Here is a 72,089-nt window from a genome sequence, read left to right on the forward strand (position 1 = left end):
CATGTTTGTGAAAAGCTTCTTCCTCTTTCCTTCTCATGATCATAACTAATTTTCTTCCAGGATCTTCTTTCTTTTTCTTTATATCTTAGGTTTTCTATCATGTGATGCTCAGATTCATGGGGGGCTTTGACAAAGTTGAGCATTTTTACCCAAATATGACTGAGTTTCAATAAATCATAAATGGAAAAAAAAATTGCATTTAAGCATCTCTGACTGAGCTGTTACTTTATTTTTCAATTGTGGTGGAAGGGCTTCAAAAGTCCCATTACATCAAGGAAGACAGATCTACTTAGAAATGATCTCATATCCAAAAAGAAAAGGTAGGTGTCCTGATGGTTTTCCTTTTATATATTCATTGTTTGCATGTGGGAGGATGTGGTTTATAATGCCCCGACTGTCGTATTTAAAATATCTTCAATCTAATGCTAAAAGACTGAAGTCATAGAGAGGAAGAAGAGGTACGTGAAAAAACAAGGAGTAGAAATGTGTTTTCCTGACTGAATCATTTGTTCATAGAGTGTGAGAACAAGTCAAAGACAGAGAAATAGATGGGTGAATTTATGTGGATTTTACTGTGTTTGAGTTTTCTCCAATTGACAGGTAAGGATGGAAATCAAACTAATCTTTTTATTTATCATTTGTATCATTACTCAACTCTTTATTGAGGTTAGTGGACAGAAAACAACATTAAAACTACACTTTCATTTTATTTTATGTTTCATTTCTCAACAGAAATTCATGGAGATAACATCAGTGTCTTTGTCCAGAATGAAAATGATGCCACTTTGCCTTGTATGAATGTGATCAGTGGTCAGCGTGGATGTGAGAAGACTACATGGACTTTCAAAGCTGCAAACAGACGATCAGCAGTGAAGCTAATTAAAGATGGAAAGGTTAAAGAATCTGTTAAAAATCAATCACAAAGACTGAAAATTACAGCAAACTGTTCTCTGCTTATAAACAAAGTCACAGTGTCGAAAGCAGGTCACTATTACTGTAAACAAAGTGATGAAACAAAAGAACACCATGATGATGATGATACTGAGCTTCATCTGTCTGTTGTGGCCAGTGAGTATTTTCAGCTCAGTCTGTCGATGTAAACAAAAATACTGACAAATCAAAACAATTAGTATTACAAGGATAAAATTACATTCTTTTCTTTTTGTGTTTCTCACAAAATATCTCTTTCTTCCACAGTGTCTGAAAAGAACGACAGGAAGGTGCAGTTCATCTGCTCTGTGTGGGTGCATGAAAAATGTGAACACACAGTGAAGTGGCTGTATGATGGTGAAGTAATGAACAGTGTGACTAAAGATTTAAAGATATCATACATCTGTTTGGCCTCTGTGACCTTGGATAATAAACCACTGAATTATGAGTTGCTGGAGTGTGAAGTGACAGATGCAGTCAGTAAAAAAGTGCATCGCTTTCCCTTTAAATCTGCTGTTCAGAAAACAGGTAAGAATACAGTCATCTGTTTAACATCACTTTAATTAAGCAATACTCAGATAAATATTGGTTTCTGTGACTATTGTTTAGTTTTATGTCATATCTATGTTTCAGTCTGTAAACATCAGACTGACAGTTTTTTTGCTATAACATGCACCACTGCTCAGAAATTCTAGAAACAGACAAAAAAAACACCTCCATATAATTAGAAAAATTTTTGTAAGTTCTGAATGTGTTAACCACGGTGTAATGATAATCTGTCTAACATCACTTTATGCAAGAAATACTCACACAAATACTGGTCTAAGTTATTGTCCATGGATTAGTTTTTCTTATATTTGTGCAGGTGAAGATGAAACTAAACCAACCACAACAGCATCTACAACAACACAAGGTAAAACAGACATAAACATCACTGTTTCTTCAACATTTCACTCTTTGAGACACCTATTCATCGTTAATCATCTCATTAATATAATACATTTCTATCCCACGTCTTGAGTTTAATGTCATATGTACATTTCAGTGTAAACATCAGACTGACATGTGGCTGTGAATCACAGTGATAATATCTTTTTCAGTCAGTTCATTCACATATAAAGCACGTCTTTCTAAGATTTTCTGCTGTAATGTGCACCACTGTTCAGAAAAGAGATAGTTCTCATTTGTCAGAGGCTCAAACCTCAGAGTTCAGCTGTAGTTTTTCTCACATTCTCACCTAAACACTTCCTCTAACAGTCTATGAGAAACACCAACACAGAAGTGCTTAAGAATATGAGCTCTGCTGCACAGGTGATGAAGGCTGTACACCAAAACATGGACATTGACAAAGTAGACCACCAGTTATTTGAGCTCATTTTTATCAGCTTGATAGTTTTGTTTCATCAGTGAAAAAAGACATCACAGACATTTTTCATGGAAATCAACAACATCTGTTTCATCTACTGTTTGCTAGTCATGTGTAACATAACCTACAGCGCCACCCTTTGGTGACAGAACACAACCCAGATTATTTGCCCCAGACAGTTCATGGAAATGCACAAAATTTACATTTTCATGTTTGTGAAAAGCTTCTTCCTCTTTCCTTCTCATGATCATAACTGATTCTCTTCTAGGATCTTCTTTCTTTTTCTTTATATCTTAGGTTTTCTATCATGTGATGTTCAGATTCATGGGGGGCTTTGTCAAAGCTGAGCCTTTTTAACTAAATGAGTGTGTTTCAATAAATCACAAATGAAAAATAATCTGCATTTAAGCATCTCTGACTGAGCTGTTGCTTTATTTTTGATTGTGGTGGAAGGGCTTCAAAAGTCCCATTGTGTCAAGGAAGACGTATCTATATATAAATCATCTAATATCTAAAAGAAAAGGTAAGTGTTCTGATGGTTTTTCTTTTATATATTCAGTGTTTGCGTGTCTAAGGATGTGGCTTATAATGACAGAGTTTGGTTCTTACAGTATCTTCTCTCTAAATTCTAAAAGACTGAAGTCACAGAGAGGAGGGGGAGGTACGTTGAAGAAAAAGGAAGTAGAAATGTCTTTTCCTGACTGAATCATTAGATCATAGAGTGTGAGAACAAGTCAAAGACGGAGACAAACGATGGGGGAATTTATGTGGATTTTACTTTGTATGATTTTTCTCCAATTTACAGGTAATAACAAAAATCAAACTAATCTTTTTATTTGTCGTTTGTATCATTGCTCAACATTTTATTGAGGTTAGTGGACAGAAAACAACATTAAATCTACACTTAAATTTGATTTTCTGTTTTATTTCTCAACAGTAATTCATGGAGATAACATCAGTGTCTTCATCCAGAATGAAAATGATGCCACTTTGCCTTGTATGAATGTGATCAGTGGTCAACATGAATGTGAGAAGACTACATGGACTTTCAAAGCTGCAGAAAGCAAATCAGCAGTGGAGCTAATTAAAGATGGAACAGTTCAAGAATCTGTTTTGAATCAATCACACAGACTGAGTATTACAGCAAACTGTTCCCTGCTTATAAACAAAGTCACAGTGTTGAATGCAGGTCACTATTACTGTAAACAGAGTGATGAATCAAAAAAACACGATGAGAATGATGATGATGATGAGGTTCATCTGTCTGTTGTGACCAGTGAGTATTTTCAGCTCAGTTTGTCGATGTAAACAAAAATACTAACACATCAAAACAGTTAGTATTACAAGGATAAAATTGCATTCTGTTCTTTTTGTGTTTCTTACAAAATATCTCCATCTTCCACAGTGACTGAAAGGAACGACAGTAATGTGCAGTTCATCTGCGCTGTGTGGGGGCGTAAAAAATGTGAACACACAGTGAAGTGGCTGTATGATGGTGAAGTAATGAACAGTGTGACTAAAGTTTCAGAGTTATCATACATCTGTTTGGCCTCTGTGGCCTTGGATAATAAACCAATGAATTATGAGTTGCTGGAGTGTGAAGTGACAGATGCAGACAGTAAAAAAGTGCATCGCTTTCCCTTTAAATCTGCAGTTCAGAAAACAGGTAAGAATACAGTCATCTGTTTAACATCATTTAAATCAAGAAATACACAAATATTGGTTTAAGTTATTGCACATGGATCCATTTTTATTGTATTTGTGCAGGTGAAGATGAAACTAAGCCAACTGCAGCAGCACCTACCACAACAGCAGGTAAAACAGACATAAAGATCACGGTTTCTTCAACATCTCACTCACCTGGTGCTGTTTTTGTGTCAGTTCCCAAATGATTTTTTTCTATATCTTTAACCTTTCTCAAGTGATTTATGTCCATTCATTATAATATTATTCTCTGTATTTTGCATTTTTTCAGTAAAAACCATGTATTTTCCTGTATTTCATTTACTGATCATGGATATGTTCATAAAAGTTCAAATTAAAAATGAGGGTTACTTTTATCAGAAACAAAGAAAACTGAAGAAAAACGGACTTTTACTTTGCTGTTTGTACTGGTGAATCAATGTTGTAGAAGATGACCATATTTCCACGTTCACTATGGAGCCTCTAAACATTCAAAAAAGACACATGTGATGCTGCTGAAAAGCTGAGAAACTGCATTTTAAACATTTTATTTACATGTATTGATAAGATTCATGGATCAGCAGGTATTAAACATTTTAGATCAATAGATGCTTTAGGTCGCCAGCGGCTGTTTGGGTCTTTATGGGTTAAGGTCATTCCTTCTCACCTCTTTAATCCAACTGATATAATCTGTTTCTATGACGATTGTTTAGTTTTCTGTCATATCTACGTTTCAGTCTGTAAACGTCAGACAGACAGTTTTTCTTCTGTAACATGCACCACTGCTCAGAAATTCTCCTCATATTTAGGGAACAAACAGACAAAAAAACAAACAAAAAAAAGACTCCATATGATTAGAATAGTTTTTGTGACTTCTGAAGTAGTTCACCACAGTAGTTTGTCATGTCTGTGCGGTTTCACAGTTGTGCTTCTGTTTTTACCCTCATTCTTTGTGAGTTCTGAATGTGTTAACTACGGTGTACTGATAATCTGTCTAACATCGCTTTATGCAACAAATACTCACACAAATATTGGTCTAAGTTATTGTCCATTGATTAGTTTTTCTTATATTTGTGCAGGTGAAGATGAAACTAAACCAACCACAACAGCATCTACAACAACATAAGCTAAAACAAACATAAACATCACTGTTTCTTTAACATCTCACTCTTTGAGACACCTATTCATCGTTAATCATCTCATTAATATAATACATTTCTATCCCACGTCTTGAGTTTAATGTCATATGTACGTTTCAGTGTAAACATCAGACTGACATGTGGCTGTGAATCACAGTGATAATAGCTTTTTCAGTCAGTTCATTCACATATAGAGCACGTCTTTCTAAGATTTTCTGCTGCAATGTGCACCACTGCTCAGAAAAGAGATGGTTCTCATTTGACAGAGGCTCAAACCTCAGAGTTCAGCTGTAGTTTTTCTCACATTCTCGCCTAAACACTTCCTCTAACAGTCTATGACAAACACCAACACAGAAGTGCTTAAGAATATGAGCTCTGCTGCACAGGTGATGAAGGCTGTACACCAAAACATGGACATTGACAAAGTAGACCACCAGTTATTTGAGCTCATTTTTAAAACCTTGATGGGTTTTTTATGTTCCTTTGTTGCAGATCCTGTTTTTTTTATCAGACTCATCATTGTGTGTGTGGGTTTAACAGGCCTTTCATTGACTGCTTGTGTTCTCACCCAGTGGATGAAAAGGAAACGTGAGGACACATGTATAACAAACTAGAACTAAAAAGATGATTATCGATAAAACCTCAGGTTGACTCTGTTTCTCCTTTTCATGTTTCCTCAGGGAATACGACACAGATCAGTCAAAATGAAGTGGTCATGTCTTACCGTGTTGTGGAGGCTTCTGCAGCCTCCGCCGACCCTGACGTCACTTATGAAAACCAGCAAAACACATAAGAGGACACAGAGTCGTCTGAAACATCTCACCCATCAGCGTTTAGTGGGTTTTCTACTGTACATTTAATCTGTATAGACATGATCTTTCTGAATCCTGAGTATGTAGTATTTTCTGAATCTGTAACAACTGTGCAGGTATATATTCAATTATTTCTGATTAATGTGTTTGTTTTTTTGTTTGTTTGTTTGTTTTAAAGGAAAATGTTGTATATCATTAAAATCAAATCCATTTTATTGTAATCCATGGACGAATGATATAGGTGGATGTAAAACCTTTATTTTAAATCTTATTGTACATTTTAAGACAGAAAAAATAAATAAACAAATCAAAAATGTACATCATCTTATAAACCTCCTTGACTCTAAAAATAGAATTATCATCTTCAGTTCTGCACAACATCCGCCCCAGCTGTGGACACATGATTTTTTTTTTTTTTTAATTATATATCATGGACAAAATTCATCGGGAAATATCAGTTTATAAAAATGCCTTATACTTTAGTGTAAATACAGACATACCATCAAACCTCAGCCACTGAACTAGAAAACAAAAGACCAAATAATGCGTCAAGTAACACTTATTGTTTAAAGACGCCAAAAACATGAGGCTGACACTGATAAACTGATTCAAATTCAGGGCTCTAATTGATCGCAGACTATACATGAAGATGGACGTGGTGAAAACATTTCAGCTTCGGACAAAACTAATCAGTCCAATGACGCATGTAAAAGTAAATAAACAGAAGTAGATACACATTCTGCAGTATTACCTATAGGACACATAACACAGTATGTGTTGCACTTCTTAACGTTGTAACTGTTACCAGAAGCTGCTCTCTATATGTATTCTTTTCATTATTTTACTGTTTTATTTATGCAACTTATGTTATATATATATATATATATATATATATATATATATATATATATATGTATATATGTATATATATATATATATATATATATATATATATATATATACATATATACATATATATATATATACACACACATATACATATACATACATACATACATACATACATACATATATATATATATATATATATATATATGTATATATATATGTGTGTGTGTGTGTATATATATATATATATATATATATTTATGGCATGCCGTTTAGGAAATTATTATATATATATTATGAAAGTCTGAATATATGGATTGAATGTCTGAAATTCATTCAATATATATACACTTTCAATCCATATATTCAAACTTCATTCAATATATATCAGCTTTCATTCAAAATATTCAAACTTCATTCAATATATATCAGCTTTCATTCAAAATATTCAAACTTCATTCCATATATATCAGCTTTCATTCAAAATATTCAAACTTCATTCCATATATATCAGCTTTCATTCAAAATATTCAAACTTCATTCAATATATATCAGCTTTCATTCAAAATATTCAAACTTCATTCAATATATATCAGCTTTCATTCCATATATATCAGCTTTCATTCAAAATATTCAAACTTCATTCAATATATATCAGCTTTCATTCAAAATATTCAAACTTTATTCAATATATATCAGCTTTCATTCCATATACATCAGCTTTCATTCAAAATATTCAAACTTCATTCAATATATATCAGCTTTCATTCCATATATATCAGCTTTCATTCAAAATATTCAAACTTCATTCAATATATATCAGCTTTCATTCAAAATATTCAAACTTCATTCAATATATATCAGCTTTCATTCAAAATATTCAAACTTCATTCAGTATATATCAGCTTTCATTCAATATATATCAGCTTTCATTCCATATATATCAGCTTTCATTCCATATATATCAGCTTTCATTCCATATATATCAGCTTTCATTCCATATATATCAGCTTTCGTTCCATATATATCAGCTTTCATTCAAAATATTCAAACTTCATTCAATATATATCAGCTTTCATTCAATATATATCAGCTTTCATTCCATATATATCAGCTTTCATTCCAAATATATCAGCTTTCATTCAATATATATCAGCTTTCATTCCATATATATCAGCTTTCATTCAATATATATCAGCTTTCATTCCATATATATCAGCTTTCATTCCAAATATATCAGCTTTCATTAAAAATATTCAAACTTCATTCAATATATATCAGCTTTCATTCCATATATATCAGCTTTCATTCAATATATATCAGCTTTCATTCCATATATATCAGCTTTCATTCAATATATATCAGCTTTCATTCCATATATATCAGCTTTCATTCCATATATATCAGCTTTCATTCAAAATATTCAAACGTCATTCAATATATATCAGCTTTCATTCAATATATATCAGCTTTCATTCCAAATATATCAGCTTTCATTCCAAATATATCAGCTTTCATTCAATATATATCAGCTTTCATTCAATATATATCAGCTTTCATTCAAAATATTCAAACTTCATTCAATATATATCAGGTGATTTTTACGTGTGTCCGGTAGCAGGGAACTTTGAGCGCACTCCGTGCGCACTTGGCACGCTATTAAGCCCGAACCAGATCAAACGCGCATCGGATTTTCCTCATGGTGCTGACTGCAGAGTGGCCATTACTCAACCTTTCCGTTCTGTTCTTCTTGAGTGTTGTAAAAGCTCTATTTCCTTTGACCAGCAGAGGGCGCCTTGTGCATCAGTAGGTGTCGGTCGTACACACACGGTCAGTTCGGCCAGTACGTGACAAAGCTGAGAACCTGTCAACAAGTCCGCACCGGTTAGTAACCACATCTTGTGTTTTGCAGGTAAGCTGTTCTAATTGAACACAGACATAGAACCGTAGTATTTCTTCTGAACTACCCTCTGAGGGGACTCGTTGTGAAGCTAAAGCCCAGTTGTGTTCGGCTATGAGCTAATGTGGTGGACGCTGCTCAGTGGAACTCAGGTCCAAAAGAACATGTTGTATGTGTGTGATAGAAACTACCATGAACTAAAGGAAGAGTCACACATGGACAAGAGGTACAGAAGACACACACTCTGACCAAGACATGTCAAACATATGAGTGTTTATGAGTCTGATTACATGTGTGGACCTCGACCCATGCTAATGCAGTTGCTAAGCTAATACCGTAGTTGATGACCTTTAACATGTGCGTATTGGTTCAAACTAGACCAAGGAACTGTGTTACTAAAGGATAGATATCAGATCACTGTTAAATGGTATGGTATCAATACATTCAAATACAATGCTTTAAACTCACTGTTCAAAGGGTGTTTTAGAGACTAAAAATGGTAATTAAAACAGGGAAAAGACAGGTTAACAGCAATAGTGAGTGGTTTATTAAGTTCATTAATCATTTGTGTCAGAGTAAAGTGCAGAAAGTGATATTTGTCTATTTATAAGCTTGAAGTCATGTGTAGAAACTGTACTTGACCCTGTGATAAGTGTCTGTAGTTCATCTATGGTCTATGTGTATTAGCCAGAACTAGTAGTGGATAGTAAAGGATGACAAACTGACACAACACCAGACACTCACTATGATGCCATCTCAATTAGAAGACTTTTGTGTTGGTATATCTGTGCCAAATTTACTATTTTAAAGTCATTATCACTCTGGGGATGAGTAAAGCATGTTGATTTTTTAACAGTATGGTTTGTCATTTAAATTCATTTTAAATTGACGCACTACTGCCCACTGACAATTGCAATGCTTTATTTGAACGCCGATGCTTTCCCCAAGGTAAACCAGCATATGAGATGGACCAGGCTCATCCAGACTTGGGCTCCAGCCTGTCTTTTGGGTAACTCTGAAGGGGCAGCCACATCGTCACACCAACATGTCCACAGACAACACAGATGTCATCTGACAGTGTCCAGGAGATGTGAAGATGAAGCCAGAGCTGCAGAGGAAGACCAGCGTGGGGGTTTTCACTAAAGGCAGATGACAACTTGATGCAAAAGACGTGGAAGAGACACATGTTATATCACACCTTACAATCCATGCAGAAAGGGTAATGTGCAAGTTGTGTAGCAAGTACTGTTGGAGGACACCAGTCAGTTTGTTGCTTCCATGTGAGGGTGAGGTTACCCTTCTAAAATAGTTGATGTTTGTTGTATATTACTGAACATGTGCCCAAGTGTTGTTGTAAGGCCAGAGGACACATGCACTTGTTGAGTGATTGAATAAAAAAAAAAATCTCCTGCAAACTGCAGTGTAAAGTTGCGTGTGCTTTTATCAAATTAGCAATTTTGAATCACTGAAATTCAAGCACCATATTTCAAGTACCAGGGTAATACACTGAGTCAAGTAAAATCTTAAAAATAAAGTATACACACAAAGCTCTGTGTATTTACCCATAAAGGCCCAGTACTACTTTGGTGGCAGTTCCTAAATTAATTTTTATTTAACCTTTCTAAAATGATTGCTCACCATTATAATATCATCCTCTGTATTTTGCTTTTTTTTTTTTTAATGTAAATCAGGTATTTTCCCATATTAAATTCACTGATCATGTAGGTGTTCATAAAATCTCAGATTAAAGTTGAGGATTATTATATCTCTGATATTTTATGCACCTTATATATCATGCTGATTATCATATATCATACTGTTTATCATAGAATCATATGTCATACTGCTATCTTGGACTGTTCAGACTGTATTTCTGATAATTCTGCACATTAACATCTGACTTTTCTCAGGCAGTTTTGCACATGCTCTGTGCCATGTGTCTGACAATTTACACAATTACCAGATGTTGCACATTTATTTAAATATAATTTTTTTTTCTCTTGGTAATACTAGTTTATATTTTTATGCCTTTTTCTATTGCATGTCATTTTTAATTAACGCTTTGTTTTGGTTTTGTAACATCCTAGTTTAATTATTCTCTTCAAATTTTTTATACTTAAACTCTTGTGGCGTTCAGTGTGAATGGCAAAATAAGATTTTCCTTGTACAGGGAAACCTGTTTACACATGGCAATAAACACTTTGAATCTAGAATCTTTAGTCAAAAACAGAGAAAACTAAAGAAAAAGTGACTGTCAGTGAAATCTTTCAACTGAAAATAAACCCAGTGTCTCCATCCACTGTCATTGATTCCAAGTGAAAGCAGCCTCAGCCCCACAATGTAATAAAATTGGTGAGATTTGCTACATTCATATGGTATAAAAATTCAAGAAAATGTGAAATTAATCCAAGTATTAGGATTACAATACTCAGATTGGTTAATGTAACGAATTATAGTACAGATTACTTTTTGGGAGTGTAATCTGTAAAGGAATACATTTCAAAAGTAACCCTAACCATATGGATTGTGCTTTCAGGAAGAGGAAAATAATGATCACTTTTTTTTTTACTCGTGTTCAATTACAAGCTATTTCTGGAATGACATAGACTGGCTGAAAATGGATAAAGTAACTAATGTAGAACAAGTAACATAATTTTCCAAAGGAACTCTTCACAAGTTGTTACATAATTATGGGTAAATACCACATTCATAAACGTAAATACAAAACAAAATTATTTCCTTTGTGTGTTGAACATTGAGCTAAGAGCCTAGTTTTTGTCTTTGTCACTCCTAAAGGACTCAAACGAAAATGGAAGCCTTTTATGTGCAGATGTTTCTAAATATCTATAACTTTGACAAAATGCGCTTTTGTGTATTGTCGTTTCTCTTTCAGTGACATACATATTTAATTTGTTAATAAGCAGCCTTGCTAGTCCCTTTTTGTCTTTGTGCTGCATCCCATCGAGAGTTTTGTACGTTTAAAGATGTAAATAAATAAAAGTGGCGTATTTCCGGGTTTGAGTGGAAGTCACATGGTCTGAACGGAAGTGGAGCTCCATTTTCTATGGACTTCCACAGCTAGACTCTCTTGTTCTGAAAATTAAAAAAAAAAAAAAGTTGTTAAGACCACTGATTTATTTACATTTTATAACTTTAAAGTAGAATTTTTTTCCATACATGTATTTGTCCCCTGGCAATATTCTGTAATTTTCTGTTCTGTTCAATCGTTGTTTACTTTGTTATATCTTCATTATTACCTCCGCCAAGGAGGTTATGTTTTTGCCAGGGTTTGTTTTTTTGTCTGTCTGTCTGTTTGTCCGTTAGTGTGCAACATAACTCAAAAAGTTATGGACAGATTTTGATGAAATTTTCAGGGTTTGTTGGAAATGGGATATGGAAGAAATGATTAAATTTTGGTGGTGATCGGGGGTGGGGGGGCCCACGGGGGGGCCCATTTCCAACAAACCCTGAAAATTTCATCAAAATCTGTCCATAACTTTTTGAGTTATGTTGCACACTAACGGACAGACAGACAGACAAACAAACAAACAAACCCTGGCAAAAACATAACCTCCTTGGCGGGGGGGGGGGGGGGGGCACTGATCAGCCTTGGCGGAGGTCTGCGCTCTCCGAGTGCTTCTGGTGTTGTATATGTCATAATTACTATGTATTTTTTACGAAAGCAAATAAATACGTTTAGTTTAAAAAAAAAAAAAAAAAAACCTAGACCCTCTTGCAAATCTTGAGTAATGGCCACTCTGCAATGCATGATTGGAGTTGGTACTTGCACCATGAGTAAAACTCGTGCGTTTGATCTGGTTCGGGCTCAATAGCGTACCAAGTGCGCACGGAGTGCGCACGGAATTAGGTTTGAATATACTGAATGAAAGCCGATATATATGGAATGAAGTTTGAATATTTTTAATGAAGTTTGAATATTTTGAATGACGTCTGAATATTTATAATTAATTCTGAATATTTTGAATCAACTGAATATTTTGGATGGAGTCTAGCGCCATTTTGTGTTTTGATGTGACCACAATAACCACACCCATGTGGATGTTGGTGCCCATGTGACACCATGGAGTCTGCTCGGAATCTTGTTTCAGCTATTTTAAGTAATGAAGAGATCATTAATACACTTGCGAATGCATGTACTACAAGTCCAAATAATGTTAACAATACTAATGCTAACCGTGGGCAGTATGCCAGTGTGGACGAAGAAGTGCACTCACTATTTAATCGTGGAAGACCGCCTGCAATGAGCCCTAGAGGCCTGGCCCTGCCAGTTCCAAATGCGCCCTTTACCTCCGCGGTGCCCTCCGCAACAAGCCGTGCCTACAATCTTCGACCGTTCAACCGGAGGGGCTCAAAATTCAAGAGGTAACAATCTAAATTGAATTGTTGTTAAGAGTCGAAGCTTTTGTTTAGCCAGAAATAACCAGTAAACTGATAAAAACAGTTATTTTTTTACCGCTACTAGGTTATCGTGTGGATTATGTTTAAAGTAGGTAACTTTAGTTAAGTGGTTGAAGAGGTTACCGGTACGCAGTACGAAATGTAGGCCTCCAGCGTTAGCAATTCTTAACGATTCTCTCATTTCCCAGCATGATGTCTGGTTTTCCACACGAACCAGACAACGGGACCTCCAGAGTAACTGGACCATAAACCACTGTTGGGATTTGTCTGTCACTCACCAGGAGTGGACAGAATGACCAGAGTGGATCATATCATCCTACATGTTTTAAAATTATCATGGTCTCAGAATATTTAGTTCTGGAAAATATAATTGTGCTTCACTCTCTGTGTGTTTACAACGTTGTATGTGTGACATTGTGAATGATCTAATATGGAAAATGGTCAAACAAGTCCTGTTATGACCTGCTGAACTACTTTTCCCCACTCAAAAAACCCCTCAGGAATCAATAGGAAAATTAATAAGGAATTGGAGTGGTATGCAGAAAGGACAGTGGTATTGATATTGAAAAAATCCTATCAATTCCCATCACTAGGACAGAATATTAACCTGGAATTGGACTTATTCTAGTGGATTAAAAATTAAATATCAGCACTTCCACCAATGGGTTCACTTTTCCACATTTTATCATGTTTATTCTGCAAAGACAGTTTCAAAGGAAGAATATTGTTGCAGATACATTATGATACGGGCAACAAGCTATTGCTGCCATCATAATAGAGAAATCTTTAAATTTGATTGTGAAAAACCCTTTTATTCAACATGAGGGGGATCAGTATTATTTTTCCTCTCGGAATCTGTGAAAATATTTTGATCAACTGTGGTGGAAAGAAGTTTTTGGACACCCTTTGCATTTGGGATACATATTGCATTAAGAATCACTCTTAAGTCACTGAAGACTGTCAAGTCCTGTTCAATTCTCTAAACCCACATTCTGCACATGCTCCACTCCATCAAGGTCTAAACTGAAGGTTTCAGTCAATTAATGAAACACATCAAGGACATGTTGAAATTAAAGAGTTTAGTTTTTCTTCCTGTTAACACTAAACAAAATTTAATCATTTGCAACTGTGTCTGTCTGATGCAGCCACATATGTTAAAACACAAAACATTTTTCTGCAAATATTACATGATGATAAAAAAGAAAATGTCACAGGGAGCTCCACTGGTATTCAACCTATTAAAGGTGTTCCTGGAGAGGGCATAAATCCAAGGGAAAGAGAAATCAGGGCACTTACTATGGTGGGAAAACTTGACAGGGCTGGAGTAAAATAACACCTATGCATATAGGCACGTGCCTTCTTCAGAGTGTTACAAAGACAGACATTTATTTATACTAATGACAAAGAAAGACACTCATTTATAGTAATGGACATCAGGTGGGACAGCCAGTGAGGCAACTGTGAAAAGTTTTTTTGGGCACTAGGTGGGAGTAATTTTCTTGTGTTTTGAAAAACAGGATATGTCGGGGGTGAAAAAAAATAAGTAAGAAAATATTAAAGCAAATTAAAAAATGTAATTAAAAAATAAATTAATTAAAAGAAGAAAATTTGTAAATAGAAATAAATAAAATAAATAGGTAGATAAATAAGTGCAGAATAATAATCATAATAATAATAATGATAATAATAATAACAACAAATAAATGAAGGAAGAAAAAATAATCCACTAGGCTTCTCTTTGTTTGAGGCGTTTGACTGTCCCCACCCCTGGCATACATTATGATGGCTTCAATGTCAGAAACCATCAGAATCGAGTCATTTGTATGATTAGCCTACTGGATCTTTGTCCTCAAAGCCATGTGGCACCCAGGTTTGAATGGAGACTTCGATTTGTCACGCTATTTATAAATTATTTCTCAAAATGTTGAATTTCAGATTTGTTATTTTATTTTTTAACTTTTTAAAAAATATATATTTTTATTATATATACTTTTGTATTAGTTTTTTTGTTTTTTGTGTGTTTTCGTATTTTTTTAAATTTATTTTTTCTTTCTTTCTTTATTATAATTTTTTTCACTTATTTATTAATCAATTTATTTTATTTATTTCTCTTTGTTTTTTTAGTCTTTTCTTTTTTGAATTTATATGTATTATATATTTTTAAATTTAATTTATTTTTTATTTTTAGTTTTTTTATTTTATTTAAATTTTTTTGTATTGTTTTTTGGGTGCTTCTTGTATTTTTTTCCTTTTTTTTCTTTATTTTTTTCCCCCTCCGACATATTCTGTTTTTCAAAACACAAGAAAATTACTCTCACCTAGTGCCCAAAACAACTTTTCACAGTTGTCTCACTGGCTGTCCCACATGAAGTCCATTACTATAAATGAGTGTCTTTCTTTGACATTAGCATAAATGAGTGTTTGTCTTTGTAATACCCTGAAGAAGGTGCATGCTGATACATGTAGATGTTATTTTACGTCAGCACCGTCAATTTTTCCAACCATAATGAGTGCCCTGATTTCTCTTTCACTTGGATTGCATGATGATATTTGAGATTGTGCAAAGTCTTAAAAGTGTGGGACAACTTTTTTCCACAACTGTATGTATGCTGTGATAAATAGCCTAATCGTAAAACATTAAGTACATCTTTAACACTGTTTAATGTCGTGGAATACATTATTGTTTTTTGGTTAATTTTTGTAAGGTTTCAGGAACAATTAAGCAGTGTGGCTCAGTCTTTCACCAAAGAGGTCATTCTCCTGCCAGACCATACATCTACACATGTGCCGAGGCGTGACAGTAAAGCTTGGCTTTTTGAAAATGGACATATAAAATCTGCCTTGGAATTTTCCTGTGACTGGGACGCTGACAAAGTAATGCAGACAATAATGATGGCTTTCCAGCCAAATGTGGAAGGGTGCAGGTAAGTTTTTGATCTGTCTTGTCACATTTGTTACCTGTTTGATAATGGTATTTTTGCAACAGTAACATGACATTCTGTAGTTGGAAAGGTTTTGAATTTATTGTTGTTTACATCCCTTGTGGCAGCTGCTCATTTCTGACAAGCTGGCAAGGATATGTAACTACACAATTTTGGTTTTGACAAACCATTTTTGGTTAAATTTCTTCTCACAACTAGCTTTAAAATTGCATTCAAATGAGTTGAACTGATTAACTGAAATTGACAATGTAGCCTCCATGTCTGTGTGCAAACAAATGTACTGAAACTAAAACCTTTCCATAGGTTTCTGTAGTGTACCTTAACAAGTTTCATATACAGCATGCTTTTCTTTCATTCCCTCAGGTTACAAATCTTGATGCCGTGCCACTACAAGTTAGTTCAACCATCCCTTAGCTCTAATCAGACTTTGAATGGACACCTTGTGAAAAAACTGTTTCATCAGAAGTCAATTTATGTCAGGCCTGACAAGGTCATTCTAAGTGAGGAAAAACAACCTGTGAGTAGTGCTAAAGATTTCAAGAAATGTGACAATGACAATTGCAATGTATTTTTTGCTGGCTATTTTGAAATACTGTTATGCTATGCTCTGACAAAGTTTGTTAGTATAATTTTATTGAATGGATCCATAAAGTTTGTTTTACTTCTCTGCTATAATTGACAGTTATGTTCTGAGGAAGACAACCGGACAAACAGCCATGATTTTACAGAAATATCAGAAACTGACAAACATGGTAAATATAATTTTTTTCTACATGCATCCACAAAAAAGCTGAGAATGATGTTGGTTCTTTCACAGCTGGCTGTGCAGGGTAATGTGCATATGACTTTAATGATGAAGGCTTAAAAGCAATTGCAGGCAAGTAGTTATAGGTCCCAGTTAGAGTTCAGGCACAGGTATATGTAGCAACTCCAAAGCAAAAATACAAGGTAAGAAACCAACATTAGGCTTGTTAAAGATGAACTGGACCTTGACTGTTAAAGTGGCCAAGACCATGGGGTGTGACAAATCTGCAGTGTTCTTGATTAGTTTTCAGCAGCCTTCAGTCATTGCAGGAAGTCACAGCAACCCTTACATCCTGTTAAATCAGATTCTGCTCCATTAAAATGTAATCGGACTTCTGTATCAGTTTGTCTGCAGTGTACAGCTGTTTCAATACTGACAGGGTAATCAATTGAAATGTGAAAAAGGAATGTATTAAATACATTAATACTCAGAGGACAATGGCTTTCACTATTAATCAGTCGGATGCAGTCAGGGCTTTACATCTGTACAAATGTGAGAATCGACTAAACGTCACAATCAATAACACAATATGTATACTAACAGCATAAACTTTTGAATCGGAAAAATCAAAATCTGTCCCTCAGAAATGACATGGTTATGTAAAGTGTCATAGTTCAGTCAACAACCAATCAGGTGAGGGCTAAGTGTTTCCCATGTTCTTGGTCTGCAATTGGTTCAGAGCAACTGCAGCACCTGGCTCTAAAAACTATGGTTTTGTGAGGCTGTCATTGCTCATGCGTGTAAGACATTGGAGCAAATTGGTGTAAAGTCAGACGCAAATCTAACAAGCCTATTGCAACTTTTAATCTATTGCTAAATTCATGCATTGTACAAGCTCAAGATGTGGTCTGATGCTGACGCTGTTACTCAAATGTTACTCAAAATCTAAATATTAATCTGTTTTACTATGTTCTTGCAGTCACTGAAAGCATGCCTGGCATTCCCAAACATGTTGTGTCGGCCAACTCCATTGTTGAGGCCCCATCCTGCTTTAGTGGTGATCAAGTTGTCTGGTGTGTTGATACCAAAGATATTTCCACCGATGCACCCTCCATCTCAGCTGACACCCTAACACTGTCCACTAGTGCTCCTGTCATTATTGATGAAGAGACTCTCACCCCCTCCAGTGGAACTTCTGCTGTCTCCAGCAGCAACACCCATCACTTGCTGATCTGTCCCACTGCCAGTGCTAGTGCTGACACTCATTTGTCCTCCACCAATATCTCCAGTGTGTCTCATGGTCTCAACCAGCCCAGTGCATCTGGCAGTAGTTTGTCCAGCACGTCCTACAGGTATATCTTTTTAAAAATGTTCTGGTCTCTTTTAATGGTCCGGAATTCATAACTATTGGCCATATTTACAGTCTAATTTTTGTATTACAATAGATGTTCTTTACTTGATACTGTGATTCTCTAGTAACGCACTGTCCGTTGGCGTTATTAGACCATCAACATCTTCGTCCTGTGAAACTGTCATATCATATTTGTAGCTCTATGTCATTATAAAATGATACTGTTTTATTTTGTAGTGCATACCTCGACCTATTTGAGGAAGAATACCACTCTGATGACCCTGATCTCCAGGAAGCCATTTCAAGGTCTTTGGATTGCAGAGTAAATGAGAGGTTAGTAGAAGATGGTATATAAAGTGTAATTTATTTAAATTGTATTGCAGTATAAAACTTTGTGTGGACTAGTACAAAGATTAACTAGACAGCTGCAAGGTAACTATGATTAGCAAGCAGAATTTTAAGCATATGAGTGTTAAATGACAAAAAAACAACTTTTTCATATATGAAAAAGACCATTGAAGCAAAGATGACGGTGAGTCATCACTTGGTCCCTTAAAAGCAGGCTGCAACCCAAGTTGGTCAGAAATATCTTTATGTATACCTTTTTTTTTCTTATGAGATATGCATTCATTTCTGAAGTCATATTATCAACATTTATTTTAAAGCCATGGTATAAAATTTCTCAGTGACAATTATCCATGCTAGGATAATTTTTATGATATGCACATGTGTGATTTGTAATCAGTGTTGTAAGTGATTGCATTGCTCTTCACACTTTTTGTGATAAATTACTAGATAAGGTAATTCAAGATAAACAAGAGAAAGTAAAACTCTGACCTTTTTCTATCACAAATGTTTTTGTAAAACTTTAGTAAACATTGCTTACAATCTTAGGAATATTATATTATAGCTCAGTGGGCGAGTTAATATCATTTGCACTAACTACATTGTGTTATGAAAATTTCAGTGATTCAAGGATGGCTTTAGAGACAATTGTGGAACAGATTTCTTCAAGGGTCATTGATGCCTGCACTGTACGCTTCAATATCATAAGAAGAAATGTGTGGGATGGTGCATCCAGAGCTATGGGCAGATCAAATTTTTCACCTGAGAAGAAGGTGGATGTGAAGTTTACAGATGACTATGGAACATCTGAGGGTGCTGTGGACAATGGAGGACCTACTCGGGAGTTTTTCCGACTTTGTCTTCATGAAATTAAGGACAAAATTGGCATATTTGAGGGTCCACCTAATGCAAAAGTCCTCACATGCAACGCTAAAGGTACTTCTGAATAAATTAGTTTATATTGCTGCAAGAGGACACTATTGCATTTCTTTTGGCTTAATGGATACATTGCATCTTAAGATTTGTGAGGAAATGTAAATACTTTGGAGTTTTCTATTATACTGACACTGGGAAAGGAGCTTTGGCATAAAAATTAACCAGCTTTTTGTACATGTGACTTTTTTTTTTTTTTTTTTGGATGTAACCACTTTTTGTGATGTTTACTTTCATTTGATAACAGTGATGAAAGACAATGGATACTTCTATGCTGGTCAGATCATGGCAATGTCAATTGCCCATGGGGGACAGAGTCCATGTTTCCTGTCTGAACTCTTGTACGAGTGTCTTCAAAAGGGTCCAGACAATGTAAAGGTCACAGCTGAACATATTACTGATGAAGAAACAAGGTCACAGGTGTTGTCGGTGAGCACATTTTTCTGATTCTATTGAATTTCTAATGCAGTTATTTTGCCTGTACACATTAACATGCAAGGTAAACGGTAAAGCTAATAGTCGTTGAAGCTTCTAAGTAATGGGGTCAACGAAAAATCACTACCTTCCTATCATTTTGTTTTTAGATCTTACAGGCTGAGACTGAAACGCAACTGCAAGATGCCGTTGCACAAGCAGCCAGCTTGATCAACCTTGCTGGTCACAACGTTCGCATAACACTTGCAAACAAACAAGAGACTGCTTTGGACTTGGCTCACTGGTATGTCCTTCAGCGGACCCGTGCACATTTTGAAAGGTATGTTCTTGTCTGAGCACATAATGGTACATTGGCAAAAAACAAACGATTGTTAGTTGTAGTAAAATGGTAGAAATGGAAAAGATGAGAGAAAATCAAATACAAGGAAAAAGCTTAAGTTTTGTACAAAGAATGCTACTGCAGGGTATATAAAAGATTCAAGATATATAATTTTCTATAACACCAGTCCAAGCAGACATATAATTTTCTGCAATTCATTGAAGGAACTTACTAAATTAAATATGGACAAAACTTGCATCACAGGTTTCTAGTCACAAACACATTAGGATTTATTTTCTTTTGACTAGGTTCAGAGATGGCCTAAAATCTCTAGGTGTCCAAGATGCTCTCCAGAGAAACCCTATACAGATGAAGTGTCTTTTTGTGAAGGCTGAAAAGGCTTTAACAGCGACAGATGTGGAGAATCTCTTCCAGATCATTCATTCTGAAAGGGGAAGTAATGCATTCCAACGAGAATGCCGGGCCCTGGCTTTCTGGCAAGACTACCTCCAGGATGCTGAATGTAAGTTTTCAATTTGCAGTGTTTCAATGTAAGACATTGTTTAGGCTGAAGCCCCAAAGGGGGCAGAGCCATGTTGATTTTGTGTTTACTGTTGTCTGCTGAGGCTATTATTTCCATGAGCTGGAATTAACTTCTGTCTTCCAAGTTCAGGTGTGGTGATGTCCGATTCTTTCTTCCCTGTCCTGTTCTACAAAAACACCCTAAAGATTTTTTTTTCTTAATAAGTGCACTTATTAATATTGTGCTGAAACCAGATGTGGTTTTTCATTTTGGATGTCATAATGTAAGTGTAGTTTCTTTTCTTTTTTTTTTTTAAAGCTTACATGAAAGCAAAATGTGCTTTACTTACAAGTCTGTTCTAGCTGTTCTCCAATTTATCTTTATCCACATAGTCTTTATTTACACATTACTTCTGATCATCAGTAATGTCATTGTGTAAATATTATGTGAAAGCACCAATGATAACCATATATTATTGCTGCAATATCAATATTGATGCATTTGGTCAGTAATATTGTGATTCTACTTTCTCCATATCACCCAACCCTAGGATACCATAGAGGGCCTCACCTGTGCAAAGGTTACAATATTGTGACCTTCATTATGGCTGTGTGTAAATAATAGGTTATTTATGTATCAGCAGACCATCCAGCACTTGGTGTTAATCAATGCTATCTTTCCCTGCAAATTAAACACTTTTTTTTTTTCTGGCATTATAGCAAACCCTTAGACATTACTGTCATGGCAATAAATAAAAAATCAAGTGGTGGTTAAAGGGAACTACTCGCCCCTCTTACCTGTCTTTAGTATCATTCCAGATCAGGGGTGCCCAATTTTGGTCGAGAGCTACTATCCTACTTGTTTTTAGATGTGTCCCTGTTCCAACATATTCGACGGTCGTTATCAGGCTTCTGCAGTGCTTAATGATAGGCTTATCAAGTGAATCGGGTGTTTTTAGAAGAGGGATAAATCTAAAACTAGGATAGGATAGTAGCACTCGAGGACCAGGATTGGGCACCTCTGCTCCAGATGTATAATTATGTACTCTATAAAAAGACAAGTAGACGTGGTTCTCATCTACTTTTGTTTTTTGTTTTTTTTTTTCACAGTTGAAAAAGATGTCCATCTGGAGGATATTCTTGTGTTCTTCACTGGATGTGACAGCATTCCAGCACTGGGTTTCTCCCCAAAGCCAAGCCTCGAGTTCATCACCTATTCCCGATTTCCAGTGGCCAATACTTGTGAAAACATTCTTCGCATACCAATTCATTTAGTCTACTCTGACTTCAAAGCTGATATGAATTTTGCCATACGGAATTCACCAGGATTTGGAAGAGCGTGAGGTATTATGGAGGGCTTGAAGAGGTTGAGCGCTTGAGTTATGAGGAAGATATGTAGTTCCTGTTTCGTTTAGTTTTTTTGATGCAAATTCAGCATTTACTATAATAAGAATAGGCACAAATAGTCAAACAATTTAAGTTAAATTTGATATATCTTAAGCCCTGGTTTTGTGTTTAAAATTTAATAATGTGCAGTTGAACTTTTTTTTTTTAAATGTGAGGCACTTTGTTGACCACTACTGAACAACTATGTTTGTCTCCACCCCTGGCAATGTTGGTTGATTAGTACCCCTACAGGGAACTGTAAACAAAATACACAAATTAAGCATTAAAATTTATAAAATCAGTTAGTTTAGGTTGTGACAATGCCATGTTTAAGGTTTGGATTGTAAAGGCATAATTTTCAATAATAAGGTTGGTTAGGAAAAGGTCAAAGGGTTAAATAAGAATATAAATGACAATGGTCATAGTTACTATCAAACACTGGGTTAGTTACAAATGGTGTTTACATTTTGTTTGAAATGGGAGACAAACAATGGCCTCCTGTAATGTAAAGCTCAACCCCCATTTCTATGGCAGACGGTTCCCCCTCATGCGTTGTGCATTGGATCTCTAACAAAGTGTTCTATATTCCTGGTTTGCATGTACTGACTTATTGTCCTTCAGTATCTGTTGTGAAATAAAGGCACACCAGACTTTAGATGTCATTTCTTTTTATTTCAAGTTAAGTATACACATTTTTAGATCTTAAAAAGCAGGCTTCATCTTCAATATGGTGCAATAACACATTATGCATGATACAAAATACACACTACATTCAGTATTTATATGGTCATAACAATTTGGTTTGTCATGAAACAAGTGTATTTTAAGCTGTAAGTGTATTAAGAATATACTACTTCTGTCCAAGGACCTGTAGACTCTTGTCCATCTTTGTCCTTTAAAAGGCACGAGTGAAGGTTAAAATAGTCTTTGCAAATCGAGTGTCTTACAAAATATCAGCATAGAACTTTGATTTTCTCACAATAACGTTGTATAATGCACTGGTCATCTGTCTGACATCACCGTAACTACTGTGAGATGAACAGCAACGTATTGGTAGATTAAACATTTATTTCAAGCAGGTTACATGCTGAGAGAAAAAGTTCTATCCCATGATTTCCATCATCCTCCAAGGGATTAATTGGCCCCAACTCAACATCCCACTGGTGATCATAAGGGTGTTGCCCATGCACCTGATATGCTGTTCTTTGATGTTGAGGAAGTTGAAGCATTCCAACCGTCCACAGTTGCAGTGGTGACCAGCTTTCCATTGTTCGTAAGCTGTGGTTGTTCCACTGTCTTACAAACTCATCCACAGATCTATTTATCCTTGGAAGGTAAACATGGTGAAGAGCCCTAATATGAAGTGGATCAGTGCCATCTAAAATTCCAAAATTTTCCATAAAGAGGAAAAGGTCTTTAAAGTATGCTGACACAACCCTGTTGAGTTCTCCCCATAATCTTTCAATTCTTTGATTATGAACACTACGTCCAACCATAAAACTCCCCCTATTTGCCCCTCGATTTTGTATCATAAACCTTGCAATATCAATATTCTCACTACCAGCATCACCCCTGACATGTTGTGGGAGCCCAAAAACATCAACAGCACGCTGGAAAAGTTGTAATGCAGTTGATGCTCTGTTGTCTGTGCAGCATCTCAGGTAGGTAATGCAGCGACTATATCCATCAACTCCTCCATGAAAGACAAATCCCCATGGATTTATCTTGTGGTTTGTGTCAATATGCCTAGAATAAGAGGAAATGCATCATTATTATTTTGATTATTATGAACCACATTGAATATACTGTATATCAAAATGTACCGTCTTTGACTCTTCTAGGCTATTGCTACTTGGTGATAAAAACTTCCCAACCCCAAAGATCATGCATGTGTACAAAGTAAAAAAATAATGTAGCACCTTACATTATAGCTCAGTAATAATGTAGCAATTTATGAAAATTTAGAATAAGTACTTGACATAATATTGCATAAATTATGTTTATTGTTGTAACTTGTTACCTGACAAGATTTATGGTTGTTTCTGTGTAACTGCCATAAATCTGCCTGCAAAATACTAAACTACCTTTTCAGCATTTTAGGGGCAGTAGTTCAATCACCACACATCAGCACTTGCCCCTTCCTAGTCGCTACTGAGGTGCCTTTGGCCTTTGAGCAAGGCTCTTAGCCTCAGCTGCTCCAGTGGTGCTGCCAATTGCCCATCTGATCAAACTCTTTATAAACTGGGCAGCTTGTGTAAACCCTCAGTCTCAAAGCTTCTTACGACTGTCATGTGTTGTTCTTTGGTTGCTCATAAGCCATTCTTAGTGTCGCATACTTGAAGATATTTTTATTTTAAACACGCAGAAGATATTTTTATTTCAAACACGCAGAGATTTTACAGCATAACATGAGTAACTCTACTGTTACTTCATTAGTGTAATACTACTACATATTTCTGGTTGGCAGAGTGCTCACAAACATCAAACTCCATCTGGTGGGGAAACTGGGTTACTACATTAGTACTGCACGCTTATATTCTACTGCAAAACCAGTAGCTTCCCCTCTCTTAAACCTTTTTGAATACTGTAAATAAAACTTTTTTAAAAAAAAAGTATAATCTTGTAAAAATATGTATATAGTGACTTATACCTTAATGAAATTTACAAATCAACACATACCACACTTGATTTGGGATAGAAACATTGTAGACCCTCCGCTGAATTGCCCTCCGTCCTCTTAACATTCTTCCTACTGGATCGACAATTCTTAATCGCTCTCGCACTCGCCATCGTTGAACTCGGATTCCTCTCCCTCTCAAACTACCAGTGATGTAAGTCTCTCCAGAGCCAGGGGTTTGTCTAAGAACCTCATTGATAAGATAATCAAGATCATCATTTGAAATGTTATTGAAATTCCCGTAGTCCAGTAAACCAAGCTGTGTCCTGTGGTTGTACAGTGTTCGAATGTTGACAGACAGTATTCGAGATATGGCCATCCAGCTAAATCCTAAGTCCCGCATGTTAGTCAGTTGAGCAGCTGTTATGTTGTACCTTAAAAGAGAAAAAAATAAATAAAATGCGTTAATGTGTGTGTAAATACTTGCTTACAAGTAACACTTCTGCATTAAAAGAGTTACACTCAGCAGCCAAAATTATTCAAATTCACTTACTTTGGTCTTCCTCTCTGAGATGCAGAATGCGTGTCCATACAATGCCTTTGTATATCAGCTTCTGCCTGAAGTGTTATTTCAGCCAACATCTCCTGAAGTAACTCGTAAATTCTTTCAAGATTCATGCATAATGTTCTTTCAACAAGGTTTTGTTGAGCATTATTACCCACAAGCAATAAGAACATCGCAATAGTGGTAATATGATCCTCAAGGTGACGCGATATAACCTCCAAACTGTTTGTGTCATTTGGAGTAGGGCCAGGTGATGCAAAAAAGTTGTCGAGTTCAGCAAAGTATTGGAATATTCCAACTGAAGCCATGTTGCAAAGCCAGGGAATTCAGAAGAGTATCACTTTGACGACAAGTAAATGACTTGAGTTCACTCAGTATTCTTAAATGTAAGTATACTTATTCAAACTTCGTTCTATATATATCAGCTTTCATTCAAAATATTCAAACTTCGTTCTATATATATCAGCTTTCATTCAAAATATTCAAACTTCGTTCTATATATATCAGCTTTCATTCAAAATATTCAAACTTCGTTCTATATATATCAGCTTTCATTCAAAATATTCAAACTTCGTTCTATATATATCAGCTTTCATTCAAAATATTCAAACTTCGTTCTATATATATCAGCTTTCATTCAAAATATTCAAACTTCGTTCTATATATATCAGCTTTCATTCAAAATATTCAAACTTCGTTCTATATATATCAAGTAATTTTTGCATGCGTCCGGTTGGGTGTGAAATCGAGCGCAATCCGTGCGCACTTGGTGAGCTATTGAGCCCGAACCAGATCAAACGCACAACGAGTTTTACTCATGGTGCAAGTACCAACTCCCATCATGCATTGCAGAGTGGCCATTACTCAAGACTTGCAAGAGGGTCTAGGTTTTTTTTTTATTTTTTAAACTAAACGTATTTATTTGCTTTCGTACAAACTACATAGTAATTATGACATATACAACATAATGAAGATATAACAAAGTAAACAACGATTGAACAGAACAGAAAATTACAGAATATTGCCAGGGGACAAATACATGTATGGAAAAAAATTCTACTTTAAAGTTATAAAATGTAAATAAATCAGTGGTCTTAACAACTTTTTTTTTTTTTTAATTTTCAGAACAAGAGAGTCTAGCTGTGGAAGTCCATAGAAAATGGAGCTCCACTTCCGTTCAGACCATGTGACTTCCACTCAAACCCGGAAATACGCCACTTTTATTTATTTACATCTTTAAACGTACAAAACTCTCGATGGGATGCAGCACAAAGACAAAAGGGACTAGCAAGGCTGCTTATTAACAAATTAAATATGTATGTCACTGAAAGAGAAACGACAATACACAAAAGCGCATTTTGTCAAAGTTATAGATATTTAGAAACATCTGCACATAAAAGGCTTCCATTTTCGTTTGAGTCCTTTAGGAGTGACAAAGACAAAAACTAGGCTCTTAGCTCAATGTTCAACACACAAAGGAAATAATTTTTGTTTTGTATTTACGTTTATGAATGTGGTATTTACCCATAATTATGTAACAACTTGTGAAGAGTTCCTTTGGAAAATTATGTTACTTGTTCTACATTAGTTACTTTATCCATTTTCAGCCAGTCTATGTCATTCCAGAAATAGCTTGTAATTGAACACGAGTAAAAAAAAAAAGTGATCATTATTTTCCTCTTCCTGAAAGCACAATCCATATGGTTAGGGTTACTTTTGAAATGTATTCCTTTACAGATTACACTCCCAAAAAGTAATCTGTACTATAATTCGTTACATTAACCAATCTGAGTATTGTAATCCTAATACTTGGATTAATTTCACATTTTCTTGAATTTTTATACCATATGAATGTAGCAAATCTCACCAATTTTATTACATTGTGGGGCTGAGGCTGCTTTCACTTGGAATCAATGACAGTGGATGGAGACACTGGGTTTATTTTCAGTTGAAAGATTTCACTGACAGTCACTTTTTCTTTAGTTTTCTCTGTTTTTGACTAAAGATTCTAGATTCAAAGTGTTTATTGCCATGTGTAAACAGGTTTCCCTGTACAAGGAAAATCTTATTTTGCCATTCACACTGAACGCCACAAGAGTTTAAGTATAAAAAATTTGAAGAGAATAATTAAACTAGGATGTTACAAAACCAAAACAAAGCGTTAATTAAAAATGACATGCAATAGAAAAAGGCATAAAAATATAAACTAGTATTACCAAGAGAAAAAAAAATTATATTTAAATAAATGTGCAACATCTGGTAATTGTGTAAATTGTCAGACACATGGCACAGAGCATGTGCAAAACTGCCTGAGAAAAGTCAGATGTTAATGTGCAGAATTATCAGAAATACAGTCTGAACAGTCCAAGATAGCAGTATGACATATGATTCTATGATAAACAGTATGATATATGATAATCAGCATGATATATAAGGTGCATAAAATATCAGAGATATAATAATCCTCAACTTTAATCTGAGATTTTATGAACACCTACATGATCAGTGAATTTAATATGGGAAAATACCTGATTTACATTAAAAAAAAAAAAAAAGCAAAATACAGAGGATAATATTATAATGGTGATCAATCATTTTAGAAAGGTTAAATAAAAATTAATTTAGGAACTGCCACCAAAGTAGTACTGGGCCTTTATGGGTAAATACACAGAGCTTTGTGTGTATACTTTATTTTTAAGATTTTACTTGACTCAGTGTATTACCCTGGTACTTGAAATATGGTGCTTGAATTTCAGTGATTCAAAATTGATAATTTGATAAAAGCACAAGCAACTTTACACTGCAGTTTGCAGGAGATTTTTTTTTTTTTTTTTATTCAATCACTCAACAAGTGCATGTGTCCTCTGGCCTTACAACAACACTTGGGCACATGTTCAGTAATATACAACAAACATCAACTATTTTAGAAAGGTAACCTCACCCTCACATGGAAGCAACAAACTGACTGGTGTCCTCCAACAGTACTTGCTACACAACTTGCACATTACCCTTTCTGCATGGATTCTAAGGTGTGATATAACATGTGTCTCTTCCACGTCTTTTGCATCAAGTTGTCATCTGCCTTTAGTGAAAACCCCCACGCTGGTCTTCCTCTGCAGCTCTGGCTTCATCTTCACATCTCCTGGACACTGTCAGATGACATCTGTGTTGTCTGTGGACATGTTGGTGTGACGATGTGGCTGCCCCTTCAGAGTTACCCAAAAGACAGGCTGGAGCCCAAGTCTGGATGAGCCTGGTCCATCTCATATGCTGGTTTACCTTGGGGAAAGCATCGGCGTTCAAATAAAGCATTGCAATTGTCAGTGGGCAGTAGTGCGTCAATTTAAAATGAATTTAAATGACAAACCATACTGTTAAAAAATCAACATGCTTTACTCATCCCCAGAGTGATAATTACTTTAAAATAGTGAATTTGGCACAGATATACCAACACAAAAGTCTTCTAATTGAGATGGCATCATAGTGAGTGTCTGGTGTTGTGTCAGTTTGTCATCCTTTACTATCCACTACTAGTTCTGGCTAATACACCTAGACCATAGATGAACTACAGACACTTATCACAGGGTCAAGTACAGTTTCTACACATGACTTCAAGCTTATAAATAGACAAATATCACTTTCTGCACTTTACTCTGACACAAATGATTAATGAACTTAATAAACCACTCACTATTGCTGTTAGCCTGTCTTTTCCCTGTTTTAATTACCATTTTTAGTCTCTAAAACACCCTTTGAACTGTGAGTTTAAAGCATTGTATTTGAATGTATTGATACCATACCATTTAACAGTGATCTGATATCTATCCTTTAGTAACACAGTTCCTTGGTCTAGTTTGAACCAATACGCACATGTTAAAGGTCATCAACTACGGTATTAGCTTAGCAACTGCATTAGCATGGGTCGAGGTCCACACATGTAATCAGACTCATAAACACTCATATGTTTGACATGTCTTGGTCAGAGTGTGTGTCTTCTGTAACTCTTGTCCATGTGTGACTCTTCCTTTAGTTCATGGTAGTTTCTATCACACACATACAACATGTTCTTTTGGACCTGAGTTCCACTGAGCAGCGTCCACCACATTAGCTCATAGCCGAACACAACTGGGCTTTAGCTTCACAACGAGTCCCCTCAGAGGGTAGTTCAGAAGAAATACTACGGTTCTATGTCTGTGTTCAATTAGAACAGCTTACCTGCAAAACACAAGATGTGGTTACTAACCGGTGCGGACTTGTTGACAGGTTCTCAGCTTTGTCACGTACTGGCCGAACTGACCGTGTGTGTACGACCGACACCTACTGATGCACAAGGCGCCCTCTGCTGGTCAAAGGAAATAGAGCTTTTACAACACTCAAGAAGAACAGAACGGAAAGGTTGAGTAATGGCCACTCTGCAGTCAGCACCATGAGGAAAATCCGATGCGCGTTTGATCTGGTTCGGGCTTAATAGCGTGCCAAGTGCGCACGGAGTGCGCTCAAAGTTCCCTGCTACCGGACACACGTAAAAATCACCTGATATATATTGAATGAAGTTTGAATATTTTGAATGAAAGCTGATATATATTGAATGAAAGCTGATATATATTGAATGAAAGCTGATATATTTGGAATGAAAGCTGATATATTTGGAATGAAAGCTGATATATATGGAATGAAAGCTGATATATTTGGAATGAAAGCTGATATATATGGAATGAAAGCTGATATATATTGAATGAAAGCTGATATATTTGGAATGAAAGCTGATATATATGGAATGAAAGCTGATATATATTGAATGAAAGCTGATATATATGGAATGAAAGCTGATATATATTGAATGATGTTTGAATATTTTGAATGAAAGCTGATATATATGGAATGAAAGCTGATATATATGGAATGAAAGCTGATATATATGGAATGAAAGCTGATATATATTGAATGAAGTTTGAATATTTTTAATGAAAGCTGATATATTTGGAATGAAAGCTGATATATATGGAATGAAAGCTGATATATATTGAATGAAAGCTGATATATATGGAATGAAAGCTGATATATATTGAATGAAAGCTGATATATATGGAATGAAAGCTGATATATATTGAATGAAAGCTGATATATTTGGAATGAAAGCTGATATATATGGAATGAAAGCTGATATATATGGAATGAAAGCTGATATATATTGAATGAAGTTTGAATATTTTTAATGAAAGCTGATATATATGGAATGAAAGCTGATATATATGGAATGAAAGCTGATATATATGGAATGAAAGCTGATATATATTGAATGAAGTTTGAATATTTTGAATGAAAGCTGATATATATGGAATGAAGTTTGAATATTTTGAATGAAAGCTGATATATATTGAATGAAGTTTGAATATATGGAATGAAAGCTGATATATATGGAATGAAAGCTGATATATATTGAATGAAGTTTGAATATTTTGAATGAAAGCTGATATATATTGAATGAAGTTTGAATATTTTGAATGAAAGCTGATATATATTGAATGAAGTTTGAATATATGGATTGAAAGTGTATATATATTGAATGAATTTCAGACTTTCAATCCATATATTCAGACTTTCATAATATATATATATTAATTTCCTAAACGGCATGCCATAATATATATATATATATATATATATATATATATGTATATATATGGCGATTTCTCATAGACTGCAAGGGAAGCCCGGCTTCCCCTACAATTACGAAACTTAAATGGTTAAATATGTACGGTTGTGTTGACATTTTATTGACTACAAATGTGTTAGAACACGTTCATCTCAAAGATGAGTTCGTTCAGAATCAGCTTTATCACAAATCAATGGACTCGATGTTGTTCACTTCTCATCAATTCCCGTTGCGCTGTTTTCTCATTCGATCTCTGCTCAGTGCATTTGTCCGTAGACGCCGGGCGTCTCTGGGCTTCAATGGGACTGAGTGGAACAGTTTTTTTCATTGCCTCAAAACTGGACAGTAATTGGATAAATGCCACGATGTTGTCCCGCCCCTGGATACCGGGCATCTCTGGGGGTGAATAGAGCTGTGGGCGGAGCTCGGCTGGGCTGGACGCCAGAATCCCACGTGCTGATTGGAGGATCAGTCGAAAGGCTGAATTCCGTTTGATTGACAGCTATTTTGAGATCTCCTCCTTCACTGACACAGTTCAGTTTAATACCATCACACATTCTGCTGTGAAAGAGAGAGAGAGACCACTGCGAAATTACTCGTTCATTTCTTGCACTGTAAATAAAACACACTCATTGTACTTCCTTGCTTCAATTTAACATAATTTCAGCGTTTTCTTGTTTCAGTTACATAATTTAATCATTTCTTGTTCGAGTTTAATATCATTTTGTAGATAGTTAAATCAGTCATACTGTCGGCTAGGTCGGAGTGAAAGAAGCATCTCTTGTTTAAAAAGGCTGAAGTCTTCCACCCACAACTCAATGGGCCAAGGCAATCTAAGCAGCCTAGCTCTGCTGGACATTCAGAGGACACTGGTCCAGTCCCTGGAAAAGACGCCTACTTAGTACGATAAGGTCACTGAGCATTTTCTTAAAAAGGAACGGAGGGTCAAATGTATGTTTAAATAACATGACTTTTTTTTTTTTTTTTTTTTTTTTTTTGTAAACCGGCAATGAGCTTCCCCTGTCTGAAAGACGAGCAGCCGCCACTGATATACACACACACACACACACACACACACACACACACACACACACACACACACACACACACACACATATATAGACAACATTTATCTGGTCTGAGGTCTACTGGTTCCTCTTTATCTCATTACAACACCGTCCTGAGAAGAAATGAAGAATTGTTTTCATGAGAACCAGTGATATCAGTAGTGGAAGCAGAGCTCTAATGTGTGAATGTCTGGTGATGAAGAGATGAATTTGACAAACATAAGTGATGCACAGTGGTGGGTGTTGGATTGTGTCTGACAACCTGTGATGGCCGTGCCCACAGCCACACAAAAGGTCGCAGCAGCCACACTCACAAACACCACCACCACATATCGAATTATGTTGAGCCGCAGTCACTTGGTACACATACAACACTCAGTGTAATTTTGTTTAAAATTGTTTTATTAGCACTTTGATAATACACTGTCACTAGATGGAACATGCACATTTAGTTTACATTGTTTGTCATTTTGCTATTAATTAATTTTTCTTTTCTTTGAGTCACATGTCTTTTGGGTGGCATTTCCTGCTGCAGACTACAGATGGGGCTGAGGATGAAGCAGGGTTTTTATGCTGAAGTCCCTCCCATGGACCAGACCAAGAGCTTGTACATCAGAGGGGGGATTAGGGTTTCTTTGTGTTAGTTTTAGTTTGTGTCCATTTACTTTCCCCCTGTGTGTTAACCGTGGTTTGCTCTGTTAGTATAGATGTTGCCCCAGTGCCACAGTCTGGCGGGTTTGTCAGTTGAGTTAATGTATGGTTTTGTTAGCATTTTTCTTCAGCAGAGTTATATTTTGTTGACCTCTTTTAAGGGCCTTATAACTCTAATTTCAGTTATCTGTTTTGTAAAGATATTTTCCCGGGAAATAAACCCAGAACTTTAAACCTGTGTTTTGTGCTTTGACTGCTTGGTCCACAACACAACCCATGGACTCAGCTCTATTTCCACACATAACACAGAATTGCACGATCCAAGACAAAGTGACAAGACTTCTCATGACATTTATGGTAAAGATAAAACCTTGGATTGAACTGATTGAAAATCATAATAACTGCAATTGTTAATCTCCAATTATCTATGTGCTTATGTTCAGGTAAAACTGCTCTGCACTTTATCATCTTGTGTGATGAAAAGTTCTGATTTATGGGTTTGGATGCTGCACATTTTTAGATTTAAGTTCTCCCACAGCATTTTTACCATCAGATAAGGCCACTCTCTGAAATCACTAGATGTATTTCTATTTGTTAAATGTGCATTTTGCATTAGAAAATGTTTATGGAAAGAGTAATAGCATTTTTTGTTCACGTAAGCATAGAACATAATACAATTGAGTCTATATTGTCAATGTATAACAATATTTAAAACACAATTTTCTTTTCGGTGATTGCAGTATACATATACACCACTGGACACAGTGACCAAAGGAAAAGATACCAAATAAAGAGAACAGACAACTGGGAAAAATTTTGCACATTTTCATGTAACAAATATGTAAATTTAGGCTGTAAATGTAAGTCAGTAAATCAGATTTTTAAAATAAGCAGAGAAGACCTTGGACCTGAGGGATCATCACTGGTATACATATAAATCAAGTAAAAATATAATGTTTTAAAAAACATCAATTGTAAGGTTTTACGCATAGAGGAAACTGAGACATCTTTTGTGAATAAACCTTGACTTAGTGACTTTAAGTGTTTGATCAGTTGTTTGTGGTGTCTTCCACATGTTCTGCTACAAGAGATTGTGATGAAGATATGGAATTAGTGCATTGTTTCATCACTGAAAAAAGACATTACAGACATTTTTCATGGAAAACAACAACATCTGTTTCATCTACTGTTTGTTAGTCATGTGTAACATAACCTACAGCGCCACCCTTTTGTGACAGAACACAACCCAGATTATTTGCTCCAACCAGTTCATGGAAATGCACAAAATTTACATTTTCATGTTTGTGAAAAGCTTCTTCCTCTTTCCTTCTCATGATCACAACTAATTTTTTTTCTAGGATTATCTTTCTTTATCTTTATATTTTAGGTTTTCAATATGTGATGCTCAGGTTCATGAGGGGCTTTGACAAAGTTGAGCATATTTAACCAAATATGAGTTGTTTCAATAAATCATGAATGAAGAATAATCTGCATTTAAGCATCTCTGACTGAGTCGTTACTTTATTTTTGATTGTGGTGGAAGGGCTTCAAAAGTCCCATTACGTCAAGGAAGACAGATCTACTTGGAAATGATCTAATATCTAAAAGAAAAGGCAGGTGTTCTGATGGTTTTCCTTTTATACATTAAGTGTTTGCATGTGGGAGGATGTGGTTTATAATGACACCAACTGTTGTTCTTAAAGTATCTTCTCTCTAAATTCTAAAAGACTGAAGTCACAGAGAGGAAGAGGTATGTGAAAAAACAAGGAGTAGAAATGTGTTTTCCTGACTGAATCATTTGTTCATAGAGTGTAAGAACAAGTCAAAGACGGAGACAAACAATGGGTGAATTTATGTGGATTTTACTGTGTTTGACTTTTCTCCAACTGACAGGTAAGGACGGAAATCAAAATAATCTTCATATTTGTGATTTGTATCATTATTCAACTCTTTACTGAGTTTAGTGGACAGAAATCAACATTACAAATACACTTAAATTTGATTTTGTTTTTCATTTTTCAGCAGATGTTGATGGAAACATCAATGTCTTTGTCCAGAATGGAAATGATGTCACTTTGCCTTGTATGAATGTGATCTGTCGTCAACATGAATGTGAGAAGACTACATGGATTTTCAAAGCTGCACAAAGACAATCAGCAGTGGAGCTAATTAAAGATGGAAAGGTTAATGAATCTGTTTCAAATCAATTAAACATCCTGAGTATTTCAGCAGACTGTTCTCTGCTTATAAACAAAGTCACAGTGTCGAATGCAGGTCACTATTACTGTGAAAACTTCTATGAATCAGAAGAACATAATGATGATGATGAGGTTCATCTATTTGTTGTGACCAGTGAGTATTTTCAGCTCAGTCTGTTGATGTAAATAAAAACACTGACACATCATAACAACTAGAATTACACTGATAAAATTACATTCTTTTCTTTTTGTTTTTCTTACAAAATATCTCCATCTTCCACAGTGACTGAAAGGAAGGACATTAATGCGCAGTTCATCTGCTCTGTGTGGGCACAAAACAGATGTGAACACACAGTGAAGTGGCTGTATGATGGTGAAGCTATGGACAGTAAGACTAATGTTTCAGTGATATCATACATCTGTTTGGCCTCTGTGACCTTGGATAATAAACCAATGAATTATGAGTTGTTGGAGTGTGAAGTGACAGATGCAGTCAGTAAAAAAGTGCATCACTTTCCCTTTAAATCTGCAGTTCAGAAAACAGGTAAGAATACAATCATCTGTTTAACGTCACTTCATTCAAGCAATACTCACACAAATATTGGTCTAAGTTATTGTCCATGGATTAGTATTTTCTTATATTTGCGCAGGCGAAGATGAAACTAAACCAACCACAACAGCATCTACAACAACACAAGGTAAAACAGACATAAACATCACTGTTTCTTCAACATTTCACTCTTTGAGACACCTATTCATCATTAATCATCTCATTAATATAATACATTTCTATCCCATGTCTTGAGTTTAATGTCATATATACGTTTCAGTGTAAACATCAGACTGACATGTGGCTGTGAATCACAGTGATAATAGCTTTTTCAGTCAGTTCGTTCACATATAGAGCACGCCTTTCTAAGATTTTCTGCTGCAATGTGCACCACTGCTCAGAAAAGAGATGGTTCTCATTTGTCAGAGGCTCAAACCTCAGAGTTCAGCTGTAGTTTTTCTCACTTTCTCACCTAAACACTTCCTCTAACAGTCTATGACAAACACCAACACAGAAGTGCTTAAGAATACGAGCTCTGCTGCACAGGTGATGAAGGCTGTACACCAAAACATGGACATTGACTAAGTAGACCACCAGTTATTTGAGCTCATTTTTAAAACCTTGATGGGTTTTTTATGTTCTTTTGTTGCAGATCCTGTTTTTTTTATCAGGCTCATCATTGTGTGTGTGGGTTTAACAGGCCTCTCATTGACTGCTTGTGTTCTCCCCCGGTGGATGAATAGGAAACGTGAGGACACATGTATAACAAACTAGAACTAAAAAGATGATTATCGATAAAAACTCAGGTTGACTCTGTTTCTCCTTTCCATGTTTCCTCAGGGAATACGACACAGATCAGTCAAAATGAAGTGGTCATGTCTCACCGTGTTGTGGAGGCTTCTGCAGCCTCCGCCGACCCTGACGTCACTTATGAAAACCAACAAAACACATAAGAGGACACAGAGTCGTCTGGAACATCTCACCCATCAGCGTTTAGTGGGTTTTCTGCTGTACATTTAATCTGTATAGACATGATCTTTCTGAGTCCTGTGTATATAGTATTTTCTGAATCTGTAACAATTGTGTAGGTATATATTCAGTTATTTCTGATTAATGTGTTTGATTTATTTTTTTTTTACAGGAAAATGTTGTATATCATTAAAATCAAATCCACTTTATTGTAATCCATGAACAAATGATATAGGTGGATGTAAAACCTTTATTTTAAATCTTATTGTACATTTTAACAAAGAAAAAATAAATAAAAACAAATTAGAAATGTACATTCTAAGTAAATGACTCGAAGGATTATCATGTGCTTAGCCAACAAAAGGTTCAGTCTATCACAATACAAGCCCCACCCGTGGACACATGATGTTTTTTTTTGTTTAAAAAAATATATATATATATATATATATATATATATATATATATATATATATATATATATATATATATATATATACATGCAGGGTAGGGAAGCAAAATTTACAATGAACATTTAGTTGTTTTTTCTCAGCAGGCACTACATCAATTGTTTTGAAACCAAACATATATTGATGTCATAATCATACCTAACACTATTATCCATACCTTTTCAGAAACTTTTGCCCATATGAGTAATCAGGAAAGCAAACGTCAAAGAGTGTGTGATTTGCTGAATGCACTCGTCACACCAAAGGAGATTTCAAAAATAGTTGGAGTGTCCATAAAGACTGTTTATAATGTAAAGAAGAGAATGACTATGAGCAAAACTATTACGAGAAAGTCTGGAAGATACTATTAAAGAAGAATGGGAGAAGTTGTCACCCAAATATTTGAGGAACACTTGCACAAGTTTCAGGAAGCATGTGAAGGCAGTTATTGAGAAAGAAGGAGCACACATAGAATAAAAACATTTTCTATTATGTACATTTTCTTGTGGCAAATAAATTCTCATGACTTTCAATAAACTAATTGGTCATACACTGTCTTTCAATCCCTGCCTCAAAATATTGTAAATTTTGCTTCCCCACCCTGTGTATGTGTATATATATATATATATATATATATATATATATATATATATATATATATATATATATATATATATATATATATATATATGTATATATATATATATATACACACATACACAGGGTGGGGAAGCAAAATTTACAATATTTATATATTTATATATATATATATATATATATATATATATATATATATATATATATATATATATATATATATATATATATATTTATATTTATATTTATATATATATTAGTGAACAGAATTAATCAGAGAATATCAGATTTAAAAAAATAGCCGGTTTACTGTAAATACAGATATACCATCAAACCTCAGCCACTGAACTAGAAAACGAGTTACAAACGACCAAATAATGCATCAACTAACATTTATTGTTTAAAGATGCCAAAAATATGAGGCTGACACTAATAAACTGATTCGGGTTCACGGGTCTGATTGACCCCATGTTCTTGTTGTATTCAGCTACAACAGCTAGTCTAGGCACAGTAACATGGCACTTTTCCTTTGTTGACCACCTCATGCTCTATCCCATGGACAGTGGAGACAATCAGGACTGCCTTATTATCCTGCCATTTTGTCACAGCAACCTCCAGTGGTTTTCTAACAACCATTTCAGGTTTACTTCCTCCTTGATTTTATAGTTTGGAATCATCTGACATCTTTCATTTGCACCGTGCAGGAATTCAATTCCTCATAGTAGTCCCTTTCTTTCTGACTTTGATGGACTGCCTCATCTTGAAGAATTTCTCAGTCCGGATCCAACGGTGCCTGAGGCATGCCATGTAAGTAGACATGCCAAGGAAGCTTTGCAGCTGATGGTTTTCCTTTTATTTATTCACTGTCTGTGTGTGGGAGGATGTGGTTTATGACACTGCCTGTTGTACTTAAAGTATCTTCACAGAGAGGAGGAGGTATGTTGAAGAAACAGGAAGTAGAAGTGTGTTTTCCTGACTGTATCATTTGTTTGCACAGTGTAAAATCAAGACAAAGATGGAGACAATATATGGGTGACTTTATGTGGATTTTACTGTGTTTGATTTTTCTCCAATTAACAGGTATGGATGAAAATCAAACTGATCTATTTGTATCATTGCTCAACACTTTATTGAGTTTAGTTGACAGAAATAAATATTAAACACACTCTTAAATTTGATTTATTTTTCATTTCTTAGCAGATGTTAATGGAAACAACATCAGTGTCTTTATCCAGAATGAAAATGATGCCACTTTGCCTTGTATGAATGTGATCAGTGGTCAACATGAATATGAGAAGACTACATGGACTTTCAGAGCTTCAGTAAGAGAATCAGCAGTGGAGTTAATTAAAGACGGAAAAGTTAAAGAATCTGTTTTAAATCAATCACACAGACTGACTATTACAGCAGACTGTTCTCTGCTTATAAGCAAAGTCAACTCATTAAGTACAGGTCACTATTACTGTAAACAGAGCGATGAATCAAAAGAACACAATGATGATGATGCTGAGGTTCATCTGTCTGTTGTGTCCAGTGAGTATTTTCAGCTCAGTCTGCCGATGAAAATAAAAATACGGGCACATCATAAACAACTAGAATTACACTGAGGAAATTACATTCTTTTCTTTTTGTGTTTCTTACAAAATATCTCCTTCTTCCACTGTGTCTGAAAAGAACGACAGGAAGGTGCAGTTCACCTGCTGTGTGTGGGTGCATGAAAAATGTGAACACACAGTGAAGTCCATCCATTTGAAGGTGCTACTGAAAGAGGAAACTGAGACACCTGTTGTGAATAACCTCTGATTTAAGCACTTAACTGATGTGTTTGATCAGCTGATTGATCAGCTGTTTGTGGTGTCTTCCACATGTTCTGCTACAAGAGATTGTGATGAAGATATGGAATTAATGTATGGTTTCATCAGTGAAAAAATACATCGCAGAAATTTTACATGGAAAACAACATTTGTTTCATCTGTTTGTTAGTCATGTGTAACATAATCTACAGCACTACCCTTTGGTAACAGAACACAACTCAGATTATTTGCTCCAACCAGTTCATGGAAATGCACAAAATTCGCATTTTCATGTTTGTGAAAAGGTTCTTCCTCTTTCCTTCTCATGATCATAACTAATTTTCTTCCAGGATCTTCTTTTTTTTTCTTTATATCTTAGGTTTTCTATCATGCGATACTCAGATTCATGGGGGGCTTTGACAAAGTTGAGCATTTTTACCCAAATATGACTGAGTTTCAATAAATCATAAATGGAAAAAAAAAAAATTGCATTCAAGCATCTCTGACTGAGCTGTTACTTTATTTTTGATTGTGGTGGAAGGGCTTCAAAAGTCCCATTACATCAAGGAAGACAGATCTACTTAGAAATGATCTCATATCCAAAAAGAAAAGGTAGGTGTCCTGATGGTTTTCCTTTTATATATTCATTGTTTGCATGTGGGAGGATGGGGTTTATAATGCCCCGACTGTTGTATTTAAAATATCTTCTATCTAATTCTAAAAGACTGAAGTCACAGAAAGGAAGAAGAGGTACGTGAAAAAACAAGTAGAAATGTATTTTCCTGACTGAATCATTTGTTCATAGAGTGTGAGAACAAGTCAAAGACGGAGACAAACAATGGGAGAATTTATGTGGATTTTACTGTGTTTGAGTTTTCTCCAATTGACAGGTAAGGACGGAAATCAAACGAATTTTTTTATTTATCATTTGTATCATTACTCAACTCTTTATTGAGGTTAGTGGACAGAAAACTTCATGAAATCTACACTTACATTTTATTTTATGTTTCATCTCTCAAAAGTAATTCAAGGAGATATCATCAGTGTCTTTGTCCAGAATGGAAATGATGCCACTTTGCCTTGTATGAATGTGATCAGTGGTCAGCGTGGATGTGAGAAGACTACATGGACTTTCAAAGCTGCAGAAAGAGAATCAGCAGTGGAGCTAATTAAAGATGGAAGGGTTAAAAAATCTGTTTTAAATCAGTCACACAGACTGAGTATTACAGCAGACTGTTCTCTGCTTATAAACAAAGTCACAGTGTCGAAAGCAGGTCACTATTACTGTAAACAGAGCGATGAATCAAAAGAACACCATGATGATGATGATACTGAGGTTCATCTGTCTGTTGTGACCAGTGAGTATTTTCAGCTCAGTCTGTCAATGTAAACAAAAATACTGACACATTAAAACAATTAGTATTACAAGGATAAAATTACATTCTTTTCTTTTTGTGTTTCTTACAAAATATCTCCTTCTTCCACAGTGACTGAAAAGAAAGACAGGAAGGTGCAGTTCACCTGCTCTGTGTGGGTGTATAAAAAATGTGAACACATAGTGAAGTGGCTGTATGATGGTGAAGTAATGAACAGTGTGACTAAAGATTCAAAGATATCATACATCTGTTTGGCCATTGTGACCTTGGATAATAAACCACTGAATTATGAGTTGCTGGAGTGTGAAGTGACAGATGCAGACAGTAAAAAAGTGCATCGCTTTCCCTTTAAATCTCCAGTTCAGAAAACAGGTAGGAATACAGTCATCTGTTTAACATCACTTTAATTAAGCAATACTCAGATAAATATTGGTTTCTATGACTATTGTTCAGTTTATGTCATATCTATGTTTCAGTCTGTAAACATCAGACTGACAGTTTTTCTGCAATAACATACACCACTGCTCTGAAATTCTACAAACAGACAAATAAAACAACTCCATATGATTAGAATAACTTTTGTGAGTTCTGAATGTGTTAACCACGGTGTATTGATAATCTGTCTAACATCACTTTATGCAAGAAATACTCACACAAATATTGGCCTAAGTTATTGTCCATGGATTGGTTTTTCTTATATTTGTGCAGGTGAAGATGAAACTAAACCAACCACAACAGCATCTACAACAACACAAGGTAAAACAGACATAAACATCACTGTTTCTTCAACATTTCACTCTTCGAGACACCTATTCATCGTTAATCATCTCATTAATATAATACATTTCTATCCCACGTCTTTAATTTAATGTCATATGTACGTTTCAGTGTAAACATCAGACTGACATGTGGCTGTGAATCACAGTGATAATATCTTTTTCAGTCAGTTCATTCACATATAAAGCACGTCTTTCTAAGATTTTCTGCTGTAATGTGCACCACTTCTCAGAAAAGAGATAGTTCTCATTTGTCAGAGGCTCAAACCTCAGAGTTCAGCTGTAGTTTTTCTCACATTCTCGCCTAAACACTTCCTCTAACTGTCTATGAGAAACACCAACACAGAAGTGCTTAAGAATATGAGCTCTGCTGCACAGGTGATGAAGGCTGTACACCAAAACATGGACACTGACAAAGTAGACCACCAGTTATTTGAGCTCATTTTTAAAACCTTGATGGTTTTGTTTCATCAGTAAAAAAAAGACATCAGACATTTTTCATAGAAATCAACAACATCTGTTTCATCTACTGTTTGTTAGTCATGTGTAACATAACCTACAGCGCCACCCTTTGGTGACAGAACACAACCCAGATTATTTGCTCCAACCAGTTCATGGAAATGCACAAAATCCACATTTTCATGTTTGTGAAAAGCTTCTTCCTCTTTCCTTCTCATGATCATAACTGATTCTCTTCTAGGATTTTCTTTCTTTATCTTTATATTTTAGGTTTTCTATCATGTGATGTTCAGATTCATGGGGGGCTTTGTCAAAGCTGAGCATTTTTAACTAAATATGAGTGTGTTTCAATAAATCATCAATGAAAAATAATCTGCATTTAAGCATCTCTGACTGAGTCGTTACTATATTTTTGATTGTGATGGAAGGGCTTCAAAAGTCCCATTATGTCAAGGAAGACGTATCTATATATAAATCAACTAATATCTAAAAGAAAAGGTAAGTATTCTGATGGTTTTTCTTTTATATATTCAGTGTTTGCGTGTCTAAGGATGTGGTTAATAATGACACTGAGTTTGGTTCTTAAAGTATCTTCTCTCTAAATTCTAAAAGACTGAAGTCACAGAGAGGAGGGGGAGGTACGTTGAAGAAAAAGGAAGTAGAAATGTCTTTTCCTGACTGAATCATTAGATCATAGAGTGTGAGAACAAGTCAAAGACGGAGACAAACGATGGGGGAATTTATGTGGATTTTACTTTGTATGATTTTTCTCCGATTTACAGGTAATGACAAAAATCAAACTAATCTTTTTATTTGTCGTTTGTATCATTGCTCAACATTTTATTGAGTTTAGTGGACAGAAAACAACATTAAATCTACACTTAAATTTGATTTTCTGTTTTATTTCTCAACAGTAATTAATGGAGATAACATCAATGTCTTCGTCCAGAATGAAAATGATGCCACTTTGCCTTGTATGAATGTGATCAGTGGTCAACATGAATGTGAGAAGACTACATGGACTTTCAAAGCTGCAGAAAGCAAATCAGCAGTGGAGCTAATTAAAGATGGAACAGTTCAAGAATCTGTTTTGAATCAATCACACAGACTGAGTATTACAGCAAACTGTTCCCTGCTTATAAACAAAGTCACAGTGTTGAATGCAGGTCACTATTACTGTAAACAGAGTGATGAATCAAAAAAACACGATGAGAATGATGATGATGATGATGAGGTTCATCTGTCTGTTGTGACCAGTGAGTATTTTCAGCTCAGTCTGTCAATGTAAACAAAAATACTGACACATCAAAACAATTAGTATTACAAGGATAAAATTACATTCTTTTCTTTTTGTGTTTCTTACAAAATATCTTCATCTTCCACAGTGACTGAAAGGAACGACAGTAATGTGCAGTTCATCTGCTCTGTGTGGGCACGAAAAAAATGTGAGCACACAGTGAAGTGGCTGTATGATGGTGAAGTAATGAACAGTGTGACCAAAGTTTCAGAGTTATCATACATCTGTTTGGCCTCTGTGACCTTGGATAATAAACCAATGAATTATGAGTTGCTGGAATGTGAAGTGACAGATGCAGACAGTAAAAAAGTGCATCGCTTTCCCTTTAAATCTGCAGTTCAGAAAACAGGTAAGAATACAGTCATCTGTTTAACATCATTTAAATCAAGAAATACACAAATATTGGTTTAAGTTATTGCACATGGATCCGTTTTTATTGTATTTGTGCAGGTGAAGATGAAACTAAGCCAACTGCAGCAGCACCTACCACAACAGCAGGTAAAACAGACATAAAGATCACGGTTTCTTCAACATCTCACTCACCCAGTGCTACTTTTGTGTCAGTTCTCAAATGATTTTTTTCTATATCTTTAACCTTTCTCAAATGATTTATCTCCATTCATTATAATATTATTATCTGTATTTTGCATTTTTTCAGTGAAAACCATGTATTTTCCTATATTTCATTTATTGATCATGTAGATGTTCATAAAAGCTCAGATTAAAGTTGAGGGTTATTACATCAGAAACAAAGAAAACTGAAGTAAAAGTGACTTTTACTTTGCTTTTTGTACTGGTGAATCAATGTTGTAGAAGATGACCATATTTCCATGTTCACTATGGAGCCTCTAAACATTCAAAAAAGACACATGTGATGCTGCTGAAAAGCTGAGAAACTGCATTTTAAACATTTTATTTACATGTATTGATAAGATTCATGGATCAGCAGGTATTAAACATTTTAGATCAGTAAAGGCTTTAGGTCGCCAGTGGCTGTTTGGGTCTTTTTGGGTTAAGGTCATTCCTCCTCACCTCTTTAATCCAACTGATATAATCTATTTCTGTGGCGATTGTTTAGTTTTCTGTCATATCTACGTTTCAGTCTGTAAACGTCAGACAGACAGTTTTTCTTCCGTAACATGCACCACTGCTCAGAAATTCTCCTCATATTTAGGGAACAAACAGACAAAAAAAAAAAGACTCCATATGATTAGAATAGTTTCTGTGACTTCTGAAGTAGTTCACCACAGTAGTTTGTCATGTCTGTGTGGTTTTACAGTTGTGCTTCTGTTTTTACCCTCATTCTTACAGAAACACTTCCTTCCTCAGTTTCCATTATATGATGAGGATTGTTTCACCATTTTTGTTTCTTGCCATTTTTGAACTCTGATTATCCCACTGTGGGTGGAGATCATGTCTTCAGTTTGAGTCATTCCAGTGCCCTGTCCATCCTAACATAGGCATTTGTCTAAACAGGTCATTTCCTTCCTACTTATTGGTTTTTTTTTTTGTTTTTTGTTTTTTTATTCTGTCCACACGACCATACATACATTTTCAAAAGAGCTAAACTAGTCCAGTTGAACTGAGAAGAAGTACCAAGAACAATGATGACCTGGGCCAATGAGAACCTACAGAAATGTCTCAGCTCAAAGTGTCCTGTCATTAATGTCAACATTTTGTGTGAATATGTCCATGTCCTCATCATGTGGGGTTGGTAAAATCAGTGTGTATATGGCTCTGAAAACCTTTAATAGGTGACATGAGGCTGTGCTCTCATTGGAGGATTAAAAGACTTACCCTGAATTGCAATTTTTGCCCCCAGAGCCAGTCAGAATAACCTTTATTTTCTCATTCTTATGGGACTGGATGGTTTTCAATGGGTTGCAAAGTGGTCTTGAAAAATACAGACAATTTGGGATTCCAGAAAGAATGCAAAGTAGTCGATGAACCTGTTCCAAATGTGTTTGTTTAGCTGTGTTCATCCTGTTAAACTGCTGTTTAGTTTCCTCCACCTTTGGGTTTTACACATGGACATGAGTTTATTATTGAGGACAAGGTCGTTATTGGAAATGACAAATTAGTTCTCAGCTAACTTACGTGGTTAAATAAAGGTTAAATAACTAAAAAAAAAAAAAAAAAAAAAAAAAAAAAAAAAGTAATCAGTCATCTAGGTAACCTTGGACCCATGCTTACTGGTGGTCAATTGGAAAGGTGCAGCTTAAGCATTCGAGTCCAACATGGTACAATATTGTCTTTTTCCTGAGGAGAAAACACACTAAATTATAGATAGACCTTAGTCAAACATTACAATCAAAGCTGTGCAATGATAAGATAAGATAAGATAAGATAAGATAAGATAAGATAAGATAAGATAAGATAAGATAAGATGTGACTTCACAGTTAACAGTAGCAATATACAACAAGCAAGTGCAGACAAAAAGACAGCTACAAGTGAAAAATGAAACAGAGGAAAAATAAGAAATTTGGTATTTACATGAATATTTATATACATATAGAATTAGACTTAAAGTCAAATATTATTTACTTGAGCCTAAGGTGGTCTTATTTAGCACCAGCCACCACTGATTCTTTACCTGATGTGGATTTGTCTATAACGCTGGTCCAGTCTGTCTCCCAAAGGTATCAGTCCTGACCTCATTCTACTGAAGGTCAAACACTGATGTATACACCTGAATTTGACATTTCAGGTACAGTTTCATTATACAAACACATCAAAAACATGAGCAAAATGGGGTGTGATGCCATTGTCTCTTGGGTTTTTTCTTAACTTTGAAAAGAATTATTGAAAAATCTTGTAAAAATGTTTTTATTATGTTTACATGTTGTCAAGAGACCGAAATATTGAGAAAAATATCTGTTTTGCTAAATATCTATGTTAGTGTGGACAGGACATCAGGCAACTCATTTGCAGAAGATAAACAGAAGAATATACTATAATAACATAAGCAATATCACATGTGCTGCGATGTTAACTATATATATCTTTTATACTTTTAACTGCAGTATCTTAGTAACTAGTGGGATGTGCTAATAACTGATGTGCTAAGTGCAATATGCTAATGATAATGCTAGGTACTGTGTGTATAAGGATGGATAAAATGCAGAATTAATTTTCCTACATTGATAGTAAACTAAGTTAACCTTTCACTTTTAACATACATGAGGTCAAAATGTTTTTAATCTTTTCAGGTTTTCCACTTTGGGCAAATATCGTTGTTCCTTTTGTGGCTGTAGCAGTGTTGTTGGTAATAGTTGTGGCGTTCGTCAAATGGAAGCGAAATAAAGGTCAGAGCATAGATATTTCATAAACCTTTAGAACAATGTTTTGAAGATATATTTTACTGTAAATGCTAAAACTTACTCTTTTGTTTCAGAGAGCAAAACGCAGATGGATGAAAACACTGTGAGTTATGAATATTGAATTATGTTTATGTTAAAACAGACATTAAACACAGGAAACAGGAAGCTATATGAAGATATTTTTGTGTTATCATCTAATTTTATTACATTGGAGGAGAAAACAGCGCAGATTTTTGTAAAACGAAAATACAGAATGAACTATTCTTTATATGCCTTTGCCCATAAAGTTTGAATAATTTTAGTTTCTGACATATTCTTCTTTTTATTCCTATTTATACACATCAGTATTCCTCTCTGACCAGGTGCAATGATTACATACTTACACAGTCCCAGCTACACTTTAACTATCAAGAATAAATTGCATTGTCAAAATGATCTCATGAGAAGAGGTAAAAGGATTTTATTCCACCTCTATGTACAACAGTGTATTTAGATCATGGTGACAACAAGTGAAGATAGTGTTTTCATTTCATTCTATTCCTTGTGTAGGCTGAACCTGAAGATGGTGTTTCCTACGCCTCAGTCCACTACACCAAAAATAAAAAGAAGAAAAGTAATGTAAGTTTCCAGGTCACTAAATGCCTCAATCTGCTCTTAAGACGTAACATGTTGTCCCGTCCTTCGTGTTTTGTCACCTGTCTTTTACTTTGGAATTATCTATTTAGCAAATTTGCTTACGTATTGTTTCCTTCTTGTTTTTCAGCCTCTGCGTCAACACAATGATGACAACGCAGTGACCTACAGCGCTGTGAGAGCTTCCCCTTCTTCTGCTGCAGCCTCCATTGATCCCAGTATCCTCTATGCTACTGTGAACGAACCAAACAACTAAAAAATAATGCTGGATGGTTCACATAAGCCGGTCAATCATTGCAGTGTTTCTGCATTTGTGTTATTACTCAGGTTTTAATTGGAAAATGACATTACAGTTTTTTTTAAGGTGTCTATGTTCTGTTTCATGTGATTTCCAGGTGGGGTATACTCGCACAATGTGAATTGGATAAATGAATATGAAACCTTTATAGATGCTTATGATGGATATATGCTTGAGATGGTCAGTTATAGATGTGTTAGTATTGGAAATAGTGGTGTAAATACATCTTTTTCATTTTTTTCTGCTATTTTGTTCAGTAATCTACCTGATGTTGTATAGCGTAATGCTTGTAATAGTATAGTTTTAAGTGTCTGTTTGATGTTCCTGTCATTAAAGTTAAAGGTCAGTTTTTCAGAAAGGTGTAAATTTTTCTTAAAAGCATGTATTTAAAGGCACTATATTATCTTACACACAGTATCACCGTGTTTGTGTCACACTTCATGCAGTGTTTATTTATGTAAAATGCTGTTTAGTACCTTGCATGGCTGCAACATGATAAGTTTTTATTCATGTGATGAATTTTTGTTGTTGTTGCAGAGTACTTATAATCTTCACACATACAGGCCAAAGATAAATTTCAACCTTTTGTACATAAAAAAGCAGATAATGAAGTATAGTACAGTATTTGTATTTGTGTTCTGTTCCTCAGCCCTTAGTGAACTGACTCTATAGTCTGTGGCCAGAAGTGGAGAAGGCGTCACATTGTCCTGTGGAGATGTGATACCCGGTCAGTATGAATGTGACCGCACCAACTGGAGTTTGACAAAAAAGAAAAAGAAAGAGAAAACAGTCTTTTGATTTGGTCAAAGGTGGATGGATACTGGAAAATGATATTCCAACCAGGCAGCCTGAGAGTTACAGCAGACTGTTCTCTGGTTATAAACGCTGTCACACATAAGCATCTGTGGACGGACAGTATATTTTTGATTGATTTGATTTTATAAAATTTTGGTATATTTCATAAGTAAACAAACAGAACGGTATATTGGTGAACACACATACTATATGACCCCCAGAGAGGCCTGTCCTTACAAAACTTAAATCATCTGAAACATGTACAACAATAAGACAAACTATTTCAACCCTTAAAGACCTAGAACTATTTGTGTGGCAACTTCCAAATGAATTTTTACATCAACATTTAACCTTTCCTATATAATTTGTCACCATTTATTCTAATATTATCCTCTGAATTTTACATTTTGCAGTGAAAATCAGGTATTTTCTATATTTTATTTACTAATTATGTAGATATTCATAAAAGTTCAGCGTAAATTCAAAGGTTATTATATCAACACAAAGAAAACTGAAGAAAAAGGGACTTTTCCAGCAAAATATATCATTAACTGAACATAAAAACAAGTGTCTACAACTGCTGTCATTTATCAAACTACATGGGTTTTATTGGTGAGTCAATATTGTAGAAGATGAAAGTGTTTCCACGTTCATGACAGAGCCTCTGAACATCCAAACGGGTCTTAAATGATGACCATGAAAAGCTTAATTTTACCTGAATTATTTACAGGTATTGATAGAATTAATGGTCCAGAAGGTATTAAACAATTTTGAACAGTAGTTATTTTTGTTTGAGACTGTTGAAATCTTTGAGGGTTAAATATGTGAAATGGTGTTGTAGTCTGCATGTTTGAAGGTTAGATACTCCAGCCTGAAACGTTCAAATAAAACAGATGGGAACAAATATGCCCTGGTACAAATTAAGGACTTAGTATTTGTAGAGATGTTTCATATAAGTCTATGGGGGTTTTAGAGCAGCATCTAGTGGCTGACAGTGGTATTACAACTCTGGCATACCTCTACATTGGTTTAATTACCCTTAGTGACACTTCAGTGTTTCTGCACAGATTTTTTAAATGAACATTCTCACAAAATGGCAGATTTCTTTTTGTAATCATGTACCAAATGGTGTTTTATTCATTTCTGTCTATTTTACTGGGTATTAATTGAATCTGATCAATGAATGTGTTTTATGTTTGTGTTCTCCAGTAAATGAACAAAACAATGATGAGAGCCTCACACTGATCTGCTCTGTGGAGTCACATTTTTTCATTTGCAGTGAAGTGGTTTTATGAGGATAAAGTGGTGGATGAAAATGACAAACACATGTCGGTGTCTCTGAGAGACTGCTCTGCAAAGGTTACATTTAATAAGTCCAAGAAGACTACACTGTTCACATGTGAAGTGGAAAATGTTATCACTGGAACAGCTCACCGGTTTCTCTTAAGCCATCGGTCTGTCGGCGAGAAAGAAGCACATTTTACTTGTGTTGTTTGTGTGTAGTTTGGTCCATCTTTAACCCGTTTTAATGTTCAGATTGGGGAAAATTAACAATTTAAAACAAGAGGAATCATGTCTGTTTATGCTTGATGATCTTGCTGTTATTATTTAATTTTCTCTGTACTAAATGTGCTGGTCAATTTATAAAATATCCTATACGGAAGAGAGAAGGTAAATGCTCAGATGGTTTTCCTTTTATTTATTTATTGAATGTTTGCGTGTGGAAGGATGTGGTTTATGTTACTGGCTGTTGTACTTAAAGCATCTTCACAGAGAGGAGGAGGTTTGTTGAAGAAACAGGAAGTAGAAATCTGTGTTCCTGACTGAATCACTATGTCACAGAGTGTGAGAACAAGACAAAGACAGAGACAAACGATGAGTGAATTTATGTGGATTTTACTTTGTGTGATTTTTCTCCAATTAAAAGGTATGGATGAAAATCAAACTAATCTTTTTATTTATCATTTGTATCATTGCTCAACACTTGAATGAGTTTAGTGGACAGAAAACACTTAAATTTGATTTTCTGTTTTATTTCTCAACAGAAATTCATGGAGATATCATTAATGTCTTTGTCAAGAAAGAAAAGGATGCCACTTTGCCTTGTATGAATGTGATCAGTGGTCAACGTGGATGTGAGACAGTTACATGGACTTTCAAACCTACAGTAAGAGAATCAACAGTGGAGCTAATTAAAGATGGAAAAGTTAAAGAATCTGTTTTAACTCAATCACACAGACTGAATATTACAGCAGACTGTTCTCTGCTTATAAACAAAGTCAACCCATCAAATATAGGTCACTATTACTGTAAACAGAGCGATGAATCAAAAGAACACAATGATGATGCTGAGTTTCATCTGTCTCTTGTGATCAGTGAGTATTTTCAGTTTAGTCTGTCGATGAAAATAAAAATACTGACACATCATAACAACTAGAATTACACTGATGAAATTACATTCTTTTCTCTTTGTATTTCTTACAAAATATCTCATTCTTCCTCAGTTTCTGAAGAGAACGACAGGAAGGTGAAGTTCATCTGCTCTGTGCACGCACGAAAAAAATGTGAACATACAGTGAAGTGGTTATATGATGGTAAAGCAATGAACATTAAAGTTTCAAAGTTATCATACATCTGTTCGGCCACTGTGACCTTGGATAATAAACCAATGAATTATGAGTTGCTGGAGTGTGAAGTGACAGATGCAGTCAGCAAAAAAGTGCATCGCTTTCCCTTTAAATCTGCAGTTCAGAAAACAGGTAAGAATACAGTCATCTGTTTAACATCACTTTAATCAAGAAATACTCACACAATCATTGGTTTAAGTTATTGCACATGGACCAGTTTTTATTGTATTTGTGCAGGTGAAGATGAAACTAAGCCAACTGTAGCAGCACCTACAAAAACAGCAGGTAAAACAGACATAATGATTACTGTTTCTTCAACATCTCACTCTTAAGGGCATTCCTTCTCACCTCTTTAATCCAACTAATATAATCTGATTCTGTCACTATTGTTTATTTAGTTTTCTGTCATATCTACGTTTCAGTCTGTAAACATCAGACTGACAGTTTTTCTGCCGTAACATGCACCACTGCTCAGAAATTCTCCTCATATTTAGAGAACAAACATACAAAGGAAAAAGACTCCACGTAATTAGAACAGCTTTTGTGACATATGAAAGAGTTAACCACAGTAGATTTTCATGTCTGTGTGGTTTCAGAATTTTGTTGCTTTTACCCCCATTTTCACAGAAACACTTTCTCCTCCGTTTCCATTAGATGATGAGGATTTGTTTGTTGACAGTAAACTAAGTTAACCTTTCACTTTTAACATACATGAGGTCAAAATGTTTTTAATCTTTTCAGGTTTTCCACTTTGGGCAAAGATCGTTGTTCCTTTTGTGGCTTTTGCAGTGTTGTTGGTAATAGTTGTGGCGTTCATCAAATGGAAGAGGAACAAAGGTCAGAGCATAGATATTTCAGAAACCTTTATAACAACATTTTAAAGATATATTTTACTGTAAATACTAAAATGTTCTCTTTTGTTTCAGGGAGCCAAACGCAGATGGATGAAAACACTGTGAGTTATGAATATTGAATTATGTTTATGTTAAAACAGACATTAAACACAGGAAACAGGAAGTTATATAAAGACATTTTTGTGTTATCGTCTTATTTTATTACATTGGAGGAGAAAACAGTGCAGATTTTTGTAAAATTAAAATACAGAATGAGCTTGTCATTATCTGCTGATGCCCATAAAGTTTGAATAATTTTAGTTTCTGACATATTCTTCTTTTTATTCCTATTTATACACATCAGTATTCACCTCTGACCAGGTGCAATGATTACATATTGAGTCCCAGTTACACTTTAACTATCAAGAATAAATTGCATTATCAAAATCATCTCATGAGAAGAGGTAAAAGGATTTTATTGCACCTTTATGCTCAACAGTGTATTTAGATCATGGTGACAACAAGTGAAGATTGTGTTTTCATTTCATTCTATTTATTGTGTAGGCTGACCCTGAAGATGGTGTTTCCTATGCCTCAGTCTACTTCACCAAAAATAAAAAGACTACAAGTAATGTAAGTTTCCAGGTCACTAAATGCCTCAATCTGTGCTGAAGCTTTAACATGTTGTCCTGTCCTTCATGTTTTGTCACCTGTCTTTTACCTTGGCATTATCTATTTAGCAAATCTGCAGCTACTTGAGCTTACATCCTGTTTCCTTCTTGTTTTTCAGCATCTGCATCAACACAATGATGACAACACAGTGACATACAGCACTGTGAGAGCTTCCCCTTCTTCTGCTGCAGCCTCCACTGATCCCAGTATCCTCTATGCTACTGTGAACAAACCAAAAAACTAAAAGACCACTGGAAAATGGTTCACATAAGCCGGCTGATCATTGCAGTGTTTCTGCAGTTGTAAAACATGTTATTACTCAAGTTTTAATTGGAAAATGGCATCACAATGTGTTTTTACGGTGTCCGTGTTCTGTTTCATGTGATGTTCAGGTGGGGTATATGAGCACAGTGTGAACTGGACAAATGAATATGAAACGTTTACAGTTGCTTATGATTAATATATGCTTGAGATGTTCAGTTATAGATGTGTTAGTATTGGAAATAGTGGTGTAAATACATCTTTTTCATTTTTTTCTGCTAATTTGTTGGGTAATCCGTATTGCCACCTGATGTTGTATAATGTAATACTTATGATGCATTTCAATAGTATAGTTTTAAGTGTCTGTTGCTGGTTCCTGACATTATTAAAGTTAAAGGCCAGTTTTTCAGAAAGGTGTTAATTTTTCTTCAAAGTGTCTGTTTAAAGGAATTACATGTAGTGTTTCTTCTTGAACATATTCAAACATAACCTACATTTATCAGTGCCTGAGTAAAGAGCACACCTGTGCAATAGTCATGCTGTCTAATCAGCATCTTGATATGCCACACCTGTGAGGTGGATGGATTATCTCACTAACACAGATTTAGACAAATTTGTGAACAATATTTGAGAGAAATAGGCCTTTTGTGTACATAGAAAAAGTTCTAGATCTTTGAGTTCAGCTCATGAAAAATGGGAGCAAAAACAAAAGTGTTCCATTTACATTTTTGTTCTGTTGTTTTGTTGATTTTAAAGCAAATCTGAATCTGTTCTGAATCCTCTGGTAATGGACACTTTCTCTTAATTAGGAAAAAATCCCTTGCAGGGTTTGATGAAGGTGTGCTGGTACGGAACCTTCATGACCTGTGCAGGTTCTGGTCTAAACCAGATCCATCCTGGCTGATCTGAGCCGTCTACTGTGGTGTGAATCTATGGCAGATAGAGTCCGATATGATGCAGAGTGACCAGGTTTAGGGAATCATTTATCTGTTGTTTTGGATGGTGTTTGTTTATGTATTTTTTTCTTGCTGTCAAATTCAGTTAATCTGTAGTGGATAATAAATATACCTTCAACCTTGAAGAACATATATATATAAATAGGCATATTCATCAGCAGCAGGCTGTGCATTTCACATCTAGGCCTTCAGTGGTGTTCTACCTGAGCTAATTCCCCTTTTAATATCAATACTACACAAACAACACAATATAACAGGGTGTTCAATCACAGACTGGTATCTGACGTAGAGAATGAATGTCATTACTGAGGCAAGAAACCAATGAACACAACTCAGCGGGTGTCCTTTCACCACAGCAACAGCTGCACCACGTACATCCTCTCAAACACAATCAACAATATTTACTGAACAAAAACACAGAAACTTAACAATGTTCATCAAATACAGTATACTCACCAAAACTACTACTTTTTTTTTAATGTGTCTGACCCAAATCCATTTCTTCTCATCTGTCAGCTGTTGTGGGTTGAAAACAACTATTAAATAATAATTATTATTATTTATTTATTTACTTATTTATTTATTATTATTATTATTATTATTATTATTATTATCATTATTATTATTATTATTATTAATAATAATAATAATAATAATAATAATAATAATAATAATAATAATAATAATAAAAACATTGTATCCAATGCAAGTGAGAAAAAAGGTGAGAATATGACAAACATACTAATATTTAAGTACTTTTCATTGGTGTCATTTATTAATGTATAGTATGTATGATTGAATCATTGTCTTTGCAAATGTTGTGTTTCTTTCTCCAAGTGAACCAACAACAGCCACAACATTAAGAACAACTAATTACAACAAATCACCAATGATCAAAACAACAGCACTTCCAGTCAGTCGTACTCTTTCATTACCACACGGGGGCTCAGTTTCTCAAGGTTTGATATTATTCTGTTACATTTCTCTTGTATAGTTTATGCACTATATGGACAAAAGTATTGGGACACACTGAATTCAGGTGCTTGTTTTCTAACAGGGGTCTGGAATACAAAGAATGAATCTATCTATCTATCTATCTATCTATCTATCTATCTATCTATCTATCTATCTATCTATCTATCTATCTATCTATCTATCTATCTATCTATCTATCTATCTATCTATCTATCTATCTATCTATCTATCTATCTATCAAAATGACAGTTTTGGTTCAATACTTTTACTGATTACAAGTAGTCCTCTGTCATATACATAAACATACTGAGGTGGAAATGAGATTTAGAAATTTAGTGTTGACATAAAACATGCAGTAGCTACTTCTTAAAAAAAAAAAAAAAAAAAAAAAAAAAAAAAACACTTATTTTGCCATTTATGTCTTTATGTATGCATAAGATGTTGAATGCTACCCATGTTTTCCTTATTTTTCCAGCTTGGTGGAAGTTAATCATAGTGTCTGTGGGTTTAACAGCTTTCATACTAAAGTGCTGTTGGACTCAACATATGGACAAGCTTTAAAGGTGAGAAAATTTACATCTAAAACTAAAAAAAAAGTTGTGACTCAGTGATTTTCTCTGTTGAAGCTGAAGTCGACTGTCTTTGGTGTTTTAGGAACCAAAACTCAGATGGATCACAATGCCGTAAATTCTAAAATCTTGGTTCGATCTTTACTGTGGTTAGTTATGAATAACATTACCGACTGTGTTGTCCGGATACATATGGTGCGCACTAATGAGGATGATGAAGATGAAGATAACAGTGTGAACTATAAACATTTCAGAGAAGCTTCTGTTGCTGTCAGCCTATTCTGATCTGCAACTTCTACAACATCATCTCAACATCCAATCCACAGTTTATCAGCACATTTTACTTGTGTTGTTTGTGTGTAGTTTGGTCCATTTTTAACCCATTGTAATGTTCAGATTGGGGAAAATAAACAATTTAAAAAAGAGAAATCATGTCTGCTTATGCTTGATCTTGCTGTTACTGTTTAATTTGCTCATTGTTAAATGTATTGATTTGACCTCATAATGTTTGATATGATATGATATGATATGATATGATATGATATGATATGATATGATATGATATGATATGATATGATATGATATGAATATGACACAATTGTTTTTAATTTGTTGGCACTGAAACAACCCCAAAGTATCCATGGAGCCACAGAAACTAATTACATTTTTAACTAACTACTCCTGCCTTTATGGTGTTTTCTGGTTATTACTGGAAAATACAGAAAGTCCAACTACTGCTCAATATCATCAGTGCATTGTTTTAACCTCTTAACCACAGCTTCCCCTACAGTGTTTATAGACAAGAACTGATATGATGAAAGTGTCACTTCGTAGCTATGTAGGAAAATGACGACAGTTTCAATAAAGAAGCGTCAACCTCTGCAGTAAATGTCTCAGTGTGTTTGTGTTTTGGTTACTATGGAATACAGCGTCAGTACTTATAATTGAATCACACAGGAACACACAGAGAAACAAACAAGGACTTTCATTATAAAACATCACCATGCAATTATTCAAATGGCTCATTGAGGTTTATTACAAATTTTAAAGCCTTTACTCTTCAGTGTTTATTGTTTGCTCACATTAGTCTTGCCCACCTGTAGCATAAAATATAAGCATATTCTTACTCATATGTGTATCTTAGGTCTGATTCTATCATATCTTCAAAGTTACATTGGTCAGAAAAATAGCAGGTAGCTACAGTCTTCAGTTTTGGGATTTATTTTATTTATTGGCACATGCTCTTTCTGCTTACAACACTGTACAAAATTACCTAAAAAATAAAGAACTGCTCACGTTAGACACTTTCAAAGTGACCGACAATGACATGGAGGCAGAATTTTTTTTGCTCTATATGTTTCATCTGATCTGATTATATGCTGATGAGTCTATAGTTTATTTATTATCATGTAAATTCTATGATGTGTGTAAGTCTGTTTATCTGTTTCCCTGTCTTCACCGTGTTGTTTATAGTCCTTCCTGGACACACAATACATACACACATACATACATACATACATACATATAAACATATGTTGTAGATGCTAATATTCCTTATTACAGATGGATTTTTTTCCTGTTAATTTGCAGTTTGACTCCTCTGTTGACATAAATGCAGCACTTATATGATGGAACAAAAAAAACAAGGAAATTGCATACTTCCAATCAATACATGTTGTCATAATCTTGTCAAAGCGTGAGCAGAATTTATTTAAAATTTCTGCTCCTGCTGTTCCGTTTTACAGGAAAAGACATATTTAACGAAAGAAATATCAAACACACACGCGCACACACACACACACACACACACACACACACACACACACACACACACACACACACACACACCACTTGTGTACTACAATTACTAAGACTGGAAGTTTAATGAGCTTTTCAATACATGGACAAGCCACAATGGCAACTAACAAATATTATTATGTATATTATGTAATTGTCTTATTAGAAAGAAAAAAACAAAAACACTGAAATATGTAATTGTTTAATGTAGTTTCATCATGTTTATTCATTAGGATAAACTAAATTCGAATCAATTGAAAACACATTTTCAAACAAGAAATCAACAAGACAAAACACTTAAAGTATTGATTTATGTCCTTGTGGTTTTGTTTTCTCATAATGGATTCATGACAGGGTTAAAATAATAGAGGAGGATGTTGTGCTCTTTTATGGTTGTGACATATTTAGCTAAAATTCATACACTGGATGCCAATTGTGCAACTTTTTTGCAACACAACTATCTGGTGTCTGAAGGAGAAGCTGACACAGCTATTTTTCAAAATATGTTAATGATCATGACAAATGTATAATTTAGGGGAAATGAAGTAAAATGGGTACTGTTTTTTATGTGAGAATACAATGTTCATTGTAAGGTTTACAATTTGCCTCTGTGTTTGTCTTGTTAAATGTTTGTCGAAGAAAAACCCAGCAGTGATCAGAACAGTCAGAACAGCCCATCTTTACCTCATACCCAACTTCCTCTTGTTGTATTTTAAGTAACAGATCTACTCATTCTAGTGTGCTCTCTGTCAGTTTTAGACACACAGAGGAGGAATAAAAAATCAACCAAAAAATTAAAAGCTGATATGCTGCATTTATCTAAAATCCAAAAGAAAAAATTAGGAAGGCCATTGCCAAAATACAGGAAACACTGAGCAGGGACAGAGACAGAAAAAGCCAAGAATGATGGTTGACGTTAAATTGATTCGGATGTCTTTTTCTCTGGTTCTGCTGCTTCAGATCACAGGTAAGATCTCAGAAATATTATTAACATGGAACACTTGAAACTTTAACCCTTACACACTGTTCATGTTAAATACGACATAAAAATGGCAACTTTAGTCTGATATATATGATGACTTTTCCTAAAGGCAAAAGTGAAATGAAAATGGAAATATTAAAGTCTAAATTTCTAATCCAGCGCAAAAACTTTTTTCTACATTGAGGGTCAATTGAAATGTCTTTTAATGGTTTTAAGTGTTGATGAAATCTTCCAGATCCTGAATTCTCTTGCCATTTTTTAGTTTTAATCGAGAAAAAAAAAAAAAAAAAAAAAAACTTAGTTATGTTTATATGTCTATGGGAAAATGGGACAAGATGAGGATTAGTTCCATAATTATTATTGGATAAAATACACTCTCTGGTTGAAACTTGGAGTACAAAATTGACCCAGATCCTACCCAGAAGAAAGGTGTAAAACATGTACAGTTTGTAAGGGTTAACATGTCAAATGAAGTTCTGTAAATTCAGATGTTTATTCCATATATTGTAGTATCATATAATCAGACTGTAATTTCATATATTTAAGCTGTCATTCCATATTCTCTTTCAGTCATGCCATATAAAACGTATTAATGAGACTTAAAGGGGTTATATGTAATACTTCTATTTTCAAATATTAAAAACTAATCTAAAATTATCAGTAATGTTTAGTACACAGTGCTGTAAAGTTCAACCAAAGATACCATTGGATAGATGTCAGGTTACTGTTAGATTGTAGAGATATGAACTGAATTTATTTACAGTATTGGTCTGGGGAATTTATGTGACTACTAGAGGAGTGAGTCATTCTACTGGTCTCCCATCGTGAGGAAAACTAACCCCGCAGGGGTTTGAACCGAAGCATCAGAAAAGGCACAGATGGTATCAGAACCACTAAGAAGCAACTTTTAGAGTTTTGAATGTTGTTTTCTCCACTGGACACAGCTCTAAATGAAAAGAATAGACTTTGATGCTGAAATGGCAGCATTTCTTCTACTCAGGTGGGTTTGATTCTGAGGCTTATGAAGGTATAAAGTTATTATCTTTGCGAAGTTGCTGTTTGTCGATCCATGGTTCAGACAAAACTGTGACAGTTCTGACCTTGTTTGTTGGATTCCAAACAGACCTTTAGTTCAGCTACTGACAACACAAACTGTATGGAAAACTGAGGTTATTTGTGGTTTCACTGTGGCTGTTTTCTGTCTAAAAATAGAGCTAAGCTAACAGAGATAATGTCCCACTGGGGACATCTAGACCACCAGAGCCACCTGCATCCTCCATGACCCCGCTCACCCTGCACACGAAATGTTCACCCCCCTGCCCTCTGGCAGGAGGCTGCACTGCATCTGAGCAAAAACATACAGACTGAAACACAGCTTCTACCCAGATGCAGTCAGACAACTGAACTGCTCCACCCCCATATACTGTCCACCATGCACCTTAACAACAGGTCTTGATGCTGCCACATTACAGTCACTATTTTCACTTTATTTCTACCAGTAAATTGTTGCTTCTGCTCATTTTGCTGTTTAAATAAACCACCTTAAACTGTTACTGCTGCTGTATATTGTACAATGTGGTACAAATTCAGAGGTATATTTTAGCAAATTATATGGTCATTTATATTCTGTTTTGTTTAGCTTTTACGCATTTACCTCCGCCAAGGGACAGCGGAGGTTATGTTTTCATCGAAGTTTGCTTGTCTGTTAGTAAGATAACTCAAAAGGTTATGGTAGGATTTTGATGAAATTTTCAGGAAATGTTGATACTGACACAAGGAAGAAATGATTACATTTTGGTGGTGATTGGGGGGGGGGGGGGGGTGTCCTGATCTGCCTTGGTTGAGTTCTGCACTCAGTGCTTTTCTACTTTTTTTTTTATCATTTTATCCTATTTTTGGGCTGCAAACGCTGAGACCTGTGTAAATATACTTTGTTCTATCACATTTATTGATTGAATAAATCAATAAAGTCTGAGTGATGTAAACTCTGTAATGGTCTGAGTACGGAAACTGAACCCAATTGCAAGACCCGGAGACAGACGTAAAAGTTCAGTGCTTATTAAACACAATATCAACTGACAAGTCACTGATAATATAAATAAGCAGATCCTTGAAGACACTGAGTCCCGGCCTCTTCACAGGATCTGGAGACAGGACCAGAGATTGGACCTCACAGCCCGGGCCGGTAACACGCGTCGGTAACCCGACTAGGGGAAAGCAGAGGACAGTCAGAATCCAAACCAGGTCATACACGGAGAGGCAAACAGAAAGGCAACAGGACATAAGGAACAGGCAGGCTCACGTACCAGTTAATCAGGTGAAAGGTCAAACACACGTTGAATCGCTGGAGGCAGAAGCACAGACAGGGGTCGGGCAAAAGGCAGGAGTCAGAAAACTCAATCCAGGTCAAAAACAGGCAAACAGACAGGATCCAAAAACGCTGGTAAGTATCACACAGAGGAGAATACGAACTGGCCCAGGATAAGGGGAAACACAGGGCTTAAATACACAAGAGGGAGGGAAGAAAACGAGACACAGGTGTAACAAATCAGGGCGGGGAAAGGTAATCACACAGGTGGGGAAAATTAGGAACAAGAAGCAAAGATACCAGACATGACACATGAGGAGGACTTAATAAAATAAAACAGGAAATGACAGACAAGACCGACAAAACCAGGCTAACGTCTAGGAGCTGGTGTGACACTATCAGCTGAAGTAGAAGTTTAAACAAAACAGTGGAATATTACATACTTTATGAAGTTCTCCTTGGCAAAACAAATTTGTTCAGCATAACAAGGCAGCCAGACCACCATGATGCTGGATAAGACAAGTTAAAAAAAAAAAAAAAAGAAAAAAGTTTACAAGACACAGTGTTATTTTGACTGACTGTCAAAATAAGCAGCTATGAGTTTTAGTTTGTAGAGGAAAATAGGATGATACCATAATACAGATGTGTGTTAAAAATGAGCTCTGTACTTTATTCAGTGAGTGATACAGTCGTAGATACATACAGTAGCTTTGATTCATTGGTGGTTTTAGTCCTGAGGGTTCTGGCACCAGACTGACCACTGCTGGTGAGAGTTTGGAATATCAATATTACATATAACCCCTTTAATAATATACACCATGTTTATTTATACAGAACAGACATAGACAACAACAGTTGACATAGAAATGATGAATGCAAATGTCACCGTCAACTCATGCTACATTTCTCATTCTCCCTTTAACAGCAGTCACTGGACAGTATTTGTATTCCAGCGTCAGAGTTGGAGCTGATGTCACTTTGCCTTGTACAAATTTGATACCAAATCAGCATGAATGTGATAGTACTGACTGGACCTATCACATTCCACCATACTCCCTGGATGTTGTCAAACGTGGCCAGATTCAGATAGCTGAACCAGATAAAGTGAGAGTTACAGCAAACTGCTCTTTGGTCGTAAAGGAGGTCAAGGCGGGAGATGCCGGTCTCTACCATTGTCTGCAGTACAAATATGGAGGAACGATAAAAGACACTCTGATTTATCTGTCAGTTGTCAGCAGTGAGTATTTCTGTCAGCTCTACTTACCTTGGTACAACAAAACATTTTAATGTGTAAAGTACACTGCTTGGCCAAAAAACAAGTTTCACATTCCATTCTATTCATATTCTATTTCATTGGACCACCTTTAGCTTTGATAGAATAACATTATACAATATCAAACACTTATTCGAATCATTTAATGGACTCATAACATTGTGAATCTAGACCTGACCAACTGAATCGACCCCAGGTCATAACACTGCCCCCACAGGCTTGTACTGTAAGCACTAGGGATGATGGGCAGTCAACCCATCATTATGGAACAGGGCCAATCTGGACTCATCATTCCTAAATAGTCAACACACCATTTTTGTCAAATCTCTTGGATTAAAGTTGAAAGTCCACACTTCAATCACATCTTCATTGTTTGATTTCAGATCTATTGTGATGGTGTACAGAAGAGAAATTACAGAATCTGTGTCACTGTTGAAATCATTTGAGGCCTGATTCTATCGTAAATACTATTTAAATTTTAAACTTCAGAAATGTTTAATTCTATTTCTCTGTTTATACAAATATTTATATAAATACCAAATTTGTCATTTTCTTATTTCATTTCTCACTTGTGGGTTTTTTTTTCTACCCATCTTATTCTTCGCATGTGTGTGTTGTATGTTGCTGGGTGTCAGCTGTGAAATTGCCCCATGGTTTGATCAACAAAGTCTTATCTTATCTTATCTTATCTTATCTTATCTAGACATTTGTCAGCAAAATTCTGTAGAAACTTGAAACATACAGTCACGGAAAAATTATTAGACCACCTTGTTTTCTTCAATTTCTTGTTCATTTTAACACCTGGTACAACTAAAGGTATATTTGTTTGGACAAATACAGGGGTTGGACAAAATAATGGAAACACCTTAAAAAATCAACAAAATATAATTTAATATGGTGTAGGTCCACCTTTTGCGGCAATTACAGCCTCAATTCTCCGAGGTATTGATTCATACAACTTGTGAATTGTTTCCAAAGGAATTTTAAGCCATTCTTCAGTTAGAATACCCTCCAACTCTTTTAGAGACGATGGCGGTGGAAATTGACGTCTTACTTGAATCTCTAAAACTGCCCATAAATGCTCAATAATGTTGAGGTCTGGGGACTGTGCCGGCCATACGAGATGCTCAACTTCATTAGAATGTTCCTCATGCCATTCTTTAACAATTCTAGCTGTATGGATTGGGGCATTATCATCTTGAGGTGGAGGTGTTTCCATTATTTTGTCCAACCCCTGTATAATGATAACAACAAAAAATAGCTCATAAGAGTTTAATTTAAGAACTGATATCTAGCCATTTTCCATGTTTTCTTGATAATAAACAAACTCACTTCAGTTCTTACATCAATAACTATGGCATTATACTGCCAAAAACAGTGCTTTTAGGCATTATATGTTTTCTTTTCTGTCTATTTTAGTCACATGATACACACAGGAGTTAGTACTTGATTGCATAACTGTTGTTTTTGATGACTTTTGATGGTCTAACAATTTTTCCATGACTGTAAATGCTGTTCTCCAATTGATTTATTTGCTGTAAGTATTGAGAAGTCTCTTGTAGAAAGTGTTGACTGATACATGGAGAAGTATGGCTATGAATGTGACTTGATGTCCATGTTTTTCACCAGTAAATAAAGAAGAAGTCAGTGAGAGGATGAGGCTGAGCTGCTCTGTTTCGGCATATCGTCCTTGCAAACATAGAGTGAAGTGGCTATATGGGGATAAAGTTATGGATGAAAGCGATGAAGACTTCTTAGGGTCACAGAACTACTACTGCTTCTCTAGTGTCACATTTAAAAAGCCAAAAAACACCAAGTTATTCAAGTGTGCGGTAGAGGAAGGAGCCACAGAAGTTCATCTGTTTCCATTCAGCCCTGGATCTTCTGTTGACCTCTTTAAAATTACAGGTGACATTTATGTATACATTTATTATGAGCACAAATTATAATATTTTATTTCATAGATTGTAATTTAGTGTTCTTTTTTGTGTTGTTAATGTAGCTGCATTGCTTTTTTTTTTTCATTTGTCCAGGTAGAGACACAACAACAACAACAATATCACCGATGGTCAGCTCAACTAATGCAAACAGTTTCACCATGATATCAGGATTGGGTGAGTTTCTCATGAATATTGGCTTTTGCAAAGAAATCTGCAACTAACATGATGAACGTTTTTGCTTTCCAGATTGGTGGTGGTACATTATTGTGGTTGTGGTTTTAGCAGGAATCTTAATTATCATTGTGGTGCTCATCAGATGGAAGAAAAATAAAGGTGAGAAGAACGTGTCAATTTAGAAAAAAAAAAAAAAAAAAAAAAGAAAGAATTTTTCCTCAGTGAACTCTCTTTGTCCTTTCAGGCATCACAACACAGAAGAATGGCCATGTTGTGAGTTCAATACTGATCACTTTGTCTCTATTGAGCTTCTTTTGTTTCAAATTAAACACAGGTTAAATGTTTGACTGGGACGGCGTGTAGATAGAGATGAAGAAAAAACCTGAACAAAATGCAGATATTCAGATCACAATATGGCTCTGTTAGCTTAGCTCTGTTTTTAAACAGAAAACAGCCACAGTAAAACCACAAATCAGTTCTGTTTTCTTTACAGTTTGAGTTGTCAATAGATGCACTACAGATCCACTTGTTTATGAATGTAGAAGTATCAAATTTCAGCCCTTAAAACCCTGCAGAGCCTGTAATGTGTGTTGGTTCCTTTAGATATTTGTGTAAAAGATACACAATCATTCTTAAATTTCTTGTACATCTCCAAGAGATAAAAACAAAGAAAGAAGGTACGATGTGATCAATTTTTGGGTCACAAGTGCGAATCAAGGAGGTGACAATCAGTGAAATAACAATTAACTTATGTAGAGTTAACCTACTGAGGGATTTTTTTTGTCTTCACTGTAGGTTCATTCTGAAGACGGTGTTTGCTATACCTCTGTCAGCTACATCAAGAACCCCAAGGCCAACACCCAGGTATGCAGACAGTTTTTTATTCTTTCTGTAGTGCATACAATTTGTGAAGGACAGAACATCAGTCATAACATCAGGAACTGCTTGGAAGAGTTCACTCTGGAATTCACTATGGAACAGGGTCAGACTGGACTTTATCTCAACTTTATCATCAAATTTTTAAGTGCTCTTCAATTACAATAATGTGATTTTTTTCCCCTGACATTTTCTTCCAAATTATGATGGTTCACCACTATCCTTTCAGACTTTAATAACATAATAGACAGTTTTTAACTAATTTTTAATAATTTCAGCATTTCCTTAGTTGTATTCCTTGCATGATGTAGGTCAATACGTTGAGTCTTCTGAAACAGAGCTACATCTTTTCTCCTGACAGTTAAAGAAAGGAGAAGTCACTCACTGCATCAGTTAGAATTAAAAAAGGTTTTGCAGCTGAAACGTATTAATCGCTGCAGTAATTATCTAATGGAAGAATCTGAACAACTAGCTGAGTAAAATTCAGAGGGTGACTTTTTTGGCCACACTGTGTTTGTTACTCTGTAAGTTAGTGACCCAATAAAACCTAGTCTGTGATCCTTTTTGGGTCCTAATCCTACATCTGGCAAAGGCAGTAGTCCCAGTGCCTCCGTCAGACCAGTGCGTCAGCTTTATCAGACATGGTGGCAAATTGACGTTTTGATTGACTAGTACACATGTGATGCAGGTTTCCTCTTGATTCTCAGGCTCGAGTTAAAGGTGATGAAGAGGATACAGTGACGTACAGTGTTGTGAGAGCCTCCTCCTCCTCTCCTGCTACAGCCTCCACTGATCCCAGTGATGTTTATGCTACTGTAGGAACATGACACACCACAGGACATGTAGATGAACACCAGAGGTTATTTGTGTTAGTTCATTTCATAACTACTGCTCATACAGGGATAGGTTTACATATATCAGTGAACAAAAATTTGCAAAATGTTAAATTAACTTCATGAATAGTTTGATTATACTGAGTCTATGATGTGTGGATCTACTTTCTGACAATGGTGTAGGTTTATGTGGACATTATGGACATGACTCCTTTGTTTTCGTATCTATTATTTGCTCCTACTTGAAGGGATCAGTCACCAGTACACTATTTACAGATAATATGAAGTTTAACATCAAGTATGTGTTTATATATACACCAATATACCACGATTTTTCTGAATTTGACAGGTGTCATGTAAACAGCATTTTCCAATTTATATATCTGGGATGTTGTCACATTATTTTATGAGGATCTATGAGCATATATGTAATTCATTCAGAAAATGAATGTTATTTGCATGTTTCGCTGTAGGTAGCAAGACTTAGCCTCTGTTTACGGTCAGATGAATGAAAGACAAATATCCTCTCGGGAGCAATTTACACAAAATAAAAATCTATGTTTCTAACTGGAAGTATAGAATATTAGTTGTCTTGTTCATAAATTGAAGGTTCCAAAATATTAACCTAATACTTTCAAATGTTTACTGTTTAAAAACATGTTAAAGTTAATCTGTTAGTATCCATAATATTTTTTGACTGAACACTTTGTGCGGGTGATATCATGAGGTTCTGCTCCTCTGACATCAGTGAGTTACTGTCGCCATCTTGTGGTGTTTTTTTTTTTTTCTTGTTAATGTTTTAGCATCACACTCATCATATGACCCAGGAAATCTCCAGGGAGCATTTTACCCCCACAGTATCCCAATGTAACCTATTCCATACTGGTAACAAGGATTGTATGAATGTAAAAGTGAGAACAAACTAAACACTATAATGTTTGTTAATCTGTTTCATACATTCCAAGGTGTTTCCCTTTTGGCAAAACAATCTATCACATTGACCTTATGGCTGCCAGTTGTATTCTTGAATTTGATTTATATAGGAATATCAACTTTTTTTGCAGTCTGTGATTTTTCTGAAGTTAAATTACTCTTTTTATTATTCATTTGTCAATAACCTTTATTGCTGGCATTGTTTTAAACTTTAAAGTTGGAGAAGTTTTTATCTGTCTCAGCAGAATCTGCAATGATATGTGTGAAATTGGAAATTGAAATTAGTTAGTTTTCTTTGCTTGGTGTTTCTTTGTTCATATGACAGAATATTTTCATGCTTATTGCTTCCGTTATTACATTCAGTTCTATAAACTGTCTACAAATGCATTGAGTCAATAAATTCAATCAGTTTAATTGAAAAAGGTCTTGTTTAATTTTTTTAATTTCTCTTACTATAGTAACAAGGATACTGAAAAAGACATTATCATCATTAAATAACATTATTGAAAATGACAACCAGGGTGTAAAATTAGCACATAACTGTATTCTTTAAGTGATGCTGAAGTTGGATTTTCATAATAAAAATGTATGTTAAATATTTTAAGTCAAATAAGGCATGATTTTTAAATTTGGCTGGTGAAAAATATTTTTGGCCGGCAAATTTTTGGAGTTCACTAGCCAGTGGCAGATAAGGTAAAAAGGTAATTTTACGCCCTGATGACAACTATAACAAATGCAAGGATCACGATGACGAAGATGACAACAACTTATCATCACGATCAGACAATAACACCACAACAGCACATCACCATCAGACAAAAACAAATAGAATCATCTTCTTAATCATCAGTCCATGACAACAAATCATCATCAAGATCATCATCATCACTATGACGACAACAGATCATTCTTATTATCATCATCGAATCAGAACATCATCAGTTAAACAGAGATTAAATTGATTTTTTATTATTATTTGCAGATTTTTAATACATTTTGAATAAGTTTTTTTCTTTTACAGACAACACAGTGTATACATCACATCTCCAATCAGCTCCTCACTTTCTTAAGTTAATTCAGATTTTTTTTTTTTTTTTCCTTGAATTTCTTTGTTTTTACTGCTGTGTGACCTGAGCAGAGTAATCCAAAAGTTTAACACCTTGGAAACTAGATGGAAATTCACATCTGAGCTCCTCTACAGGGCTTACGAAGGTCACGTTGGTCTCCTTCATCCAAGTCAGGAAGCCGTTCAGATCAGGTCCACAGTGAAACCGATTCATTTTGAGGTCGAGGAAGAGGAGAGAGTGGAAAGCTGATGGAGGCGGGGAGGCTATGAAGTTGTTCGCGAGGCTGAGAAATTGCAGACTTTTGGGGAAGTCGTCTGGCTGGAGATAAGTCAAGGCGTTGGATGAGAGGTCAATCACCAGTACTGATGTGAGACCCTTGAAGATGCCTGTGGGAAGAGTCTGCAGGCTGTTGAAGGTCAAGTTTAGTTTAATTACATTGCTGAGATTGTCAAACAGATCCAGACATTTCCCTTTAGACCAAATAGACTGCAAGGAGCTGCTGTGAAGATCCAGGATTTTTAGATCGGTAACTGATGCACGTCTATATGGGGTGCACCATCTAATTGTGTTTCCTCCGTAAAAAAGATACTGAAGGTTTTTCATTGTACTTAGAATGGTGTCAACACCCGCTAGATCTGTTAATCTGTTGTATGAAATATCTAGATGCGTAGTGTTATTGGCCAACTGTGTGATACCATACAGCGACGCCAACCTGTTGTTGTTCAGCATCAGGTTATCTAAATTTGGTAACGACGCAAGGAAACCTAGTTGTCGTATGGAGTTTCCTGTGAGAAATAAAGCTTTTAAGTTGGGAAGTCCGCTAAAAGAGTTAAAACCAAGTGCACCGATGTGATTGTGAGATAGATCCAGGATTTTCAAAGACGTCAAAGATGAAAAAGTGTCAGAATAGATTTCCCCGAGCAGGTTGTAAGAGAGGTTGAGCATTATTAAGTGTCCCTGAAGACCTTCGAAGGCTCTCCTGCGTATCTGATTCACCCTGTTTTGTGAAATATCAATGACTTTAACGTCTTTGAGCGGACTGAAAACCCCCTGTTGCAATGCAAATACCCTGTTCTTAGACAAATCTAAGATGTTTAATGAACTGTTCCTCAGGCCTTCAAATGTGCTGCGATCCGGATCAGGAAGGTTGTTGAATGAAAATCCTCTCCCCACATGTCCTGACAGTTTGAGATGAGAGATCTTAGTCCCCTTGATGGCTTTAAAGAACTGCTTCAGTTGGTGTAATCCTAACCCGTTACTGGAAAAGCTAAGTGTCTCGATGGACATTCCTCTGAAGGGATTCCCACATTTTTCCCAGTCAAAGCTTCTTGCATTCATTTTTGTGAGGAAGACGGAGTCTAGGTGCAAGAAACTGAAGCGCTTTCCTTCAAAACCAGCCAGATCAGGCTCACATATCTTGTCGATTTTGTTCAGCTTGAGATTCAAGTCTTTCAAATGAGTCATGTTTTTAAAGAACATCGATGGCTGGATTCTGTTTATTTTGTTACCAAACAGGTTCAAAGTCTCTAAAGACGTCAGCGGCTCCATGTAGTTGTCCTTCAGTATGCTGTCCTGAAGTGAGCAGTAGTTCAGGTCCAGGTTTTTCAAAGCGGATAAACCCACGAAGGCCTGAGGTTCCAGCTGAAGGCCAACGTTGGAGCCCAGTGTGAGTCTGGTCAGGTGTCTCTGATTTTTGAAGGCGTTGTCTCTGATCACAAGTGGCTTAAACTGGTGTCCAAGGTCCAGATGCTGCAACTTCTCAAGGCCTGACAATGACGTGGCGTTGATTTCCCCAATTCGATTCATTTCCAGGTAAAGGTGGGTGATGTTCGGAGGGAGAGCAGGAACCCAACGCAGGTTCTGGTGGGCACAGCTGGCTATGGGGCCCGTTATGAGGCATGATGGGAAGACACCTGGAACCTGCATATAAGAAAGATATGTTCAAGAAATGACACACTGATCTTCTTTGTTGATGGGTTCATGCATTATTTAATAGTATGCACAGAAGATTTAACCCATAAACACCCAGCGCTACTTTTGTGGTATATTTTTTCTCTATTTAACCTTTCTTAAGTGATTTATCACCATATATAATTATATTATCCTCTGTATTTAGCCTTTTTCAGTGAAAATGAGGTATTTTCCTATATTTATTTTAGTAATCATGTAGATGTTCATAAAAGTTCAGATTGATGTAGATGGTTATTACATCAAAAACAGAGAAAACTGAAAAAAAGTGACTTTTCAGTAAAATATATCATTAACTGAACATAAACTAAGTGTGTCCATCCACTATCATTGATCCAACTCCATGGGTTTTACTGGGGAGTCAATGTTGTGGAAGATGACGGTGTTTCCATGGTAACTACGGAACCTCTGAACGTCCAAATGGGTCATATCTGATGACCATGACAAGATGAATAACTGTATTTTACACCAGTTATTTACATGTATTGATAGGATTAGGTGATCAACAGGCATTAAACAGTTTAGATCATTAGATGCTTATGGTCAGCAATGGCAGTTTGGGTCTTTATGGGACAATCAGAAAACTTCCCTTTCCTTCAAATTTCAGCTTCATTTATAATTTTCAGCATCAGTTTCAGCTTAATTATTTGGAAATTAAATGTACATGAATCAAATACATGTACACTTAGAGTTTCTAAAGTAACATTTCACAAAAATTCCAATATTTGTAATTGAAAAGCAAATTTTTGGCAAACAAATAAAATAACATTGCATGAGAAATTGCAGGTTATGCACATTTATATTTGTAGGACAAGTGAGACCTAAACCATGAAAGATTCTATTAACCAGATAAATGCTTTACTTTTATATTTTACAGACTTGCACAAAAAAGTTTAAGTGAATTAAAATGTTTGTGTTGTGTACATACCTGTAGGAGAACACAGATGACAACTGCCTGAAGAGCCAGAGTCGACATCTTCGCTCTGTCGAATGAAATCCACCTACAACGTCTCCTTGTTTGAAATAATAATCAGATCTCTGTGGTGAGAAAATCCCAACTCCTCTGCACAGATTTCTGTCCACTGCATTTTTATTTGAGAATGTTGCGTCACCTCTTTTATTACATTGACCCTGCAGCGTAAACATGACGCTGAACGGGCTTTTCCTCGAATGGCAGAGTCCTGATTTGCAACAGGATGGGAAGTACCGTTACATGGTTACTGCTGTGTATGTTCTCTGTTGTGCACTCTCAGACTTGGTTCCCACAAAACAATAAAGTTTGGTGCATCCTGTTGTGGCCATGATTAAACATAATGGATTAACTAGGTCAGTGGCAACTTAATTTAAGACAGGGTTACATTACAGTTATGTTTGAACTATTTAGGATGTGTTTTAGCCACATGATAAACAACACATAAACTATAGGATGAACTCTAATGTATGCATTTTGGACTTACAGTTCTTCTGTTGTAACTCTAAGACTCTGAATTTGTGCACATATTTATTTCTTTTAGCTATTCGGGAATAATAGAACCTAATACAGTGGTTCCCAACCTTTTTTAGCACATGACCCCATTTAAACATCACAAATTTCTGGTGCCCCAGAAATTCCAAAATGAGACTTTTTCTTTGCTAAAATTAATTTGTTTTTGATAATGTAATAGTTTGCTATACTATATTGCAAATAAACGTTAATTTTAGATTAAATTTAGTCTATATAAAGTTTATTATTATGGACAGAGGCAGAAAAGCCAGGTTGAGATTACTGCACAAAGTGAGAATTTTATTTTCCTATGTACAGTCAGCCAAGCTTGTATTTACAAGGCTGTAAATTAATACTGAGCAAACAATAACTCAAACTATGAATTATGAAAGAGCTACAGCATCTCAAACCGGCCACAATAAACATTTGAAAGATAAACAGTGCCACAGTGCTTCAGTCTCAGCTTCAGAGTTTGTCATGTCTTTTATGTATTGTGAATGTCTCTCTTAACTCACCATATGTTTTTATTAGTAAGTTTTTATTTTTATTTTTATCAATTGCTAGAAATTTCAGCCCACCCCATTTGAATTCCAGGCGACCCCACGTGGGGTCCCGACCCCAAGGTTGAAAAACACTGACCTAATAAATCTAAAACCTAACATTTGGTTTTGACCATGATGTTGTTCTTAGAAATATTAATGTTTTCATGTTTGGACAATGGGTCTATTTTACTGTGTCATTAAATTTCTATTTCAATGCAAGAATGTGGTTATGCAAAAAAAAAAAAAAAAAAAAAAAAAAAAAAAAATACAAATTCAAAGACACCAGAGCTGAAAGCCTTGATTTGTTCAACATTTTGTAACTCAACACGTCCTTCCTCCTCCTCGCTCCACAAAAGGAATGTCCCTTTTGTCTGTATGTGATCAGTCATGCAATGATGCACAACAGTTGTGTTAAGTTTGTGAACAAATGACACATTACATGCCTCACACTGCATGCAAGACTTCTCAGAACAGGCTTGTTCTCTGCTACACACTGGGGTTTTTCTTAAGATTGTTATTTCTACACTTTAATGATGATTTTAAGTCTTGTTGTCTTCACCTAATTAGCAGCGTCTTAGCTTGTTACTATTGGTAAAAGTTGACAAGTTTATGCCTTATCTGTAACAGCTACAAGTGCATTGTGTAAATAAACACGTATTAACCATAAAACATGACTAGTTTTTGTACATTTTCTACTTCTAGCTTGGACTAGATTCAGCCATAGAGTCTGTTCATTTTGTTTTTCTTCATCTTGGCTTATTTTGTTCATGTAATTTAATTGATTATTTTGCTATTTTTGTTGATTATTTCTTTCACTTTTTTTTTTATTTTTGTGACTTATTTTGGTAAATTTTTCTCATTTAATTCATTTTTGCAAATT

The 72,089-nt window shown here is 35.4% G+C and overlaps 5 protein-coding genes across 8 annotated transcripts; 3 read left to right on the forward strand and 2 right to left on the reverse strand.

The window, feature by feature from the left end:
* Positions 1-2,985: 2,985 nt before the first annotated feature.
* Positions 2,986-6,237, forward strand: LOC115415373 (uncharacterized). 2 transcript variants are annotated; one of them, XM_030128923.1, is made up of 6 exons: positions 2,986-3,101; positions 3,234-3,572; positions 3,702-3,962; positions 4,064-4,111; positions 5,611-5,706; positions 5,799-6,237. In XM_030128923.1, exons 1-6 carry the CDS (start codon positions 3,050-3,052, stop codon positions 5,909-5,911), a joined length of 909 nt encoding a protein of 302 aa, XP_029984783.1. In that variant the 5' UTR covers positions 2,986-3,049; the 3' UTR covers positions 5,912-6,237. The 2 variants fall into 2 exon arrangements, with proteins under 2 accessions (XP_029984783.1, XP_029984784.1); XM_030128924.1 differs by lacking the exon at positions 5,611-5,706.
* A 6,371-nt stretch (positions 6,238-12,608) lies between these two features.
* On the forward strand, positions 12,609-22,705 carry LOC115415368 (G2/M phase-specific E3 ubiquitin-protein ligase-like). The gene is made up of 11 exons (XM_030128913.1): positions 12,609-13,062; positions 15,804-16,022; positions 16,404-16,557; positions 16,723-16,792; positions 17,765-18,137; positions 18,374-18,469; positions 19,104-19,417; positions 19,662-19,843; positions 19,999-20,168; positions 20,477-20,691; positions 21,801-22,705. Exons 1-11 carry the CDS (start codon positions 12,761-12,763, stop codon positions 22,031-22,033), a joined length of 2,328 nt encoding a protein of 775 aa, XP_029984773.1. The 5' UTR covers positions 12,609-12,760; the 3' UTR covers positions 22,034-22,705.
* A 429-nt stretch (positions 22,706-23,134) lies between these two features.
* On the reverse strand, positions 23,135-25,549 carry LOC115414875 (uncharacterized). Its single transcript, XM_030128238.1, has 3 exons — positions 25,247-25,549; positions 24,756-25,127; positions 23,135-23,822 (listed from the first exon to the last, which is right to left on the reverse strand). Exons 1-3 carry the CDS (start codon positions 25,429-25,431, stop codon positions 23,135-23,137), a joined length of 1,245 nt encoding a protein of 414 aa, XP_029984098.1. The 5' UTR covers positions 25,432-25,549.
* A 15,200-nt stretch (positions 25,550-40,749) lies between these two features.
* On the forward strand, positions 40,750-53,069 carry LOC115415369 (uncharacterized). Of its 3 annotated transcripts, none has more exons than XM_030128915.1 (8): positions 42,399-42,578; positions 42,711-43,052; positions 43,182-43,442; positions 43,544-43,591; positions 46,304-46,399; positions 46,489-46,517; positions 46,964-47,032; positions 47,178-48,403. In XM_030128915.1, exons 1-8 carry the CDS (start codon positions 42,527-42,529, stop codon positions 47,301-47,303), a joined length of 1,023 nt encoding a protein of 340 aa, XP_029984775.1. In that variant the 5' UTR covers positions 42,399-42,526; the 3' UTR covers positions 47,304-48,403. The 3 variants fall into 3 exon arrangements, with proteins under 3 accessions (XP_029984776.1, XP_029984775.1, XP_029984774.1); XM_030128914.1 differs by lacking the exons at positions 42,399-42,578; positions 42,711-43,052; positions 43,182-43,442; ... (3 more) ...; positions 46,964-47,032; positions 47,178-48,403 and adding exons at positions 49,944-50,067; positions 50,186-50,515; positions 50,645-50,899; ... (3 more) ...; positions 52,165-52,233; positions 52,391-53,069; XM_030128916.1 differs by lacking the exons at positions 42,399-42,578; positions 42,711-43,052; positions 43,182-43,442 and adding an exon at positions 40,750-40,933 and having other exon boundaries at positions 47,178-48,413.
* A 14,159-nt stretch (positions 53,070-67,228) lies between these two features.
* LOC115414650 (toll-like receptor 5) lies at positions 67,229-70,305 on the reverse strand. The gene is made up of 2 exons (XM_030127884.1): positions 70,113-70,305; positions 67,229-69,136 (listed from the first exon to the last, which is right to left on the reverse strand). Exons 1-2 carry the CDS (start codon positions 70,158-70,160, stop codon positions 67,265-67,267), a joined length of 1,920 nt encoding a protein of 639 aa, XP_029983744.1. The 5' UTR covers positions 70,161-70,305; the 3' UTR covers positions 67,229-67,264.
* Positions 70,306-72,089: the final 1,784 nt, after the last annotated feature.

The sequence above is a fragment of the Sphaeramia orbicularis genome, chromosome 24 (genome assembly GCF_902148855.1).
Source record: "Sphaeramia orbicularis chromosome 24, fSphaOr1.1, whole genome shotgun sequence".
Classification (NCBI taxonomy): domain Eukaryota; kingdom Metazoa; phylum Chordata; class Actinopteri; order Kurtiformes; family Apogonidae; genus Sphaeramia; species Sphaeramia orbicularis.

Bases quoted from the DNA above. Each gene is read 5' to 3' on its own strand.
- LOC115415373 (XM_030128923.1), top strand. From the start codon at position 3,050: ATGGGGGAATTTATGTGGATTTTACTTTGTATGATTTTTCTCCAATTT. The intron at 3,963-4,063 runs GTAAGAATACAG...GTATTTGTGCAG, and splicing joins ATCTGCAGTTCAGAAAACAG to GTGAAGATGAAACTAAGCCA. The intron at 5,707-5,798 runs GTGAGGACACAT...ATGTTTCCTCAG, and splicing joins CCAGTGGATGAAAAGGAAAC to GGAATACGACACAGATCAGT.
- LOC115415368 (XM_030128913.1), top strand. From the start codon at position 12,761: ATGGAGTCTGCTCGGAATCTTGTTTCAGCTATTTTAAGTAATGAAGAG. The intron at 16,023-16,403 runs GTAAGTTTTTGA...TCATTCCCTCAG, and splicing joins CCAAATGTGGAAGGGTGCAG to GTTACAAATCTTGATGCCGT. The intron at 18,138-18,373 runs GTATATCTTTTT...TTTATTTTGTAG, and splicing joins TTGTCCAGCACGTCCTACAG to TGCATACCTCGACCTATTTG.
- LOC115414875 (XM_030128238.1), bottom strand. From the start codon at position 25,431: ATGTTCTTATTGCTTGTGGGTAATAATGCTCAACAAAACCTTGTTGAA. The intron at 25,128-25,246 runs GTAAGTGAATTT...TTCTCTTTTAAG, and splicing joins TCTCAGAGAGGAAGACCAAA to GTACAACATAACAGCTGCTC. The intron at 23,823-24,755 runs GTATGTGTTGAT...CTCTTATTCTAG, and splicing joins TCTATCCCAAATCAAGTGTG to GCATATTGACACAAACCACA.
- LOC115415369 (XM_030128914.1), top strand. From the start codon at position 49,974: ATGTCACAGAGTGTGAGAACAAGACAAAGACAGAGACAAACGATGAGT. The intron at 50,516-50,644 runs GTGAGTATTTTC...ATTCTTCCTCAG, and splicing joins TCATCTGTCTCTTGTGATCA to TTTCTGAAGAGAACGACAGG. The intron at 51,053-51,508 runs GTAAAACAGACA...TAATCTTTTCAG, and splicing joins AGCACCTACAAAAACAGCAG to GTTTTCCACTTTGGGCAAAG.
- LOC115414650 (XM_030127884.1), bottom strand. From the start codon at position 70,160: ATGTCGACTCTGGCTCTTCAGGCAGTTGTCATCTGTGTTCTCCTACAG. The intron at 69,137-70,112 runs GTATGTACACAA...TCTTATATGCAG, and splicing joins TCATCTGTGTTCTCCTACAG to GTTCCAGGTGTCTTCCCATC.